This window comes from Lolium rigidum, chromosome 5 (genome assembly GCF_022539505.1).
Source record: "Lolium rigidum isolate FL_2022 chromosome 5, APGP_CSIRO_Lrig_0.1, whole genome shotgun sequence".
Classification (NCBI taxonomy): domain Eukaryota; kingdom Viridiplantae; phylum Streptophyta; class Magnoliopsida; order Poales; family Poaceae; genus Lolium; species Lolium rigidum.
Window position 1 is genome coordinate 52460034 of NC_061512.1, and position 70665 is coordinate 52530698.

The following is a 70665-nucleotide window of genomic DNA, read 5'->3' on the forward strand; positions in this document are numbered from 1 at the left end:
ACAACAATTGAGTATTACAATAATACTTTTATTAGTCTTCATTAAAGACCATATGTTTAACACCTGCAAAATAGAAAATAGTTAAAACATGAATTCAAAACAGAATTGAAAACAATAAAAAGAAAACAGAAATAAAGAAAGAGGAAAGGGACTTACCAGACTACCTGGTCGTGCAGCCCACCAAGTGCAGCCCAACCGAGCCCAACAGCAGCCATGGCCCAGCGCCACTTCGCAGCCCAACACCAGCCCGGGTACCGTTTCGTGCAGATAAGGGCGAGGAGAGCGTCGTCTCCTTCTTCGCCACCGTCGACGCACAGGAGGACGCCACGGCGACGACGAACTCCACGTCCCGGCCGCCATTCTGGACCGCGCGACCGACGACGACCCGCCTCGACCATATAAATACTCGGCCGAAGCTTCCACCGCTCGTGTTCTTCTCTTTTCCCCAATTCATCAAACCCTAGCCCGTATAGTCTCCGGCTATCACCGCCGGAAGGGACCTCCCCGAGCCCCGGCGTGGTCGCCATCGTCTTCACCACCCTCGACTTGCTCCTCCTGCACAGGGAATCGAGCCGTAGCCTCCCGGAGCGCCGTCGTCGACTTCATCTTCTCCGACGGCCGGAGCAGAAGATTCCGGCGAACCAGCCATCCCCTGGCCTCGCCGCCACGCGCATCATGCTCAGGGTGAGCCACTGGTGCTCAAGCACCCCATATCCTCTTCAATTTCGCCCTCAATCGTGACCGCCACGGTAGCCTGCGAGCGTCGCCGCTCGGCCTCGCCGGCGAGCGAGTTCCGGCGACCAATTCGGGGCGGCGTTAGTACCAGTAGGTTCGTCTCGACGCGCTTAATCTTGTGGTGTCGTTAGTTTGCCCGACGAAGCACCATAACGCCGGCGATCACCGTCACTAGCCGCCGGTGACACACATGGTGGCCACGTCAAACACCACGTGGTCGCCAGCGTGGAAACGGCCCACCAGTCATAGACTGTGTGGGTGTTATGTCCGGGTAGCTTTAACAGTTTCCGTTTAATTTCAAAATTCATAAATTACTGCAACTTCAAATAATTATAGCAAATTCATTTTAAGTCAGAAAAATATAAATGAGATATCAAAATTCTTAGAAAAGAAAACTCTATCCAATAAAAATATAATATGAAATTTTTATTTATAATAAAAATTTAAGTATTTAATACTTATTAATTAAGCATTTTCTCTTATTCATAATTGAATTAAAAATTCAATAACTAGGAAAAGATTATAAAATAAATCAAAACCAGTAAAGTAAATAAAGAAAACATTAAAACTAATTTTCCTTATCTGGAACTTATTAAATCTTTATTATTGAGATTTAAACCCTAATTAATAATTATCTTAATTATTAATCCATTACAAAAATAATAAAAAGCTAAATTCAATATTATTTTTATTTCTAAGTTATTAATAACTTCAACTTTATAATGAAGTTATTAATCCAATAGTTATAGGGTAATTAGGAAACCCTAGTTCCATTATAAATAAAGTGATAACCTCATCATTTCATGGGATCCCTAAAACCCTAATATCATTAGGAACCCTAGCTCCATTATTACATGTAAACCCTAAATTGCTTCTAACCTAAACCTTAGGTTAGGACATGTGATCATAATATTTTACTTTCAATCATAGAACCATAATAACAATTAAATACTTGCCATGTCCACATAAAATGAAGGAGCCCTATCACTAAGAGTTTAGAATTCCATGTGTTCATCTTAATAAAACCTAGATGATCAAATAGGATCAACCCTAGATCCTATTACCTAGAATTTCATCCTTAATTAACCTTGACTAGCATCACACAATTGTGATGAACCCTAATAACAACTATGCCAAATATTGTGCATTACCCAACCATATTCCACTAAACCCTATTAGTATTAGACACTTCTGAACCATAGTATCCAGGAGCCAACTATGCCCTATTTAAGTGGATTCCATAATAAAAACTAGACCACCTCAACCCTAATTGTTATACTTCTTAATAATTAAGAAGTATGTTCTTCAAAAGTTATTCTTTTGAAGAAAATATGAAGTAGCCAACCACCCTGCCTAATTGGATCTATAAACCCTAGCTATCTATCACCAATAAGATATAACAAACTTTGATAGCACCTATGTATAACCAGTTGCTTAAGATGCTTAGGCTTAACTCAACCTACAAGTCCTAGCTTATGATGAAACCAACATGGTTGAGATCCGACTAATCCTTAATCCAGAAACCAAATGGGAACCATAGAAAACCATAGAACCCCACAAACCTAATTATCATACTTGTTCTTTATTAAAGAACATGTTCTTCAAAAGTTATTCTTTTGAAATAGATAATAAATAATCATCAACCATGCACTATAGGACTTAAAATTGACAACTGCTCTTTACTTATTATACAACCACTATTCCTTGATGTGTATGATTGTTACTATGCATTTTACCACTTGCTTATGATCCTAAAATCACTAATCCTAAATCATCGGGGTTAGGTCACGCTTAGAACGAATGCATCTCATACTTATGCATTATTGCATCCTTGGCGATCTTTTAAACATCGTCCTTACCGGACGATGATGCTATTTCAGAATTTGGAGTTATTGCGTATCGAAGACCTTGTCTGCATAATCTTGCGAGTCAAGAAAGGCAAGTTCATCACTTGCTCATGTCATTTGAGTATTTTTACCAAATTACTTGCAAAGTACTATGTTTATCACTATTGCATAAAAAGCAAAACCACTATTTTCATAACTATGAATATGACTATGTGGTGGGCAATGGAACCATGGATTGTGTTGATATGGTGGAGGTTCCATTGCAAGGGTTTATATCCATCTAGGATTAAACAACAAATGTCGTCCAGTGATTCTTGTGCCGTAATACCCGTGTTAACCATAAGATCCGGAGTGGGACGGAGTAGTCAAAAGTGTTTCCACCTCCCGTTCATCAACGGATGCGCTTTACCGTAGTACACTTGTAATCCAAGGGGGCAAGCGGTGAGGCTGGGGAGTCCTAAGTCCCCACGGCATTGTCCGTAGTACACTTGTAGCCCGAAGGAGCAAGCGGTGAGGCTGGGGAGTCCTAAGTCCCCACGGTATTGCGGTCTATGATGGGTTGCAGCTGCCGGCGTAGGAATGTATGGTAGAGCCCTGCATTGACGTCGTGGTCGGGGTCCACCCTAAAATCTATGGGAATAATGGGACCGGCGTGGACCCAGGGTTGGAGTTTGCAACAAAGGGTGGGTGTTCGAGGTAGCGGAGGAACATGATTGGCTAGACCTTATACCGGGCCTCACACCAAAGGAAGTGTGGACGAGCCTGCAACTCGGTTGGCACCAAGGTTAAGATCTCTTATGGGTAAAGCAACACACCTCTGCAGAGTGTAATGAATCGTGACCTGTCACTCCCTGTTCCGGGATATGGAACTGCGAACGCTGCTCGGAAAGGAACTCCATGAAGTTCTAGTAAACCGGTGAAGGTCGACGGACATAGTTCTTCCGAATAAAAGCAACCTTTTGAAGAAATGGTTATGAAAACTTGCATTGGTATAAGACTTTCTGGTCTAATGCTGTAGCTAGTGCATTAAACACCTCTTTCCTATAATGAACTTGTTGAGTACGCTCGTACTCATACCACTCTTAAATCCCCTGCTTAGATATGGAGGCCACGAAGGAGGATCTACAGTACAACTCGAAGACCGAGGAGTCTACAACTACTTCAAGGGACATGAACCTGTCAGAGGAGTCAAACACCACATCCAACAAGGCGACAACCTAGATTAGCAATAGAAGGGAACTAGCTTCCTAAACTTAGATCCTATTTAGCTAGAATCTATTCATAGCCTCTATAACTAGTTAAATACTCTACAAATAGAGTTCGTGATAAGACTAGACTACGAGTCGTTCTTCTGGAGTTTATTTGTAGTTTTACCTCATTGTAAAGTAGGAGGCTGTGATGATCTTATGTAACAGAGTCAATGTTGTAATTCTATAGACATGCCTTGGACCCGCATATGTTTCTGTTGTACCACTCTGAGCGATATAATACTAGTGGAACGGTGTTTCATTGGTGTTATATCAGACTTGCATACTACACCATGTAGTGGTATGCCGGGTCACCACATGTTGCGTGATAATAAACTCTATGGTAATCTTGAGAAGTGCACATTTTGCAAAGATAAGGTCATATTTCTGTGTTATGTTGTCTCTCAACATGGAGTAGAAGTAGATGTGTCTAAAATTGAAGCTATTCAAAATTGGCCTACTCCCATGAATGTGAGTCAAGTAAAAAGTTTCCATGGTCTAGCTGGGTTTTATAGAAGATTTGTGCCCAACTTTAGTACTATTGCTGCACCTTTGAATGATTTTACTAAAAAGGGTGTTGTCTTTGAGTGGGGCGCAGCCCAAGATCATGCTTTTGATGAACTTAAGAGATTGTTAACTTCTGCACCGTTACTTGCACTTCCTGATTTCAATAAGCAATTTGAGATTGAATGTGATGCTAGTGGTATTGGAATTGGTGGTGTGTTGATGCAAGAGGGTCTCCCAATTGCATATTTTTCTGAGAAACCTGTCCGGTGCTAAGTTGAACTATCCTATATATGATAAATAATTGTATGCTTTAATTAGAGTTCTTGAGGTTTGGCAACATTATTTGTGGCCAAAAGAATTTATCATACATTCTGATCATGAAGCTTTAAAATATCTGAAAGCTCAATCTACTTCGCATAAGCGTCTAGCTAAGTGGGTTGAGTTCATTGAGTCTTTTCCATACATTATTAAGCATAAGAAGGGAAAATATAATATTGTTGCTGATGCTCTATCTAGGAAGAATATGCTATTAACTCAACTTGATGTTAAAATTCCTGGTTTAGAGATACTATGTGATTTGTATGCCACTGATCATGATTTTGCTGAACCATATCGCTTATGTGCTCTTGGTAAAGCATGGGAAAAATATCACATACATGATGGGTTCTTGTTTAGGGCTAACAAACTATGTGTTCCAGAATCGTCTGTGCGTTTGCTCTTATTGCAAGAATCACATGCTGGAGGTTTGATGGGTCACTTTGGGCGTGCGAAGATGCTACTCATGCTAGCTGACCACTTTTATTGGCCAAAGATGAGGCGGGATGTGGACAGGTATGTGAAGCGGTGCATTACTTGCAACAAGTCCAAGTCCAAGCTGAAGCCTCACGGTTTGTATACTCCGTTACCGGCACCTACTACACCTTGGGAGGATATTAGTATGGATTTTGTGTTGGGTTTGCCACGTACTAAGAGAGGCCATGATTCTATATTTGTGGTAGTGGACAGATTTTCTAAAATGTCACACTTTATTGCCTGCCACAAAAGCGATGATGCGTCGCATATTGCTAACCTGTTTTTCAGGGAGGTTGTACGACTACATGGAGTCCCGAAGACTATTGTTTCTGATCGTGACGTGAAGTTTATGAGCTACTTCTGGAAGACGCTGTGGAGAAAGCTGGGGACGAAGCTACTATTCAGTACTACTTGTCATCCCCAAACTGATGGTCAAACTGAAATGGTGAATAGAACCTTGTCACAACTATTGAGATCCATGATCAAGAAGAACCTGAAGGTAACAAATCAAGAGTGTTTGCCGCATGTGAAATTTGCTTACAAAAGGGCGGTACATTCTACCACGGAGCTATGTCCTTTTGAGGTGGTGTATGGTTTCAAACCCATTACTCCGCTTGATTTATTACCTTTGCCCATACATGAGAGATTTAATATGGAGGCATCCAAGAGGGCAGATTTTGTGAAGAAGATTCATGTGAAGACTAAAGAGTTGATCGAGAAGAAAGGCAAGAGCAATGCTGCAAGGATGAATAAGAAGCGTAAAGAGATGTTGTTCAAGCCTGGTGATATGGCCTGGGTACATTTTTGCAAGGACAGGTTCCCGAAGCTGAGGAAGTCTAAGTTGAAGCCTCGTGGTGCTGGTCCTTACAAAGTGCTTGCCAAGATCAATGATAATGCATACTCAATAGATCTTCCAATTGATGAGTTTGGTGTCAGTAATTCTTTCAATGTTGCTGATTTGACACCATATGACGGAGAATACCTTGGAGCGTCGAGGTCGACGCCTTTTGAAGGGGGGAGATGATGAGGACATCCCTACCTCACTACCACCTCCGTCATTACCAACAGAAGATGAACCTGCTGTGAAGCTCAAGTCCAATGAAGTCAGGATTGGACCAATAACACGCGCTCGTGCGAAGCTACTAAAACAACAGGTGAACTTGTTCCTAAACGATACCTTGATTGATGAGAACTTTATACTACCTAAGTCCTATTACTTATGTATCATCAGGTATGAAGAGGAGACGAGCATCGCACGAGGATTAGAGGAGCAGCTGGACGTGAAGATGGACGTGGAGCTGGACAAGGAGCTGGACATGAAGATATCTCATGGATGCGCGAGGGAGGAGCGGGAGGCATGCGCGAGAGGAGAAGACGAAGTCCAGGCCGGCCCAGCACCCGGTCAGACCGGCTGCCACGCCGGCGTGCCCGGTCCGACCGGGCGGCAGACCGGATCCACCCCGACGCCAACCGGGCGCTCCGCTGACTGCGACCGGGCGGGTTACTGCACCACAATTCCCGCGCCCAGTCAGCATCCGGTCCCTGGCCCGGTTTGAACCGGCCAGCCCGGTCCCAGGCCCGGTCGACCGGCCCCCGGACCGGCCGTGTCCGAGTCTGTCTCGACCAGATCTATTCTGGGTCGGTTATTCTCGTAGTTTTTTTGACCAGAAGTCGTCCTGGACACCTATATAAGTCTATAGGACGCCCTCCTAGCTGCTTTAGACCACGTTTAAGATAAACCCTAGTTCTTAGTTGTTTGCTCTGCAAAACTATTGAATTCCCTACACCATATTGCTTGATATTGTGTAGATCATGTTAAAGTCTTGTGTGATCTGCTGTTCCATTGGGAATTAGAAGGTTGCAACTTACCGCTTCGTGGTCGACGGCTACGTGCGCAAGTGTGTGGAGTTGCGAATATCTTGCAGGGTTGAGAGCTGTTGCATTGGCGACAGGGACCAATCGGAATCTCGTTGCGTCATACAAGTTATCATCCACTACATCCTCGTGTTCCTCCGCTGCCATCACCCCGTGATTATCATCACCACCGTTGCTTACCGAGAAGATCGGATCACCCCATATCATTAATTCAAAACATCTATCGAGACCGTCGTTTTGGGGGGCTGGTGTGGGAACAGCTCCCCTAAATAGAGAATGATGTGCCGGCGCCCCCAAACGGAGATGCCGGCTCCCCTACCGACGTCTATTTAGGGCTACCGGTGGAGATGCTCTAACTATTGGAAGACCGCCTTTGGTGTGTGATTGTATTTCTTCTGTACTGGACACCGCACACGTGTATCTACCAGATCGCGCCCACCGCTCTCTCCATCGTGCTGGCCCCTACTGGCTAGACCATACTGTTCTACAGTACACCACTGCCGCTTCCAGCCTATTTAGGCTATTGATCAACTCATCCATCCATCAAGTCATCAACCACATTAAATAGCGATCGAGAGCTTGGGCCGGGGCTGGATCCATCTGTCGCGAGGGATCGACGGAGATGAAGCTGGACAAGGTGGTGTTCGCGCTGAACGGGCGGCGGTATGAGGTTGCCGGCGGCGAAGTCGACCCATCCACGACGCTGCTCGAGTTCATCAGGACCAGGACGCCTTTCACGGGGACGAAGCTCGGCTGCGGCGAAGGTACGTGCCTATGCACGCATGCTCCATATTCTTCGGTCCACAATTCGCTAGCCTAGCTCTTGATCCAGTTGCAAATTGCACTCCGGGAAGCAGCAGATTCAAGTGCCTACTATGCTATACACGACTTGCAAAGTACTCCATCCGTTCTAATTTCTCTTGTTGTGGTTTTAGTTCTCATGACAACAAATATGAAACCGAGAGAGTACATACTTCAATTTGTGTCTTCCTTTTGACGTATGAGCGCACCCAGCAGATACAAAGACACGTCTGCTATGCAAAATTATACTTCCATCCGTTTCAAAATAATCAAATTTAAAGCTCTGTCGCAAGTCAAACATTTTAAGTTTGATAAGGTACTTCCTCCGGTCGAATTTAATCGACGCGGAGGAAGCCTGCACATGCATGTGATTAGACCTGCACATGCGTCAATTAATTGAGACCAGACTAGTATATATCAAACAATACTAATATCTATGACATCAAGCATATATATAACTCACAAATACATTTCCTAACAAAATTAATTTGGCATTGTAGGTGCTGATATGTTCTTCTATTGATTTGGACAATTTAAAAGCAAAAAAAAATCAATTAATTTGATATGGAGAGAGTAGTAGGGGGACAGCTTCGTCGAGAGGCAAACACAGTTTTTGGCAAGCCGAAAGGAGTGCTTTTGCACATCAACTTTGGTGGACGAACTGAGTAGCAGATAGGGACATGTGACATGACATGTTTGTAGGATTGTAGGCTGTAGCTTGCCCTTTGCGTGTACGCTGCGTGCCTGCGTCAACGATAGCTAAGCAGATCATATCGACCTGCTGTCATCTTCCTTTCACGTTTCCATGTTTCACGCCACATATATCTAATTCAATCAACGTACGTTTTGAACCAAAAGTTAGTTTTTCTCTTTGAGAATAACTAAAAGGTAGCGAAAGCTACAGGTAGCCCCCATTTAGGCTTGACTTTCTGATCTGCCATCGTCGAAAGCCATAACGAAAACACTCCTTCACTTGTCGCAAGGGGCTATATTAGCTATTACTAGGTGGTTCGGAAGATAGCACGTCTCTTTCTTAAACTAGTAGATGCCTTGTGATCGCAAGTTTTCGGAAAAACACACATACTACTACAGCGCTACCACATGCACATTTCCAGGCAAGATTTAAACACTGTGGATCCGTGCAACTCATGCCTTGTCTGGCTGGGTTTGACAGGTTTTAATGTGTAATTTTCCGGTCCACGCTAAAACAAAAATTGACTGTTTGGTGGGTAGGTACGAGCCGAGCTCAATCAATCTACATGTACTCGTTGGGCTACTAATATCCATCTATATTCATATTTTATGGTTATATTCATCTAATATCTTTCAAAATATATGGTAAATACTAACTAATATCTCAAGCTTTTTCAAGGCATTGTCATGTATGTAAATCATGGTCACCTTCGTAGGCACCCTCAATTAATTCGCCACAACGGCCATGGAATTATGACTAATTAAAAAATATGTACCTTAGTATATCATAATAAATTAAGTTGATTTCGAGTAAGTTGGTCCATATTATGTGCTACATATCAGCCTATTTTCAAAGAGAGATTCTACAAAATATTTATCCACAACCGAACAGTATTTGCACCATATTTGGTCTACAGGGTCAACACGCACCCTCTTCCAGCGCAAACTCCCAATTGGGTCCGGCCATTGGGGGAGTAGGTAGAGGGGGAGGAGAGGAAGCGGCCGACGGATGCGATTTGGTTTTGGCGGACGGTGCTGCCGACAATCAGAGAAGGGGTGGCGGCGGTGGGAGGAGGAAGAGGCGGAAATGGATATGGTGTGCCGCGTTGAACCCCTCACTCCCGCTTATATATGTAGTTCACAGGCCACGATGGGTTATAACCACACCGGCTTTCGTGATGTGGGTAGGTTTGCAGCATCTGATCGGGCCACATTTTGGACCAAAACGAAAAAATGAGATGTGGTGTGGGATGGGGTATCTACTAGAGATGCTCTTACAAGGAACTTCCCCATGTTGCATCTCAGGATGTGAGGTCATCTCCGGTAGGAGGATCCAAACGTACATGAAAAATGTCTTTTTTTTTTGTTCATTTGGGTCAAGTTTTTGTCCGTGTGTCTGTTTGGGTTGGGGAGTGCCCCTAAGGGCATCCTCATTTCGGCATGACATGTCCTGTTTAATGGGTCGAATCTCGAAGAAGAAATTTGTCCGTGTTGCCCAAGCGGCATCCCCTATTTCGGCCAAGCATGTCCCTTTTAGTAAGCTTTTTTGTTTTGTTTTTTATCTCTACTGAAATTCAACACCTATTGCACTATAGCTGGAACAGGTAGTACTAGAAGATTATAACTAGTAATCCCTCCGTTCATAAGTAGATGTCTAACGTTTAGATACATTCAGATACAAGCCTTAAACATATACAGTATTATAGATGGAGGGAGTAGTTCCGATCCATGCAAGCTGGCCAGCCGACGAACGGAGAACAGCGGCAGTCCCCTCCCCACATAACATGTGGATAGCTTTCGTGTGTGATTGAATTCCTTCCGCACTGGACATTGCACACGTGCATCTAGCTACCACGTCGCGCCCAGCCATCGCGATCTCCATCGTGCTAGACCATACCGTACTACAGTACGCCACTACCGCTTCCAGCCTTTTAAGGCTGTTGATCAACTCATCCAGCCATCAACCCACATTAAATAGCGATCGAGAGCTTGAAGCTGGATCCATCTGTCGCGAGGGATCGAGGTCGAGGGAGATGAAGCTGGAGAAGGTGGTGTTCACGCTGAACGGCCGGCGGTATGAGGTTGCCGGCGGCGAAGTCGACCCATCTACCACGCTGCTCGAGTTCATCCGGACCAGGACGCCTTTCACGGGGACGAAGCTCGGCTGTGGCGAAGGTACGTACCTATGCATGCAAGCTGCATACTCTTCAGTCCACAATTCGGTAGCCTAGCTAAGAGCATCTCCAACAGACGCGCTAAAACCCCCGCGCGGCAAAAAAACCGCCGTTTTACCGCGCGCGGTCGCTGCCGCGCTGCTCCAGCGGACGCGGGAAAACGGCGCGCGCGCTAAAAGTTCTACCGCCCGCGCTTTTTCGCGCTATCCCGCGCGGGAAATCTGCCGCGTGCGTTACCGCGCGCGCCATAAAGAGGACACGCGCGAAGCGGCCAACTGCCACTCCTCCCGCGCCCTCTCTCTCCCCGCCGCTCTCCCTCCCGCGCCGCTCCGCCTCCGGCCGTTCCTCCTCGACGCGAAGATGCCGCCGCGCCGCCGCTCATCCTCCGGCTACCGCGGCGTCCGCGCGCGGCCGAGCGGCCGCTCGACGCTGAGATTCGCTCCGGCGAGGAGCGGATCCGGCTCGGCACCTACGACAGGCGCGCATGAGGCGGCGCGAGCCTACGACGCCGTCGCGTGGCGCCTCGGCCGCCCCCGCCGGCAGATGAATTTCGACGACGTTCGGACGCGCGAGCAGGCGGAGATGCTCGCGCCGCCATCGCCGCTCATCACGAACGAGCAGCGGCGCCGCGCCCGCGACCTCGAGCAGCGCCTGCGCGTGGCGGAGCAGGATGAGCGCAACCGCCTTGCGTGGGCGCGCGCGTTCCCGGAGGACGTCGCCGCCACGGAGGCCTTCTACGCGGAGAAGGATGGGGATAAGGCGGCGAGGGCGGCGATGAAGAAGGCGAGTCGCGAGAAGCGCCGCGCCGAGTCCGCGGCGAGGAAGAAGGCGAGGGCTGACGCGGCGGCGAGGAGGAAGGAGGAAAGGCAGAACGCCGCAGGGCCGTCGACCGTCGTCCTTTCGTCCTCCTCCGAGTTCCAGTACACGACGACGTCGACGCCGGTGTCGGACACGACACTGAGCAGCTCCGACTTCGACTGGGAGTCCGACGACGGCGAGGAGTAGTTTATTTATTAGTATTTTCGTTAAAATGTCGTATTGTATCGCGCACTTTTAAAATATATTCGTATTTTCGATCAAATTTCACAGTTTGTTTGATGAATTTTTTTAAAAAAACGGTCCGATTTAGCAGTTTGTGACGCGCGCGCTGTGCAAAATAGCACCTCTGGCGGAGGTGCGTTTTTCGCACACCAACGCGCGCTGCAAAATACAGCCTCCGCCGGGGGCAAATTCGCTATGCCGCGCGCGAGCGGTATACAGCGCGCCCAATAGCCGGTATAGCGCGCGAGATTTTACAGCGCCCGTTGGAGATGCTCTAACTCTAGATCCAGTTGCCAATTGCACTCCGGGAAGCAGCAGATTCAAGTGCCTCCTTGTTGGGAAAACAAATTACTCTACTATACACGGCCGGCTTAGAAAGTACTTCATTCTTCCAAATTCTTGTTATGGTTTTAATTTAAATTCAAACTAAAATCATGACAAAAATTATGAAACCGAGAGAGTTCGTACTTGAATTTGTGTTTACGAGCATGATAGAAAGACACGTCTGCTCAGTTTGTGTTTACGAGCATGATCACCAATTCACCAAGTCATGAGCTACCGTTAGAATCAAATGCTTCCATGTGTTTGGGGAGACCACAGTCTGGCTACGAAGTGGCCCTCTCTTATGGTTTGCTTGCCTACACAAGATTATGCTCCATCCGTTTCAAATTAACCAAAGTTGTAGCTTTGTCACAAGTCAACATTTTAAGTTTAAGAAGTATATATCGAATAATGCTAATATCTATGACATGAAGCATACATATATAGCTCACCAATATATTTATAATCAAACTAATTTGGTATAGTAGGTGTTGATATATATTTTTCTATTGATTTGGACAATTTAATAAGTTTAGCCTAAAGCAAAAAAAAACTTCAATTAATTTGATATGGAGAGAGTAGTAGCAGGGACAGCTTCAAGAAGCAAACACATTTTTTAAGCAAACTGAAAGGAGTGCTTTTGCACATCAACTTTGTTGGACGAACTGAGTAGCAGATTTTTTTTATAAGTGGAATATATTAATATCAAGAGATACTGATTACATCGAGTCTCTGCAACAACGCAACAACCTAATGCCAGTACGGGTACACACAGTTAAGAAAGAAAAAAGAAAAACTAAGAAACAAGAAAGTCCTGCTATGCTATTTCGACCCTAACAGCAACAACGCAACAACCTAATACCAATACGAGTACACACAGTTAAGAAAGAAAAAAAGAAAAACTAAGGGTATCTTCAGCGGCGCGACGCAAATGGTCGCTGAGCGACCGTTTTCGTCCGCCGTGACCGGAAATGCGTCTGGGCCCTGCTCCAGCGGGGCGACGCAAAGTGATCGGCCTGTCCGTGGAGACGCAAACCTGGTCCAAATATGCGCCAGGTTTGCGTCTCCGCGGACGCTCGGCGGTCGCGGAAAATGTCCGCGTTGGGTACATCCGGGCCCGGTCGGCAGTGACTAGATAAGCAAAATATTTTTTCATTACTATTGATTAGCCAAATGGATCATCTTTACAGAGATGGTTAGTCGAGTTAACCTAAAACTATAACGGCCGTACCTACTCGCCGTCCCACGGCCTACAACGGCCACGGTTACTCGCAGTCGCGCGCCCTACTACTGGCCGCAGGATGGGCCGGCGCCGTCGTCGAAGCGGGAGCGGTTCTTGCACTCCGCGCGGCGCGCACGGCGGCGAACGGACATCTCGTCCTGCCACAGCGCCGTCACCGTCGCAAAGGCAACCTTCCTAGCCGCCGCCTCCGCCGTCGCCCGGGCCTCCTCCTCTACCGCCGCCTGGACCGCCGCCCGGGCCTCCTCCTCCGCCGCCGCCGCGTCCTCCTCCGCCTGGATCGCCGCCACGTCGGCGACGAAGCGGGCCCTGTCCCTAGCCGCCGCCGCCACGCGCTTCGTCCCCGGCGGCGATGGCGACCTCCGGCTCCCGGTTCTCCTGCTCGACCCGCGCGGGAGAACGGCCCCTACGGCTGGAGCGAGTCCAGGTCGGAGCACATTAACCCCCTAGCCATGGCCGTCGCATAGCTGGCGGCTTCCTCCTCCGCCACCAAAGCCTGGCGGCGCTGGGCGTCCCCTGCCAGGGACTCGAAGGACGCGAGCAGAACCCGCTGCTCACCGGCGCACTCGAAGCGCCTGGGCACGGGGGGGTCGTCGTCCGCGATGTCGTGGATGACGGCGTCGGCCGGAGGGGCCGCGAGGGCCGTACGCGCCTCCGCGAGCTCGGCCCTGGCGTCGGCGAGCTCGGCCATGGCGTTGGCGATCTCCGCCCTGGTCGCCGCGAGGCGCCCTTCCGCGCGGTCTGCCGCCTCCGCCTCCACCTCCGCGACCTCCGCCTCCGCCTCCGCGACCTCCAGGTCCAGCTGCTGGGCCTCAACGCCGGCGGCAGCTACCTCGTCCTCCTCCTCCTCCGGGTGGAGCTGGCGGCAAATGTCAACAACTTGCTCCCAACTCATGTGGTCCGCCGTGGATGGATGGTAGTGTGAGGTGTGCCCGTCGCACCCGGCAGTGTCCACCGTATATAGCCACGGCGGGGCGGGAAACGGCGTTGGCGCGCAGGGCGTTTCTCGCGCGCGCGAAACGCCGGCGAAACTTGCGAATGTATTGGGCGCGCGCGGGAACGATCGTCGTCGCGCGGGAACAGTTAATCGCCGGCGGCAGTCCTCGACGGGACGTAAAACGCCATTAGCGACCTTGACGCTGTCCCCGGATAAAATATGCGTCCGCACCGCTGGAGCTACCCCCACGCAAACGGTCGCCCTGGGCCACAACGCGTCCGAGGGCCGACGCAAATGGACATTTCGGACGTCCGAAATGTGTCGCGCTGGAGATGCCCTAAGAAACAAGAAAGTCATGCTATGCTATTTCGACCGTGACAGCAACAATATACTCCTACCTGAAGTCCTGAACTGAGTAGCAGATAGGGACATGACGTGACATATTTGTAGGATTGTAGGCTGTAGCTTGCCCTTTGCGTGTTGATACGCTGCGTGGCGATCGTGATGCTCATGTCAACGATAGCTAAAGCAGATCTTCCGATCAGATCGACCTGCTGTCATATCTTCCTTTCACGTTTCCATGTTTGACGCCACACATCTAATTCAATCAGCGTACGTTTTGAACCAAAAGTTAGTTTTTCTCTTTGAGAATAACCAAAAGGTAGCGAAAGCTACAGGTGGCCCCATGTAGGCTTGACTTCATGATCTGCCATCGTCGGCAGCCATAACGAAAACACTGCTTCACTTGTCGCGAGGGGCTATTACTAGGTGGTTCGGAAGATAGCACGTCTCTTTCTTAAACTAGTTTATGCCCTGTCGTCGCAAGTTTTCCTAAAAACACACATACTACTACAGCGCTACCACATGCGCATTTCCAGGCAAGATTTAAACACCGGACCCGTGCAACTTACCAGGCCATCTCCAATGTGGCGACCAAAAGGATGCGTTGGACTGTTCATTTTGGGTTGTTTGGGTGGTCTAGACACGCGTACAGGTGCACCTGTCAGTCGGTCCGTTTGGGTAGCGCAGTGCGCCCAACACGCGGACGCACCCCAAAAGTGAAAAAAAGGAAAAAAAACAAAAACAATTAAATCTAACCATATTTCATTAAACATATGTCCTATTTTGATCAAATTTATACATATACCCTATTTTGGGCAAATTTAAACTACAAAGCCCTCTATATGGACTTTAAACTTTTAAAAAATAAAACCCTATTCTAGGGTTTGAGGACGACGAGGTGGCCACCGGTGCGCCGCCTAGTCCCTGTGGGCCTCGTCGCCGTGGGCGTCGACGACGTCTCCGGGCGGCGATGCGCTATTGTGGCTCGACCGCGCCGGGGACTCCGGCCACGGCGACCATTGGGCCTCTTCCCAGGCCGAGTGGGGGTCCAGAGCCGCCCGCTGCTCCGCCGTAGCAGCCCGCGGCTCCACCTCCTCCCTGAGGCGGAGCTGCCTCTCCTGCCACGCGAGGCGCCTGGCCTCCTGGCGCCTCTCCTACTCGCGCCGGAGCCTGGCCTCCTCGCACTACCACCGCGCTTCCTTCTCCCGGCGGGCCTGGTGGAGCAACGCCCAGGCCTCGGCGTCCTCGACCGCCTGCCGGGCCTCCTCCTCCATCGCGGAGGTGCGGATGACCGCCGCGAGATACGGCCACTTCGCCTCCTCCTCCGCCGCAGATAGCGCTAGAGCGGCGCGCATGTCCGGGTCGTCGTCCTCCTCCGGCTTCGGCACCAGCGGCGCGGGTTGCGCCATTGCAGCGCCGACGTGGGAGGCCTCTCCGATGTAGAGACCGCCGTGGTGTCCCCCAGCCCTCAACGCCGGCGGAGGACGGCGGCTGCTGCCGGCCTCGCCGACGTTGGCGCCGGGAGCAAAAGCCCTCTTCGGGGCCATGGCGGCGGTTGCGCGTGAGTGGGGAGTTGTGGAGTGTAGTGGGGAAGTGGACTGGACATGGACAGATCCCTCCCAGTCCACATTTAATAGGACGCGCACGCTCCACCGACAGCTGGGACCAGGGAGGCGAGCAGGTGACCAGGCGGACATGCGAGGATGTTGCGTGCTATCCGCGGCCACGCAAATCTGGCCCAGATTCGGATCGGGTTTGGGTCGTTCCGGACACTGCGGCCATCTGCATTTGCGATACGTAGCTGCATTGGATCGCGGTTTTGTCCGTTTCAACCCATACGAACGCGCGGACACAGAATGAGTCTCCGCGTTAGAGATGCCCTTATGCCTTGTTTGTGCAGGCCTGGTTTGACAGGTTTTACCGTGTAATTTTCCGGTCCACGCTAAAACAAAAAAATTGAACTGTTTGGTGGGTAGGTACGGGCCGAGCTCAATCAATGTACATGTACTCGTTGGTCTACTAGTATCTATGTGTATCCGAAGATATATCATATTTTATGGTTATATTTGATTCATATCTTTAGGTAACTACTAACTAAAAGTATCTCCACCAGCGGCTCCTAAAAAGGCGTCGATAGGGGTGCCGACACAGTATCTTCTATTTGGGGATGCTGCTCTTACACCGGCTTCCCTATACGCCAGCCCCGATAGAATTTAAAAGTTGAAATGATATTTAAAACCGAAATTCATACGAAATTTATACAAAAATTACTCGAATTTAAACCTAAAAAAAACTTAAACTTAACCCTAATCTATTGGCCATCGGTTGGAACGTGCGACGGGCCTGCGTCGTCGCCGTTCTTCCCATTTGTCGCCTGCGTCCGTGCCCACCTCTCGGCCCTTGCTTCCCGCATCTGGCAGTGGAGTATGGCAGCCAGCGTCGTACGAGCTTGCCGGCGGCGCTGTGCCCGCGCTGCCATCCTTTGCGCAACCGAACAGTACTTTTACTGTATTCCGTTCGTAGGGTCAACGTGCACCCAGGCCTGTCCACGCTGGTTTTACTTCTTTAGGTTACTGGTTTTTCTGGCATCTTCTTCTGGTCATTTTTTCCAGCCTCATGTTTTTTGTTCATTTTTTCCTCCTTTCTTTTATAAAAATCAGTATAATTTTTTATTTGTGTGAAAAGTTTTAGATTCGTGCACATATTTTCAAATCCATGAATTATTTCGTTTTTACATATTTGTGATTTATTTTGTAAATTATTCAAAAAAATTAAAAGAATTTTGTACATTTTTAAAATTCACGTACATTTTTCCTATTCATGAACATTTTTTTTAATTCATACATTGTTTTCTAATTCACGAACATTTCAGTTTCTAAATTCACTATTTCACCATATTCATGATATTTTAATAAAAAAATCACGATTTTTTTTTCAAATTCATGTACAGAGATGAAATATGAATAAAGAAAAAGAAAAACGAAAGTGAAAACAGGAGAAAAATAAAAAAAAATTAAAAAATGCAGCAGTCTATTTGGGCCGGCCCACGACGCGTCAGTCAAATAGGAGGACCCCGTTTTGGCCGCTCGAGATTTCGCTGCTCGGGTGGTGCAGCCAGCTCGGCGGCGGCGCCGCCTCTCCTAGGATGTGTTCGGTTTGGGGATGGGGTGGAACGGAATGGAACCGTTCCGCACCCAGAGCCCGTTCCTGCGTTCGGTTGCAAAATGGAGTGGAATGAAGTGGTTCCTCCAAATGGAATATTCCCTCTAGATCCGGAATGAAGTGGTTCCTCCGATTCGGCCGGACGAGGTGGAACGGGTGACTGTCACACGCTGATTAATTAAGTTTAGCAATAATTAACCAAGTTTAGCAATAATTAATCAAGTTTAGCACTACTTAATCAAGTTTAGCAAATAATTAATTGAGTTTAGAATAATTAATCGGGTGATTATCTCACCCATTCCATTCCATTCTCATCCCATTCCAAAACCGAACACAAGGATGGAACCGTTCCATGACAATTTTTTTGTCCAAACCGAACACAGGGATGGAACGGTTCCGTGCCAGTGGAATGGAATGGTTCCATTCCACTCCACCCCATCCCCAAACCGAACACACCCCTAGTCTCCTTTGCCCTGGCTCTTTCCAGCTCCTTCACGCCACCTTCCACAACTACCTTCTCCGCACTCCGGCGGTCTCACCACGCCAGCTCTTTCGCCTCACGCCTAGCACTACTTCACGGGCCATCCCGTCCGCCTCACCGCTGAAAGTTTTCGAATTTCATTTGTGCCTGAACCGAAACAACCCAGGAGGAGGTGCAGTCGCCAGCAGATTTCTGAAAATTTTGAATTTGATGAGCAGCTGTGTCAGCACATTGCAAAAAAAAAAAAAACTGGAACTGCGCATTTGTATGAGCATATTATTGGACATCTGAGTGAATGGAGTTGTTTCGTTTTATTCTACGGAGTAGTTTTTGCCTTTTTGGGTGTTGGGGTGAAGTCTTTCTTCTAGCCACCTTCCAGTTTAGCTAGCAAGCCTCTGTTCTTGGTGAGGAACAATTGTGCTGGCTCTGTTCTTGTGGTATCTTGGTCAGAGAACATGTGCACAACTGATACTTGTGGTGGGTGGATGGCAATAAAATCATGAAGTTAATTGGCCATGAAGAGTGTTAGTTGAACACCAGGTTGTGAAGATGTATGTGAGGCATCCTCTAATTCCATCAGGGTTTAGAAATGCATCTGTACCATGGACAATTCGTGAGGGACTGCTGGTGAGGTTTTATACTATGCATCTGTACCATGCATCTTTAATTTTTATGGGTGACAAACTGACGAAAGCACATACTAGTCTGTCTGTAGGTTTAATACTACCAATGTATGAATTTAAAATTGCATTCCAAATTTGTAGGAGTATGAACATGGTCCTGACAGTAGAATTTTTGACATGTATATTTATTCAGATCTGGCATTCTGAATCCTACAAGTTTTTCAATGCAGTAACCCCTGTTTACCAAACAACATTTCTTAAGAGAGGGTTTGTTGGAGATTAGGATGGAAGAGGATCGGATGATTGAATTGTTTTCACCCAAAACACTAGGGATAATACTCTGGAATACTCTCTAAACCATGCCTGCCAAGCAAAGCCTTAAGATTGTTGAGGTTGCTTTCGGCAGATGTCGTGTGGGTATGTTGCGACCCCCAGACAATAAATATGGAGACAATCACAATTTTAGGAACACTGATAATTCTTATTTGGATAACAGACATGGCTACAAGAGAGTAGAGAAAAAGTAAAGTTCATCGCAATAAGTAGGGATTAGTTGTGTAGAAACGAAAGTCTCAATGGTCTTATGATAAACATTGGGCTATTTGGTGAGTTTATAGACTTAGGGAGTCATATATCTCAACAATGGTGGGTAATCTTGTAAAACTTAGGAATGAATATCCGTGTATGGTACTTCCTCTGTTCCCTTTTATAAGACGTTTGAAAGGCTTAATTTGATTGCCAAAATGTTTACTTATTGCATGTTTGTTCAGTTTTCACTTAAGGTTCAGTTCTTTCAGTTCAATGAGAACAGGAAACATGATGCGTTCTTCTTATAGGAAAGAGGCGGATATTATGACTGATCTTTATTATTGTGCTCTCCTGCAGGTGGATGTGGAGCTTGTGTAGTCCTTATAGCAAAATATAATCCAACAAAAGATGAAGTGACTGAATTTTCTGCAAGTTCATGCTTGACCCTGCTGTACAATATAAATTTCTGTTCAATTATCACGACTGAAGGTCTGGGAAATACACAAGATGGTCTTCATGCTATTCAGAAAAGAATGTCCGGGTTCCATGCTTCTCAATGTGGTTTCTGCACTCCTGGCATGTGCATGTCCATTTTCACTTCTCTTGCAAATGCTGACAAATCCAAGAAGCCTGAACCACCAAATGGGTTCTCAAAGTTAACTGTATCCGAAGCAGAAAGGGCCTTCTCAGGCAACTTGTGTCGATGTACTGGTTACCGACCAATAGTTGATGCCTGCAAAAGTTTCGCTTCAGATGTTGACTTGGAGGATTTGGGTCTTAATATATTCTGGAAGAAAAACGATAAGCATGCTGATGTTAGCAAATTGCCTACTTATACTCTTGGTGGCGGAGTCTGCACTTTCCCGGACTTCCTAAAATCTGAGATCAAATCATCTCTTGATCAACTAAATGATTCATTTACGTTCTCTGGGGAGGGATGGTATCATCCAAAAAGTATTGAGCAATATTATGACTTATTAAACTCTGGCATATTTAGTGACTGCTGTGTCAAGGTAGTCGTTGGAAACACAGGTGCTGGTGTATACAAGGATCAAGACCTATATAACAAGTATATTGACATAGGTGGTATTCCAGAACTGTCAGCTATTTTAAGAAAAGATAATGGCATTGAAATTGGAGCAGCTACACCAATTTCTATGGCCATCAAGATACTTGAGCAAGAAAATGAATCTATATCAGCTCCAAAGGGAAGTTTAGTTTTCAGAAAACTTGCCGAACACATGAGCAAAGTTGCTACACCGTTTGTCCGTAACACAGCAAGCCTTGGTGGAAACATAATTTTAGCACAGAAATACCCATTTGCCTCAGACATAGTAACCATACTTCTTGGTGCTGCTTCCACTGTCCGTCTTCAGGTTGCTTCACAAACGCTAGAGGTTACATTGGAAGAGTTTCTGGAGCAGCCTCCTCTTGATCCTAGTACTTTACTACTGAGCATATTTATTCCACATTGGACTCCAGATTCTCAGACAGAAACAAGTGTGGTCTTTGAAACTTATCGAGCAGCACCACGCCCTCTTGGCAATGCTGTTTCATATATTAATTCTGCTTTCCTGGGACTTGTCTCCTTGAATGAATCATCTGGTGATCCTGTATTGAGTAACCTACATTTGGCTTTTGGTGCTTACGGGACAGAACATGCTGTTAGAGCAAAAAAAGTTGAAGAGCACCTCACTGGAAAATTGGTGACTCCATCTGTTGTGCTTGAAGCAGTTCATTTACTCAGAGAAACAATTGTACCAATGGAAGGAACATCACATCCTGAATACAGAGTTAGTGTGGCTGTTGGGTTTCTCTTCAGTTTCCTATCTTCATTTTCTGAAGGCATCAAAGGGCCTGGAAAAGCCCTGAACATTAGCTCTGCTAGTTCTGTAGACACAGATGATCTCTGTAACCTGCCATTATCTTCCCGTAGAGAAACAGTTTCCGGTGATGAATATAAACCAGTTGGTGAACCAATTAAAAAGTATGGAGTTGAGCTTCAAGCTTCTGGTATGTGGTTACTGGTTAGCTTACATCATCAGAATGTCTAATGGATCTAGAAGCTATTTTCCTCCCCAAATCATCCATCTTTTAGTATTATGTATAGATTGATAGACTTTCTCTTCTTTACGGCAGGGGAGGCAGTATATGTAGATGACATTCCTGCTCCAAATAATTGCCTCTATGGAGAGTTTATTTACAGCACAAAACCTCTTGCACATGTCAAGAGTATTAAATTCAAGCCTTCTTTAGCATCCGAGAAGATCCTGACAGTTATTTCTGCGAAGGATATTCCAAGTGGAGGGCAAAATATTGGATCATCATACTTGTTTGGGGATGAAATACTTTTTGGTGATCCAATTGCTGAGTACGCTGGCCAAGCTCTTGGTGTTGTGGTATTTATCTTCTCTTCTTAATATTCAAATATTAATAAATTACAGCATACCAAAGATTGATTTGTAAATGTTTGCTTCATTATTTCTTTTTGTAAAACCAATTATGGATGTTAATTATACAGTTTTGAATAACGAGGGGCCAGTCTGTACAAATTAAATACCTTAATTTCACACAGATTTTCATCTTGGGTGGTCACACTTACTGCACCCTCCAACCCTATTTAGTTCAAACAAGTTCATTTAATTGCACTAAATAGAGTTGGTGGGTACCCTAATGGTCATTAATGTACACCTCTAAGTTCATGCAAAATTATAAGCATATGTATCCAGAGTTTTATGTGTACAATACCCTAAGGAAACCCCTATCAGTTGAACACATGCGAAGATTTTCTGTGGTAGCACTACTATGCGCTTATTTCTTTATCTTTCATGATATTTTTTTATGGAAATTAGGTACTCAAAGAACAGCACAAGTGGCTATGCAAAAATATACTGAACTGATGGCACGTTTTAATATAAAAAGATTGTTTCAGCTTTAAACAGAGTAATCTTGTGAAAAACTATTAATGGTTAGTGAAGAACTGAAGATGTGCCCCTAATTACATCGCCTTTTTATTTACAGATCATAAAATTAATACATAGTGTTGGAATTCTTTTTTCTTAAACATTGTTGTTACTGAAATTTGGACTTTACCTCAGGTTGCAGAAACTCAGAGATATGCCAACATGGCACGAAAACAGGTCATTATTGAATATGACACAAAAGATTTGAAGCCACCAATCTTAACTGTAGAACAAGCAGTACAAAACAACAGCTATTTCAATGTTCCTCCAGAGAGGTATCCAAAACAAGTCGGTGATTTTTCCAAGGGCATGGCCGAAGCTGATCACAAGATCCTGTCGACAGAAGTATGCTCATTTCACTTTCTCTGGGATATTTTCGTAATGACATCTCACGTGCATTGCTGAAAATTTATATAAAGTATTTATACTTTTTTGAAGTAGGAACTTATAGCATTTTTTTCTTCGAGAAAACGCAAAAGCTCTGCACCTTGAGTTTATGTACAAGCCCAAGAAAGGATGACACACGCGGTATTACAACTCGACGCCCCTACAAACTAGGACCGCAGCGAGCAGCTCCACCAGCATCTTCGCCTGTGAAAAGAACAATACTAGGCCCCGCAGGGAGCAGCTCCTATTAAACAACTCTTTTAATGGTATAGTATTGCAGCGCCCCGGAGGTTGCTGGGTACTTGCGGTTGCTGGAGTTAGAGTCCAAGGCTGCAGGATCTTGTTCGATTGGGAGATGGAGGATGAGGTCCGTGCGGGGTGTCAGGAGTACCATGATGTGATGGCTACAGGGACGAGGAGCTGCAGTGGCGGTGGTGTGATACAACATGGACAATGTTGCCCCATCCTGGTGGGTAGGGTCGGAGGTGTGCGACGCTGCGGCTGAAAATCCTGCCCGTCTTCGGTCGGTGCCGGCGGCGACGGCGCCTGCGGGTGTCGTTTGCCTCCCTGGAGGTGTCGCCACGGTGTGTCGGCATCTCCTTCGCTCTCATCGGTGGTTGGTAGTTGTCTCCGGGTGAAAGCCTAGATTTGGACTCAGATCAGAGCGATGGCGGCATCCTTTACGTCATTACTCTGTTGGGAACATCGTGTTTGGAGACACGGCTTGGAGGTTCTTTGTTGCACTCCTCCGGTCCTTGCCGTTGTCCAAGGTTGACTGCAGGGGCGCTATGCACTCCGTAGCTGGCGATTCAAAGATGACTCCTTCTCTGGACTGACTGAGTTCCGCCATCTTCTCTTTGATGGTGCGTCAATAAGGAGAGTCCTTTTGAAGTTGTTGTTCTTCGGAGGCGTGTAGCATCGGTCGAGACACGGTTTTGTTGCTTAGCTTAGGATAGACCCTTTCGTGTTGTTGTTGTTTTCTCGGGGTGGCTGTCTTCAGACTAGCTAGTGTGGAGTTCGTGCTACGTGTGGTAGCTTTCTTGTACTCAAACCTCTGCCTTCTATAAAGATACGGTACGCCGTTGGCGCACTCTCAAAAAAAAGGTATAGTATTGTGAATGTAGTCAATCCTACTCTTCCTACCAAAACGTCTACATTTTGAAACAAAGGTAGTACCATTTAATATGCACATGAACATAGCAGCTGTATGAAAGTTTGATTTTTTTTTTTTTTGTGACGAACGTTTGCTGATGTTATATGTTTAGTTTTGCTCCCTGCATATGACTTCATGGAACCCCACAGACAAGTCTATGTGGCACGTGTTAATTAACTAATATGTATGACTCTTGTGATTGCAGGTAAAACTTGCCTCTCAGTATTACTTCTACATGGAAACACAGACAGCACTAGCGATTCCAGATGAAGATAACACCATGGTTGTCTACAGTTCATCACAGTACCCTGAGCTTGCGCAGAGTGTCATAGCTAAGTGCCTTGGCATTCCATTCAACAATGTGCGTACCATTACAAGAAGGGTTGGAGGAGGCTTTGGTGGAAAGGCAACCAAATCATTCAATGTGAGTAAGAATTTGCAAAATTTGAATAGGTGTCTAAGTGATTAGACACGTTACTTTCAAGTTGTGAGTTCACATGCATGACCTTTTGATTAGCTTTGAGACTAGCTGTTTCAGAATGTTTTTGTGGCCATTTGCAATTTTCCAAATTTTGAGGACCTGTTTCGATACAAATCCCATGTGGTACAATTGAATGTATTGTTACATCTATATGTAATAGCTTCATGTAGTTTTTTAATATAACACCAAACATACCTAAACCAGACATGAGAGCGTAAAACACAGGTGTACATTGGATGGGTTCACGACTTAAGATCCAATGTTTTATTTTCTTAAGGGAGATTAAGATGAGTTTGGCCATTTGATCTTGATGTACCATTCCTTTCCACGGAAGCAAAGAACATTGACAATAGCTGCCTCTGGGGATTGATCCAATATATGATCTTTGTAGGTAGCAACAGCAGCTGCTCTTTGTGCATACAAGTTAAGGCGTCCTGTGCGGATGTATCTCAATCGCAGTACTGACATGGTCATGGTTGGTGGTCGGCACCCAGTGAAAGCATATTACTCTGTTGGTTTCAAGTCTGATGGGAAAGTTACAGCCTTACATCTAGAACTACTAATTAATGCTGGAATTTCTCCAGATGCGAGCCCCATAATACCAGGCACTATTATATCAGGTCTGAAGAAATACAACTGGGGTGCTCTCTCATTTGACATCAAGGTCTGTAAAACAAATAATCCATCCAAATCAGTAATGCGTGCTCCTGGAGATACACAAGGCTCTTTCATTGCTGAAGCTATCATTGAGCATGTTGCTTCAGTGCTCTCACTCGACGCTAACACTATCAGGCAAAAGAATTTTCACACCTATGATAGTCTGGTGTTATTCTATCCAGAAAGCGCAGGCGAAGCTTCTGCATACACGCTACATTTTATTTTTGATAGATTACTATCGACATCGAGCTACCTGCATCGAGCTAAATCTGTCGAGCAGTTCAACAGTTGCAACAAGTGGCGGAAGCAGGGTATCTCTTGTGTGCCCCTCATTTTCAAGGTAGAACCAAGGCCAGCTCCTGGAAGAGTTTCTGTGCTCAATGATGGTTCCATTGTGGTTGAGGTTGGAGGTATTGAAATTGGGCAAGGACTGTGGACAAAAGTACAGCAGACGACTGCTTTCGCTTTGGAACAGCTGTGGCCTGATGGGTGTGAATGCCTTCTTGATAGAGTGCGTGTGCTTCAGGCTGATACTCTGAACTTAATCCAAGGTGGAGTTACTGCTGGCAGCACAACATCTGAATCTAGTTGTGCAGCAATCCTTCAGGCCTGCAACATGCTGATTCACAGATTGAAGCCAGTCATGGATAAGCTCAAACAGCAAGCAGATGCTGTTTCATGGGACTCTTTGATTTCACAGGTTATTTTTTCTTATTCCCTCTGATCTTTCTTCATACTAAAGAGAGTAGAATGTTTATCCGTGGAAATTGTTATCTTTTTATGTGCTAAACTTAATTTCCGTATGATTCAATTTTCCCAAATAGGCCTCTACGGATAACGTTAATTTGTCTTCAAGTTCATACTGGGTTCCTGGCGAAGAGTCCAGTAGCTATCTGAACTATGGAGCTTGTATAAGTGAGGTGAACAAAAATTATGCAAAATGTCGATCGCAAAAGTGTAGTATAATTACAGTTGGACTTTCTATGGATGATACTGTGATACGTCTCTCATTTCTTATTCAATTCTTTTTCTGAAAAACGTAGGTGGAAATTGATGTTCTTACAGGAGCAATAACTATACTAAGGGGTGATATTATCTATGATTGTGGGAAGAGCATGAACCCTGCAGTGGACTTGGGCCAGGTTTGCATAAATATTTTCCATTATGTTACACTCCTCTATATTATTATGTATTAAACATGAGTACTTTTACCAAAAGTGTTATTGGAAATTTAGAGGGAGTACATGACAGTTCTGACTAGAGCTGCTCTAAGCTGTAGTCTATGTTGGCATCACATCAGATCTTGCTCCTCTTATCTTGCAGATTGAAGGTTCCTTTGTGCAAGGAATTGGTTTCTTCATATACGAAGAACACGAGACAAACACTGATGGCCTTGTTGTGAGTGACAGCACATGGGACTATAAGATCCCAAGTGTTGATACCATCCCAAAGCACTTCAACGTCGAGGTGCTGAATACTGGATACCATAAGGACCGTGTGCTTTCTTCAAAAGGTAGAATGTGATTTGTTAAGACAAAATGTATGCGTGACTTCTTTGTCGGGTAGAAATTCTCATTGGTTCAAGTAACTTAACTACTTCTTCTGCCAGCTTCTGGGGAACCTGCCGTAGTTCTTGCATCATCCGTCCATTGTGCAGTGAGAGAAGCCATCCGAGCAGCAAGAGAGGAGTTCGGAAGCTCGCAGTTGACATTCCAACTGGATGTCCCTGCACCAATGACAGTGGTGAAGGAACTATGTGGTTTGGATATCGTGGAGAAGCACTTGGAAAATCAATCTGCACATCAGTTTGCAGCTGGAGCATAATATGTAGGAGGCTCTGATGTTGTCGGCCAGACAGAGTGGTGTGATCATATTGTGTAACTGGATGGTGAAATATATACTCCCTCCGATCAATAATAAGTCGTGGTTTTAGTTCATTTTTAGTCAAATTTGAACTTAAACCACGACACTTGTTATGGATCAGAGAGAGTACTTTAATGTTCGGAATGTTTATTGTATTCGGTGTTGTCACACTTCTCCAAAAAATGAGAATAAACCTCTTTTTATTTTCTTTTTTTAGATGGTTGGTACATGTACCAATCTTATGTGATCCTTGAGTTGTAACCTTTTTTGAACAAACTTCAAAATAAATAAAAGGTCATATGCATCGGCCGAGGCTTCCTCCTTTTTTATTTTATTTTAGAAAATTCTCATCAGATATTTATTAATATAAATGAGTCTTCTTCGCTAATAAAGTTTATCACACAAGATCTTCTACTTGAGTTTAGAAGAAAACTTTTTATTTTAGAATACCGAGAAGTCTTGCGAGTTGCATCGAATTTAGAATGACATGCATTATACGCACACACAATTTTCATGTTGGAATAAAAACTACCTGATTGATTTGCTCACATTGGCTAAAAGATAGGGTTGCACTTTTTATTGAAGATTCACACATGTTTGACTTTTGATATGCCTATATACGGGTTTGCGGAGTGTCCACTTTGTAATCCTATTAAAAGATAACAATATTGCTAAATAGACCATGCGCTTCCAAAAAACAACTCGGCAACAAATGTATTGACAGTTTTCTTTTTCAGCTCCATCTGAAGGAGAAACTATTCCCTGGAGCAATCTCCAATGAATTGTTCATTTAGACCCTCAAATCTGTCAACATCGCCGTTTACCTTTGCTTCCTTGTTAGTCCTGAAATCAAGCGCACACCTTTTGTGATTTTGTCCCTACGAGCGACTTGGTACAGTATTGCAGGACTATAAGGTGGAGTGCCAGGATGAATATACGGTGTAGTAGTCACTCAGGTGCTCATTATCTCAGGGCTGGTGATGCAAGACCGTTGCGACAGGCCCGAACCATGAGCAATTTCTCTTAAGGTAGCAGTCTCAAAGGATGCGTTGGTCATCAGCAACTATTCCGTAGGAGGGCAGCTGCGCCAGAAGGTGCTGCCGAACGATTGCTTGCCTCAGTCGATCCTTCATGCTAAAGCAAGATTTTAACACGCACAGGTACAAATGTAAAGCCTCGTAGAGTCCTAGGTTTAGTGCTGGAAGGGGACACCCCATCGTCGGCCTTTGGTAGTTTGGTGCACATTTTTATTGTGCGATATGAATGCATGATGTTTTGATGTCCATGTGCTACCTTGACGTTTAAGATTATTTTGGTTTGCAATTGAAAAAGGTAAATTCTTATCATAGTTTTCCCATTGTTTCTGGGCAGATCACAGATTTATTGTCACTCTCAAAGACTGGCCTAAATAGTGGAGAAACAGAGGATTTACAAATATTTGCAAATTGTGACAAGAAAAGGCAAGTAATACACATGAACTGTAAAAACAAGTATATACTAGTACAGTTTTTTTGTTTTTTCCTCAAAATTCAGTGCCACACAAGATGGACTGGATAGAGTACAAAAATGCCAAGTGAAGTTGTTTCAGCATGGCAGTCATTCACTAATTGAGTTTCAAAACTTTAGCATAGCAATCTTGGTGATCAGATGCATAGCAAGGTTTCTCCATCCTGGATACTTTATAAAATTTGCACCTGATAGTGAAACCCAGCTGGTGGGGTTTATTCCAGATGGGAGAATAGCATTCACAGCTTTTAATCTAATAAAAGCAACACCAAACAAGCATTGAACCACCAATCATCAGGAAAGATGCAAAGATTCGCAGCAAAGATATAATCGGATTAACTCACTGAAGGATACAGAATTCAAGAAGACATTAACAAAAGGAGATCCCCAACAAGTTCTTGACGATTAGGCTTATAATTCAGAAAGCAGAAGAGCTTCTAAAAAGGTAATACTACTTTAGCTTCCATTATTACAAAGAAATGTCTAAGAACTGTTGATCTCCTTAATCCACACTAAGAACATGTACTATGACCATGTTGATAAAACAAATGGAAAAAGGGACAAGCAACCAGCTCCTCCAGATATCCATCGTTATTGTTTAGATGACCATATTGTCACCCTGGGTGCGCATCAGGAAGATGGATCCAGCAAACAAACCAGCAGCCTTTAGCACCTTCTGCAAATGAAAAAACAATAACAAGGTTAGTAAGATGAAGATATTGTCTAAACAACAATGGTACTAAAACACTATAAACAATAAGTAGTTGATCCAAAATTCTTTGAACCAATCACAATACTGACGCTGCCAAGATAATAATTAGCAATAACTTCAAATCCTTTTGCACCCAACAGAAATAAGGATTCCTATTTTGTGACCAAGAAGAGTAGATGGGACATAATAAATATATTAAGGTTCAATTGCCACACCTAATTTACATTTCAGAGTTGGTATCCACCATGGCAGAAATTTAATGTCAAACATAACTCAAGTTAGGAGGATTGACCAGCAAAATAAGATTCACTGTCGCACAGAAATTTGATACATCTCAAGTATAAATTTAAAAGATCCACAGGATCACTGCCATGAATAATTTAACCAACTCTCATCAGAGGGTAAGTTTCATCAACGAAGTAACCAAGGTTTCGACCTAGATTGACTAACCAATCCTAGCAGTTCTTGAACTATCCTATGATAGACTCATGGTACTGGATTCTAGAATGATCCTACGAATTGCGGCCATAGTGCAGAATCAGCAGTTTTATTCAGCATCAAGATTCTGGAAACGCTCAAGAGTGAACACAACAGGAAACAGAGGTGAACACAATGGAACATAGAGGTGGATATATCGACCAGGAGCTGTGGAAATAACGCCACGGCCGTAGCTGTGCACAACCTAGCAGGTTAGTAGTTGCTCTATCAAATTACTAGTAACAACGCCACAGAACACCATCTGCATCCAGGGGCATACACACAGTAATCACCTTACAGAAAGCCAGGTACTAGAAACTCTACATCGATAGCAAGCGCCACGCCCTAATTGTGCCACCATCTCTCAAAGCAGCAGCATGACAGTTCACAATCAAGCTGGACGGAAGCACAACCTAACGCAACAATCAAAAGAGCGGTGACCAACCTAGCTATGCAAATCCAACTTTACTCTGCATCCGTAAGAGCTCGCGAATACTAGGATCCTAGCAGGCAACCCTACAGCAGCAACGCCGGAAGAACATGGTACCGTGAATTAATCAAGTAGGCGACGCATAAATAGCTAGATCGATGGGGGCATAAGAGAGAGAGGAGAGGGGGGGAGAGGGATGCTGACATAGTTGAGCGCCCAGTTCTCCTCGTTGTGGTACTGCGAGTCCCAGAAGGCCTTGATCTTGTCCAGCGCCGCCGCCATGTCCTCCGCTCTCCCTGATTCTCCGGCGAGTTCTAGCAGCTAGGGTTTGTCTTCGCGTGGCTGCGGTTGGATGGATTCGTGTTGAGCTTTTGATGCGCAGCCGAGCCCAGCCCTTGTATGGGTCTGCTGGGCTTTCACGGGAGGCCCAGCCCTTATATGGGTCTGCTGGGCTTTTCACTTCAGGCCCGCGTGCACTCGTATTTGGGCCCAAAGAAGAGCAAAAGAACAAGAGAAATGGCAAAAATAAATCCGACTCCGCTGGGGATCGAACCCAGAATCTCTGGTTTCGTAGACCAGCGCCTTATCCATTGGGCCACGGAGTCACTTGATGAAACAGACAAATTTAGAAACTATCTATACAAACATGTTAATGCATCATATCGTAAGTAAGATCTCTGAGTGCTGCAGAAATCGCCACGTCTCCCGCTTGGATAAATCAGGCAGAGGCCACACTGCCCACACATCATCACCACTTCTCCTGGGAAGGGAACCTTGCACGTCGCCAAGGAGAGAACCATTAGTAGGTACCAGAGCATAGGAAAGGATCCATCGCGACGTACTCGACGACAGCTACCTAGCGGAGGCAATGGCGTCACTCCTGTCGCCGAACACCGTCGGCGCGACCACGGCGAGGCCGAGCACCAGCATCAGTCGAGGCCGTGTCACCGCCATGGCCACCAAGGGCCCCAAGCCCAGCTCCGGCACAAAAAGGTCATCGGTAAGCTCCTAGCGCCTGCCTTTACTTTCAATACGTGTCCAAGAACGCGCGGGCGGCCGGCGATACTGAGCGACGCGCGTCTGTGGCGCATGCAGGGCACGGTGACGGTGTTCCCGGTGTCGGTGGGGAGGCCCGCGGGCCCGCCGCGGCCGGGCACGACCAAGGGGTCGGCGCCGGTGAAGCTGCTGACGAACGTGCAGAAGCTGCGGCTGCTGACCAAGGCGGAGAAGGCGGGCCTGCTGTCGGCGGCGGAGCGCGCGGGGCTGTCGCTGTCGGCGGTGGAGCGGCTCGGGCTGCTGTCCAAGGCGGAGGAGCTCGGGGTGCTGTCGGCCGCCACCGACCCCGGCACCCCCGGCGCGCTGCAGGGCCTCGCGCTGCTGCTGCTCGCCGCCGGCCCCGCCGTCGTCTTCCTCGTCCCCGAGCAGTACCCCTGGGAGGTCGCGCTCCAGGCCGTCGCCGCGCTCGTCAGCGTCGCCGGTGGGTCCGCCGCGTTCGCGGCTTCCAATTTCGTGTCCAGGCTCCAGGGCTCCTCCGGCTGATCGGTCTTCGGTCAGTACTTATGTGGTTTTGGCGCGTTTCTAGCATCAGTAATCGCGTAGAGTTAATCTACTTGTGTAAACATCGGTTGATAACTTGATATATAGTACAGTACGATGCAACCACTTCTACTTGGTTTTTGCTGATGTAGCATATGATATAAGTTGAAGGATTCAGACTTACTTAAAATCGTGAAGGATTTAGACGTGCTTAAAATCATGAAGGATTCAGATAATTCTTCAGACGGCCAGATCGTTCATATGCAAAACTTTGGGGGCTGTGGGAGACGACTATTATTTTTTTGCCATTTTCAGAGAGATGCCGGAAGTTTGTTAAAGTTTCAGTTCATGTTTTTGGATGTGTTTTAGGTCATTTGGGGCAAATAATAATTCATGTATGAGGTTCCGCTGTGATCCCTCGTGGTCGTGGTGAAAATTATCGATGCTAAGCTCAGACAACAAAAGTCCAAACAAGAAGTTGTTTTCAATATAAATGTTTATTTTGTACGTTCTACCTTTTTGGCCAATTTTAGCTAATTATGAGATCTTGGTCTTGGCTAGCCAAATCGTTGATATGAACACTTGAGTACAAATCCACAGACCAACAAACTCCTATTAAAAAAGACAATAAGTTTGCATTTCGTTTACCAATTCCATGATGTGTACGTCAACTTACTGAGAAGTAACATCTCCTAAGCAATATGATATGAGCATATGAAATCAGATTTGTTGAATAGAAACTAGGTTTGTTTGCCTAATTATCAAACTTTTAGTTTTCAGCCAAGTTTGAACATGGTTTTTGCAGTTTGTATGGATTTAAGGATATTTTAAAGGTTGTCGACCCTTAGGATATATTGTTTTCTATATGAGCCTTTTGTACTTTAAAATTGAGACTGTGAGATTCATGGAAAACATTTATATGCATAAAAATTAAAAGGAATCTCAATATGAGCATAAATCCTATTTTAGTGTTTCTTAAATAAGTTTAGTGCATTTTGTCACTATTTACTCGAATTATCAGGAGAAGAGACAAAGACTTAGGCAAAACCTACATTTCATGTGGTCGTTGTGGTGTCAATAGATGGAGGGACCGAAATTTTGAACATAGTGTATTGTTTTTATTTATTTTATATAGATTTATGTGTTATTTGTGATGATGTCTCAACCACGAGAAAAAAGTCACCCTAAATAAAGTCTCACGACTCTATCTTCGTCATTGTGTGGCTATCATGAACAACACGGCCTATATTGGAGAGCATGTGGTGGTTTGTCGCACAGTTCTTTATTTGAAGACCGTATAGTTCATCATCTGGCGCTTGGCCTCTTTGGCAAAGGTGACGACAATGGTGGTGGTAATGGTTCTCATGTTATGTTCTTTTGTGCCCACAAACTTCTTCTCAGACAGGCGGTGGTATTAATTTGTGGTTCGACAACCTGTTTGAAGATGTCTATTCTGGACACATCAGGTTCAACCATATCTAAGGCTCACTAGATGAGAGACTCATCGTATCTTAATTTTTTCAAGAGTAATTAGTGTAACTTGTACATGCTTGATATTCTGCAAGTTTTAAAGCATATGAGGACCGTTAAGATGTTAAAAGAGAGCCAGAGACGATGACTTCAAAGATCTTTTAACACATTTTTTTTAGTTTTATCCAAGATCTTTGAAATTTGTATATTTTTCAGTTAAGTCGGGTTAGTGTAGTCATGTAAATTAATCAACAAAGTCAAACAAGAAAATGATTCTCTTCCCCCATCTCCAAAATTCATGAGTTTATTTCTAATGCATCATCTTAAAGCATCACACCAACGTTGCCTCACTCGCGTGCTCCATCCTATTTCTCGCCTTTAATCAGACCACGCGTCTCCCTCCCCTCTTGCCTCCACCTTGAGAGTCGACTTCCTCTTCCCGGTGTTTCCCTGTTTCTTCTCCGGTGACCGGGTCGACCCTTGTCCATGGTGCTGGCTTGGTTTGGAGTGGTGGCATCGGTAAGCTTCTTCTTCTGAGTCGGTGTGGTGCTGATAGGAAGGAGATATATATCCATGCTGCTATCTGATCCAGGTTGTTGCAGGGAAGATTTGAGCTGCGATTTGGAGATTTCTACATGGTGGTTATGGCAGGCTACTGTGATCCTCGGCTGAAGAGTCGGTCTCTCCAGGCATCGTGGATGGCACGTACTCAACCTCCAATTTGTAGGCCCTTCGAAGGTTTCTTGCCGGTGTTCAACACACTTGCTGCCCCAAGTGGTATTGTCCCCGGAGCTGGCAAAGGTGGCCGGCGATGGAGGCCTTGCTCTTGTGCACTGACGGTCTTGGAGACCATCCTAGGCACTGGCCCAGTCTTCCAACATTAAACCCAAACTATTTGGCCAGTGAAACCGATAAATATTATCCAATTAATGACATCTTTTCTATTCGGCCCATGCTTTTCATTTTGGCTAAACAATCGGCCCCTCCTAGTTTCGGAGGGGTCACGCTCCACCACTGCATGCTCTGGTGGTCAAGAAGAAGCACCCGATTGCTTTTCTTGTAATCAAAAGGCTCATGTAAATTCAGAGGTCTGCTTTGTAATTTTCATTTTCCTTGGTGTCCTCTGTAACTTGTGCCCCACCGACTGAAATGAAGCAACTAGGCCCTTTGGGGCCTTTCCCTCGTTCAAAAAAAGCATCACACCAAAATATATGTTTTCCGAGATTGCTAATGAAGTTGTACTACGTTGCTAATGAAAATCATCTAACTAAAATCGTGCTACTTTTAATTAAGGGAGTAGCCTATGGACATGGTGTTTTTGCTTCTGGGTGCATATATTTAAAATGCATTTCAAAATGCATTACATACTAAATAATGTCAAAATATTTCAAAAGAAAATATTGAGCATAATTTCTGCGTCTTACATGTTCACAAAGTCGTTTCATGAAAAACCGAATTGTCATGTGTCTTGTGCAAAAAATACAAAATTTGATGCTAAAATAAGACATTTTGAGAGGCATTTGTTTGTCTTTTTTGCACAAGCCATGGAAAATGTCAATTTGTTATGAAACTGTAAGTGAGCATGTAGAATGTGGAGATAAATGAGCACAAATTTGTTCCCGAATTTTCTGAAATTTTAAAATTTGTTTTTGAATAAAGAGAGCATCTCCACCTGGGATCAAAAGTGCATTTCTGGTAGCCTATTGCCTATATTCATTTTTTTCAACTAAGTAAAATAAACCTGAGAGCTTACATATTAATTGTGAATTTGTTGAGAGTATAACAAGTGATGCCTAGCCAGACCCTAAAAACTCAAAATACCAGAAAAAGGACCCCTGGTCATTGTAAACGAAGATGGTATTAATTTTGACCAAATTTTCTCCACTGACGAATTAAACCTAACTCAACTTGATGTTTTGGAAAGCAAAGTACAATAAAATTGAAATGCCTAGCCCTACCACAATGCACAATATCATTAAATCATTGATAATCCCCAAGTGTAGGGAATCACCGTAGTAGAATTCGATAATTATTTGAGTGTCGAACCCACGAGTAGTTGAAGGTAAACTATTTATTCTCTAAAATCCTATAACCCACTTATATAGCCCTTCGTGCAAAGCAATATACTAGAGTGTGTAAAGTTGTTTTTACTACTAATTAGAAAATGATGAGGCATCGAAAGTAGAAGCAGGTATCTCAACGAAAGTGTTTAGGATTTTATTTATTTCATTCATTTGGTTGTGATACTTCCAGACAAACATCCTTTTCACAATGGAGGGATGCTTTTTTGTTTTAGCGTAAAATTAATTGACACAAATTTATATAAAATGTTTTCCAAAATCTGAGCTACAATAATTTGAATTAAAGCGATTATCTTTTTATACTCCTTTTAATGATCATTAGTATTTTAATTTTCGGTTTATCTTAACTATTTACCCGAAATTTCTGCAAGTTCAAACTTCAAAGCCACCGCATGGTTATTTACGGCACCTGAGCGTGCGATTGCTTCCGACCCTCTGTCCACTGACAAGCGGGACCCGAAAGTCAGCGATGTGCGGCATAGCCCTCGTCCTCTCCGGCGACCACCTAGTCGTCGCCCCCTCCACCGCCGCCGCCGCCGCCACATACGGAACACGGTTCCCCGACGAGGTACTGTCCCTAGCATTCGCCGCAACCTCTCAAAGCAGAACTAAACCCCTCCCTTGTGGTTTCCCAAGCCCTAAACCCTAATCGAGCCAAGCTGTACACGCGCGTGCAGGGGGAGGGCGTGTCGGTGGGCGAGCTCGAGGAGGCCCTGCGGCGGCGAGGCCCGGATAGCCTTGGACGCCACAGGCTCCACCTTTGCGCGGACGGCACGATCCTTGGGGGTAAGGGTGGCGCACCCCTTCACTAGTAGTATGCTTTGGAGTTTTGGTCGCTCCGGCCATTCCTTATGGCGAGTGTCGTGTGCTGCAGATGGGGTAGGTTGTGACCGTGGAGCCTGGGTTGGAGGCGGTGTGGGCACAACAGAGTTGTGCTTCATTGGTGCCACGCTGCAGCTCAGGGGAGCTGAGCCGGTTTCGCAGCCGCTTGTGGCTCAATCAGGAAATGTTCTAGTGTACAATGGTAATGCTGAACTAAGAACAGTACTCCCTCCGGTTCATATTAATTGACTCTAATATGGATGTATCTAGACATATTTTAGTTCTAGATACATGCATATTGGAGTCAATTAATATGAATCGGAGGGAGTACTATTTTTTTGTTCATTCTTTCGTCACAGATTGATGCCTTCTGATATCTGGCGTATATGCTGTTGTATATTGGGAATTGCACATTTCGCTAGTGATTACTTATAATCAAGCAGCTCCATATTTAGTTGATTATGTTTCTTAACTGATTTGTTGACCAGACTTATATTCAGTACTCAGCGACAGTAATCCTTTTTGAATCGTACGCATATAAGATATATCTTTCTTCAGTACCAGGAAATTCATCTGAAAACCAGACATTGACGTAGCAATGATATTTATTCTTGCTTTCCTTTCATTTAAGTACTGCAGTCATTGCTATACTTGAAATTCTACACTGAACTTGTTATTTTCATTATAAGGTGAGATATACGGAGGAATTGACATTGGCAAAGATCAGAATGACACTCAATCACTTCTGTCTTCACTGGAATCTTGCTGCTCATGTGACCTCCATGCTGTTGATAGTGATGAAGCATACCCTTGCTGTGAGTGTTCAGGGAAATCAGTTCCACAGATCCTCTCAACCATCAAAGGACCATGGGCTTTGATATACTGGCAGGCAGGTAATTGTGATGTTTGACTTGTTTGAATTATGCTGTAGATTCTGTTTCCTAACATCCAGGTCACTTTGAACTTCCAGGCAGACTCAAAAACATTGTGGTTTGGCCGGGATGCATTTGGGAGAAGGAGCCTCTTGGTACACTGGCCCACTCCTGATGATTCACGTTTTATATTATCATCAGTATCACCCCCTTCGTTATCAGGGAATAAATCTGGTAAGATAAGCGTAATTTCTTGTTTCTATCTTAGTATCTTATCAATGGTTTGTTCATCCTCCTTTTCGAAAATTTGAAAAAATTTGTGAATATAAAATAAGCTGTGATGTTGCATCTGATGTTTCTGATTCTGTACATGTGTTGAATGTTGCAACTCATATCTAATTGTGCATGCCCATTCTCATATATAAACTCTCTTCACTCCTACAGCAACGGAGGTAATTGGATTGGAGTCAGGGGCAGACCCTGATTTTTCTGGCGGTACCAAAGTTAGCTACTGGGAAGAGCTTCCTTGTGGGATATACAGCATTCACCTGAAAAGGCTTGAGAATATTGCCGCATGTATGAAGGAAGGACGTTTTGTCGAAGTTAGAAAACATGACTGGACGGATTGTTGTTTGCACACATTAATACGATGGGAGAGAAAATCGACTGTTCCTACTACCTCTGTCCCGGGCAAGAGTTCTGTTGACGAAGGCAACCAGCAACTGTCCCCGAGTTTCAGAAACTCGAAAAAAGTTGCAGATAGTACAAATGTTGGGCTTGAGAAAAGAGATCTCCCGAACTGCATAACACAGTCAGGTGCATGAAATGTTTGCGAGAAATTATGAAATCATTTAACTTTAAAGTTGTTAATGCTGATACCTCTTTTATATTTTTTCAGTACATAGAGTATTGATTGCACTAAGAGAATCTGTAATGCTGCGAACTAACATGAACAGACTGTATGAGGTCAGTAGCGAACACTTAAGTTCTAACTTCTACCCCTTGAAATATCGTCTTCTTTTTAACAACTCCACCAGCCTAATAATGATTTGACACTTTCATCATTGAAATGGCTCTATCTTCTTTCTTGCAATGCTTCTACCTTTTCTCATGTTGCATTTTTCGTTAGCTAGTCTACCAGGCTAACGTTACAGGGTCCTTGCCTTTGACAGGGTGATCTAAATAAACTCAAGGATGAGGAGTTGGCTCCGATAGCAATCCTTTTCTCTGGTGGCTTGGACTCCATGATACTTGCAGCATTACTAGACCATTGCCTTGATTCTAAATGTATGTTCAAGCCTGTTGCTTTGACTACATTTTATTTATGACTATCTTCTTTTGAACATATAGTGAGGAAGTTAGCTGCTTAATGGTACTCCACAAAATATTGGTTTTGAGGAAAATTAACTAAGATTTTGAGCAGGGACAATCGATTTGCTGAATGTCAGTTTTGACGGCCAGCTTGCTCCAGATAGGGTTTCTTCACTGGCAGGACTGAGGGAGCTACAAAGAATCTCCCCTCTGCGGAGGTGATTTGACCTGAACATTACATGTTATTTGCCTTGACGGCTTGTATTTAGTGCTGAACATAGATGACTTATACTGATGCTTGTTTGCACATATCAGTGCACCCATCATGTTTCTGTTCAAAACTAATTCTGGACTCAGTTTCTGGCACTCGTGTTATAGCCTAATGAATTCTTCATACATGAGGACCCTTATGACGTTTCTTTTGCACGCCTTCTATCCAGCTGATAATTAATATGCTTAAATGTCCATAATCTGTCATCTGCATCCTGCATTATTTCACTGTTGTGATTCCTTAGTGACTCGTTATCTTCATCTTCTGCTTTGGTTCTCATGTTAGCTGCAAATAGTTTGTCATTTTAATTGGAGTGATTGATTCTGTTATCCTTGTATCATTCACTTATTCATCGACCTTTTTCTTCTGCAACATTTTATTTACCATGTCAGCCAAAATTATGCTCATGCATATGTCTATTCTATGGAAAATAAATTTGTATACAGTACTTTTTTTTGACCCTTAAGAAATTTGTATACTGATCTGACTAGTTCTAAATGAAGTGTTTGATATGATTTTCATCTCACTATCTTACTTGCAGATGGCGGCTTGTTGAGATCGACACTGATTTGGCCAACTTGAAAGGGGAAAGTGAACACGTGATGTCACTAATACACCCTTCAAATACCTATATGGTGCGTACCTTCCTAGATCCTATTCCTACTAATGCTTTGTTAGGTTAGTTTCGTTAGTTTACAATGCTGAGGCCCAAATAACATCTGAATTATTGGAATTATCCATGTAGCTGCTCTCAATTTAAATCAGGATTTGAATTTTGGAGTGGTGTTGTAAACAGCGCATCATCCATTTTTTTTTTCCATTTGACAATATAAAATAAAGATAACGTGTCAGGACCATCTTTTATTTTGGGATAACATATAATAAAAGTTGGAGTTTAGTACTGGTCTAATAGACTATTGCTGGAGAGGCAGTTTAGAAGGATAAGTTTAAGGTAGGATTTGACATGGAATTTGCATTTAGTCCCGATCCCTTGTTTAGGGACAATAAACTATTCACGGATTTTATTTGTAGATTTAACACATCCTAATTTATGATGAAACACTTAGATTTATGTATCTTTCTTTCAGCAACAATGCTGATCGAATTCCCAACCCCTTCAGGCCTTCACTGATTTGTAATGGTGGAAGTTGGACTGTCTTTCAGTACTCATCCAACTTAAATTCGCATGCCCATCTACCTCAGCACCCAAATTCCCTATGTCTTTTAACCAAGTTTATTTATAAAAAATACCTATAGGTTATGATCTTTGTTCAATATGGTGGTGGCATCTTCCTAAGGTGTGGGAGATTATGTTTTAAGAGGCTACAGTAGGATTTGTGTTGGACTGGTGGGAGTAGAATTCGGAACACCCTTTGGCATCCTTGAGACCACTTTTCACCATAGTTGCATAATATGACACAATCATCTTCATGTGGGTGTACTACCTACTAAATAGTAGATATACAGAGTAATATCTAAAATTGCAGCTCTATTGAGTTTCTGACGTCTGCACATATCTGTTTAATTTGAAAATATGGGCTGTTGGTAATCTTTTACGCTTGTGCTCCTGGTAAATTCAGTAGAGTTTTTTTTTTTTTTTTGCGATAAGGTAAATTCAGTAGAGTTAAAATGCTGGATCTCTTACACAGGATTTGAACATTGGTATAGCCCTATGGTTGGCTGCTAGTGGGGATGGTTGGGTGAATGGGCAAGACGGTCATCGCTACAAGTACAAGTCAACATCTAGAGTTCTTTTAGTCGGTTCTGGAGCTGATGAGCAGTGTGCAGGTTATGGTAGACATCGTACTAAATATAGAGTTGGAGGGTATGTATGCATCGATTTGATCTACTGCATGTTATATAATGTGAATACCATTTGAGATATTTTTGCGTAGACATTGCAAGAATTATATTAATATTTTTTTGTACACCTATTTAGATGGGTTTCACTGGATGCGGAAATGAGACTAGATGTGCAAAGAATCTGGAAAAGAAATATGGGAAGAGATGATAGGTGCATTTCTGACCATGGCAAAGAGGTATATTTGTTATGCTTTAGGAATTAAACTGGTCCGCATTTTACAGGACGGCTTTGGTGTTAGGCTTTTAGGTTTTAGCGGCTGATGTTTGTCGATGTTCACACTGCAGGCTCGTTTTCCATTTCTCGATGAGAATGTGATAAAAACTTTGCTGGAAATTCCACTATGGGAGATAGCTAATCTTGATGAACCTGCGGGGAAGGGTGATAAGAAGATTCTGAGAGAGGTTTGTATTTCGTTTTGTGTTAAGTCTATATGGAAGACATCGTAGTCTGATTTCAATATTTCGTTTGCCATAACTCTATATATTGAAGTTGGTACATGTAGTATGATTTCCATCCTATTTTGCTGATCCAATATCTGTGGCAATTTTGAAGGTTGCAAAGCTGCTGGGCTTACAAGAAGCCTCTTTTCTGCCAAAGCGAGCAATCCAGGTACATAATTTGTAACCATTTGTTCCCTTCAGCAGAATAATTGTAGTACTCAGAGCTCTCTCCCATTCCATCTGATTTGTGCTGGAAACTTATATGTGTGCTCACTCCCATTCCATCTGATGCTGTATGCAGTTTGGTTCGAGAATAGCAAGGGAATCGAACCGCAAGAACTTTGGCAGCAACCGGGCCGCGAACCAGGCGTCAGCAGGAAGCGTGGAGGTTCACAAGCGTAACCACTGACGGAGTCCCCCCATCATCGCAAACAGAGGACGCTGGATGCTGCACTGCCACATGCTCACCGCAGCATGGGGTCGCCATGGTTGGGTTTCGCCGGTCAGTTCGGCCGATGTGGCTTGTAGTAGTCGGCATGAATGAAGCATGCCGTGCTGTATCACCCGTGAAAATTTTGTTCCTTTTTATACCGTCTCAGTCATTGAACCATGGTCACAGAAGAACATATGAAAGTTGTTTCTGTTCTGTAACTGCAAAAAAAAAAAAAAAACTGTAACTGGGCTAGCTGTGCTTTGTGGAGGCCCGTAGGCAGAACCCCGTGAGGAACACGGCGTCCATCCACGCTGGAAAGAGTCCACGGCGGACAGCCAACCGTCCGCCGACATGTGTAGCCGTGTCCGCTACGCGCACCCGGACTCGCGCACACGGGGATCCGCACGCCCTCCTCTATAAAGTCAAGCGGCCTCGCTCATCCCTTCTCCCCCTCAAAGCCTTCCTTCGTCTCCACCCAAGCTCGGATCGGAGCCCACCCCAATTCTTCTCTCTCCCCAAACCCTAAATCCCCAACGGTCTCCTCCTCCCAAACCCCGCCAAACCCTGCTCCCCCTCCCGATTTCCCGCCCAATCCCCGCTCGGGTTCCGCCGCGTCGTCCAATTCGAATCCCACCGAGGGACCTCGAGCTCGAGGCGGGCGGGAGGGCGGTCGGTCGCGCGATTCCGGCGCGCGGCCGCGTGTAGCACCCCCGGTTCCGGCCCGGATGCCGGCGCGGACGGCGCGTGCGGAGCAGAGATCTAACCCTAGCTCCGGATCTGGGACCGCCACGCCCTCCAGCTGCTCGACGGCATGACCCGCCGCGAATCCGCACCACCATGAGCGACCACGGCCGCGGCAACGGCAACGGGGACGAGTACGGGCGGGCGATGGCGCGCGCGGCGGTGGCGCAGGCGCTGGAAGCCGCGGGCTTCGACTGCACGCACCGCTCGGCCGTGGACGCGCTCGTCGACGTGCTCCTCCGCTACATCACGCACCTGGGCCGCGCCGCCGCGTTCCACGCGAACCTGGCGGGCCGCACGCACGCCAACGAGTGCGACGTCATCCAGTCGCTCGAGGAGATCGGGGCCGACTTCGACGGCTTCGCGGGCGCCGGCACCCACTCCGCAACCCGCTGCCTGGCCGGGTCCGCCGTCGTGCGGGACCTCGCGGCCTTCGTCGACGCCAAGGACGAGCTGCCCTTCGCGCGCCCGCTGCCCCGCTTCCCCGTGCCCTGCGCGCCGCTGCCCGCGCCCAGCTTCGCGGCCGCCGGGCGGGACGCCGGGGGGTTGCGGCACGTGCCCGACTGGCTCCCCGCGTTCCCCGACCCGCACACCTACGTCCGCACCGAGGTCTGGAGCAAGCAGGCCGCCCGGGACCGGGTCGACATGGTCGAGCAGGTGCGGCAGCGCCGCAAGGCCGAGAAATCCCTGCTCAGCTTGCAGCAGCGGCTCGCCCTCGCCGGCGCCGACGGGTTCCGCCCAGCAATTTCCAACCATCCCACTACTCCTACACCAAAGGGAAAAGAGATACAACTCGCTGGGACCAAGAGGAACCCGTTCCTCGAGCCCGCATTGCCGCCCGGTTACAATAATGTTCCAGAGCTCGACATGCCGCCGGAGCGAAAGAAGCTTTCTATCCTCGAAGCGTTTGCGCCGGCGATTCAGGGGGCGGATGCCATGGAGATCGACTCTGGGACAGGCTGGGACCAGGGTCAGAACCGGAAGAGCATCGTGCCGAAGGAGAGGGCACCCGTGCGCCTGAAGATTGGCATAGACAGGAAGCCGCTGGCCGCAGCCCTGAATTCGCAGTCGGTGGATTTGAGGGAGGATCCCTCGTTTTTGAAGGAGGAAATAAAGGATGACCGCAAGCGGAGGGCTGGGATGATACTGAGGGCGTCGATGGAGAACCCGCAGGAACTTCCCCAGCTTTAGTCTGGCTGCTGGAAGGACTGCATTGCCCAGAATGGTGGAGTTGCATTAAGGGGAGCTGAAATGTGGGATTAGGGGATCTATATGTGATCAGTTCAGTTTATGGTGGATCTTCAGTTTGCGAAATCTTGAGGTACGTTGAATTATTTTGCTTGTGGTAATTAGTGCTGTCTATCAGTTGCTTTAGGTTTCCATCCACTTAAACTGAACATAATGATTTGAGATTGGGCTGGTTATCAGCCAATGATACACCATTGTAGTAACTAATCTAAGTAGACTCCCCCCTTTGTTGTAGACATGGCACATTATACGATGGAACTTGAGATTCACCTTTCAGTTAGGACTTGCTGTGTTTCTGTATGCACCTTTCAGCTAGGGCTTCCTGTGTTTGTATGCTTAATAATTTTTTATCAGCTAGATGAAATTTGAGAACCATCAAGAATTATTCTGCCACCCTGTTACTGTTATAAGACATTTATAAAGAGATACATAGTAAGTAAATAACTGTATTTGATGAAGAGGAACACCACCGTTAGTGGTCTAGATAAGCGACATGTGCTCATCAATATTACCTATCAAATGATAGTAAAGATTCTCCTGATTAGTCTCCCTTTTTGTAAGTTATAGTAGTTTGATTGATTAAATATCTAAGAAGTTAGATATACCTATTAATGAAGAGAAGGATTATCCTGTGTGGTTTATTGGAATATAGGAAGTTGTGTGATAGTACTGTGGTACATACAAGAGGGGTCCATATCTATGGGAAGAGCTCTTATCTCTGTATTGGAATATAGTAAAGATTCTCCTGATTAGTCTCCCTTTTTTGACGGGTAGGAGTAAGTTATAGCATGTACACCAAAAATTATACGGAGTAGTAGTTTGATTGATTAAACAACTAAGTTAGAAATATCTACTGATGAAGAGTAGGATTAGCCTATGTTGACCCTGTGGGCAACGTAATCGTGTTGTGGTGGCAATGTGGTTTGTTGCAATATAGGAAGTTGTGTGATACTGTGATACACACAAGAGTATTGGTCTGTATCTATGGGAATAACTCTTACCTCTGTATGATGCACACAAGAGGATTGGTCTGTATCTATGGGAAGAGCTCTTACCTCTGTATGATACACACAAGAGGATTGGTCTGTATCTATGGGAAGAACTCTTACCTCTGTATGATACACACAAGATGATTGGTCTGTATCTATAGGAAGAGCTCCTATCTCTGTATGATCATTAGCCTGCAACTCAGACTTCAATAAAACACTGAACATAATTTTTTTCATTCGGTAGAGGTGTTCTATTCTTAGTTAGTTACGTAAATATAGGCTTCAGTTCTACACCTGCAAGGGGTACCACTACAGGTTTGTTTGCAGCTGAGTGTTGATGCTGCATGTACAAAACCAAGGTTTGATAAGTGCTAGTTTTGCCTCTGGCTAGAGTCTATTTCGTCTAAGCGCAATCCTAGGCGCACAGACAGCACGATTGAGTGCTACTACCTCTGTCCGGATTTAATTGACTTCACTCAATACGTTATTTGTTCATTAGATTTCTCTCCCCCACGTCGATTAAATAGGAACGGAGGGAGTAGGCGTTTTGCTGTCACCTATCCCTAGGCGCACCTCTTTTAATAATGCTAAAACTCGGTAAGCTAGCACAAAATTCTATTTGTAGGTAGTTAGGTAAAATATGGTAAATCCCTACCTTTAGTGCTTACACATGTACTACATGTGTGGGGTACCACTACACCTGTTTGCGTAGCTGAGTGCTGCTGCTGCTTGTGCTAAATGCTCGGTAGGCTAGCATTTCTGTATATAGTCTGTACGTGGGTTTGTGTTAAACTATTTTTGTCTACGAATTGCATGGAGAATATTATGGTAATGGACAGACTAACCAGGAGCTAGCTTGTCATATTGTTCAGAATTCATATATCGGCTGTAAAACTATTGGCTATACAGATAATAAATCAGAGATAGACACAGCTGGTACAGTATTTAACACTTTTGTGGACACCAAACAACAAATGCAATAGTTGGAATTATTCAGCATTTGCTGAATGTGTTGTTGAAGAAGACAGCTATCTCTACTGTTTGACAACTCAGTTATAGGAATATGTGTAACTACCTATGTCTAATTATTTCATCATTTCTGACTAGGTATTTGGTGATTTATGCAGGCCAGGCATCCAATGATGCAACCTTTACTGGAACATCAACCTTGGTAGCCTGCACCCAGTCTCTCGTGTCAGCATCAGCTTTGGGATCCCCAGACACTGATAGATTTTGTAGTTCCTGCTTGTCCCTACACTCCCCTGGAATGAAGCGAGCCTTTTTTCGCAAGGAGCTGATTTTGGAGACATCCAGAGCATGATGCTCCTCCTTTGTGTAGCTAGAAAGATGGAGCGGGGATGTTTGTACAAAAACTGACATAATTTTCCTGACCAATGCCTCGTCTCAACAAGATGGATATATGTACTGATTTGATTGATTTGTCTCTCGATCCAAGCTAATGGAGCTGCATGATTAGTACTGCTGCAATTTGTAATTGGAGCCTGTTGATTAGTTTGCTGGAAGCTGTAACGGCACTGTACTATATCATCATTCTTTTGGCCTGTTTTCAGCTGTGTAACGAATTTGAGCCGAGAATCCCCATTATTCCAAATACAATGCATCCTGGACTCCTGCTGACTCTTGTCATGGCTTATGGGCACCTTTTAATGCTGGCGACGCTTCATTGAGAATTTGGCCCCGATGGACCTTGCTGTAGTTTTCAAATAAATATTTATTTGGAATGAGACTCAATATCAGGGGACACTGGCACTCTAGGGGCTATTGTAGTCGGCATTGAGTTGTCTTCGAATTCTTTGCTTTTGATTGATTAGCCTCCTACAAGGACAATCAAGTAGATTGCTTGACATGGACAGAGAACACATTCAAGCCTCCTACAAGGACAATCAAGAAGATTGCTTGACAACCATGTGGTATACGTGGATAGCAACTAAACAATTGGTATACAAACAAAAAGTAGATTGCTTGACATGGACAGAGAACACATTCAAAGGCTATGTTCCAAATTCGTGACATCAAGAGTGACCCCCATAGCAACACAATAGAGCATTTTCACCGGTGACCATAGCAACCCAATAGTTTTATTGGGGTTCGCGTTGTTTTTGAGCTACATTAGCGTCGAAGTGCGCTATTATTTTATTGGGGTCAGTGTTGTTTTTGAGCTACATTAGCATCCTCCAAAGTAGTTGGCTGGTTTTTGAGACCAATCGAAGTGTTGGCACCCCGTGCCGGCCGCTACTACTTTAGCTCTTGCTCAAAGAAATACGTCATATTATTAAGGAGAATGATATGATGGACTTGACCTAATCAAAGCGTAGCAATTAATCACGTTACATAGTTCTAATTGCGAAGCTTTCCCGTTATCATCTATACTATTCCTTTGACCATGAGATTATACAATTCCCAGGTATTGGAAGAATACATAGTTTGTTGCAAACGTCACTTCGTTATTGGGTGATCATAAAGATATCTCGCATGTATTCTATAAGATATTTGTTGGGTTGTATGTTATCAAGAGTGGGATTATCCATCCAAGTAACGGAAAGATATTCTCTGTGCTCTCTCGGTAATACGCACTCAATTGCTTGCAAGCCCGTGACTAAGTCACATGAGGGTGCGCTATTACGACGAGAAAAGAGTACTTACCGGTAACAAGATAAGAACAAGGTATGAAGGTACCAAACGATCAAATCTCGGGTAACCAAGAGATCGCAGGACAATTTCTTGCAAGCCCGTGACTAAGTCACATGAGGGTGCGCTATTACGACGAGAAAAGACCGGTAACGAGATAAGAACAAGGTATGAAGGTACCAATAATCAAATCTCGGGTAACTAAGATATCACATGACATGATAATTATATATGAATGGCATAAGTAGTTCACTCGATAAGATCATCGTTGAATACGTGAGGTTTAATATGGATCTCCATATCCATCTATTAACCATTGGCTATGAACATAGTCATATCCGCATAATCGCAAATCCGTAGGATCAGACACTTAAGGTTCGACGCTGTTAGAGATAGAGAGAATCAACTGTAGTGTTTTTCGGTGTCCCGTATTGATTCGAGATATCACGGATGGTTCAGAAGGGCAACAAACCTATAGAAACATATATGGACTGAACGAGACAGGCTTGAGCTGGTGTGGCGCCTATTGGGCTGAATCAGACGCTTGGGCCGCTCGCGTCTCATGGTGTCTCCTCCAGGCGGGACCCTGACATACAAGGAGGCGGAGTCCGAGTCAGTGGGGTCGTACGATCTAGCCCTTGAAATAGTACATGTCGTACGGCCCCGAACATGCTCTATAGAGCCAGCCGCTGCCGCCGGCTATAAGATCGAAAACGATCCCCTGTTCGTGGCGGAGCAGATCGGAAATCATGGGTTTGATATTTAACCCGGCGGAGGAGAGTAAGGCGGCGACGGCCGGCGGCACGAAAAAGAAGGCGGAGGAGGACGGCTCCTCCCAGCAGGAGGCGCCGGCCATGGACGCTGCGGCGGCGAATCGTGTGGGCGCTGATGCAGCGGCGACGGCGGAGTCGGATGATTCGGAGGTGCCGTACGAGGACGCACCGGACGACTACGATTCAGAAGACGAGGATCCGGCGACCACCTTCGCCAGGATCATAGCGCAGTTAGTGCCGCTTGGCCAGGAGTGGCCGGAGGCTCGCTTCCCTGGGCTGACGTACAGAGTCAGAGATTACTCGGTCGCCAACGAGGACGAGCCTGGCGCTGGCGGCGCCGTGGCTGGTTCGGCGGCAGAGCCTGCTCAAGAGGAATGAAGGGAAACTAGCTGGCCCATCAACGTGGCTGGCTGACTATTCTTTGGGTTGCTTGTTAGCAGTCATAGGTGTTTTGTTTCTAATGTACTCCGTATATGTATGCATGGTTTCTCTTGGTTAGAACACATCAAACTAGGTACTCTAGTATTAATTTTCGTATCCAACATGTTGGTCGAAAGGTATTCTCTGTTAGTGCAGCTCCACATGATCCCGTGACGTTGTTTTTTTGGCGCTATGGTTCATAGGAAAAACACAGAAGATACACTCCCTTTAATGTCTCCGTATCTTCGATGTGTAGGATTACAAAAACACAGAATTGAAAAAATAGGACTTGCCCACGGAGTGATGTTTTGCCTCTCAGGTGCATATATCTGCTTTATTTTAAAAATGCATTTTTAAAATGTTAAAAAGTTCGAAATGAGAAACTCATACCTATACCTTCACATGCTAGGTGTGCACAATTTTTTTTCATGAAAATTCGACTTATTGTTTGATCTGTGTAAAAAATAATAATTTGGTGATATAAATAAGGCTTTTTGTGAGAGATATTTTGTCTTTTTGACATCAACCATAAAAAATACCAAATTTTCGCGAAACTATACGAATGCACGTAGATTGTCAAGATCTACATAGCGAAATTTTTGTTAAATATTTGGGTAACTTGCTGGATTTTTTTTTGGATAGTGGGAGCACATGCACCTGGAAGCCGAATTGGATATTCGACTTGCCAACTCATATAGTACATGATTACGTTTGCATCATTGAAAAAATTTAATTTAAAGAGGGTGAATCATTTTTTAATTGAAATTGAAACATCTTCGATTTGCAGGATTGTGCCATGCCCCACCCCCTCCACACTTACACGATTTGACTGCACTTACGTAATGACGTGAAGAGTAGCTAGTGACAGTACTTCCTGATATCACGGTAGGTTAGGCAAATAAACCAACCCATTTATTGCAGGCGTTCATGTAAGCCTCGTGTCTAGCAACTATTATGTAAGACTATTCATAGTGAGAGTAACATACTCCCTCCGTCCACAAATAAGTGGGACACTGCTGAATTATTTTCTTGAAAACCCCACAATAGTGTGTCTAGCTTATCTCCAAATTGACCTAGCTAGATGACCCAAGGGTCATGAACATTTGAATAATTGAACAAAGAAATAATTTTCATTATATATAAAGAGGCCAAATGCACATTATACAACATAGAAGGGCCATCAGGGCTAATCTATGTTAACTTGACCTAACGTTTGCAAAATATCCATCGGGGGTTTGAAAGAAAGATAAAATACAATTATATCAGACGTCTAATTAGGCTTTTTCATGAAACGTTTACATAGGTCGGTTGAATAGATTAGATAGCAAGCACGCGTACAAATGCTCGTCTCCATCTAGCGCCGCAGGAGCGGCAGATCAACACCGCGGCATCCACCACCGAATGACCGCGTCGTAGGCTCGCAGCCGTTGGATGCCGTCCGCACCTTCATGAACTCCATCCATTCGTGGTTTACACTTCTTCCAGCACTACTTTCTTTTGCGGTAAACTTTTTTTTGGTGAACTTGATAGTACATATTTTTTCTATGTGCCTATGAACGAAATTCGTGGTGAACACTTTCGTTTCATCATATATACACATATTCTCCTTGAAACATGCTTTCATCCCGCTATATTAATATATCAAATCACATTATACAACCAACGATAGTTTCGGAACAAAAATAGTCTTACGCAGTAGCAAAAACATGCCCAGAAGAGAAAAGAAACAAAACAAAGACTAAGGCGGATCAACTAGATGAGTGATCCACACAACCGTTGCATCCTCCGAAGAAGTAACACCATGCTCGTAGCATCGAGACGTTTGCACCAAGCAATGCCTTTAGAAAGGAAAGCGAGACGTTTGCTCCTCGGATGAATTGGTCCTAGGGTTTTCCCGTGCAATACCTCGACGTGACATGAGTGCGAAAGAGTGTGATTTTCGTACTTGTAGGAATTTTTTTTTGTTCTTCCAATTCTTTATTCTGCTATTTGCATGTGCATCGTTTGCTCAAGGTTAGGAGAGTGTGCCCCCCATGAATTAGCTCAACGGGCAAGGACAACTTGGTGCTTCATGTGGCTGTAGGTTGCACCAGAATCGGTCATTTGTTTGCAAGTTACAAAAGAGTTCTAAACAAATAATCTAGCGTATTAATGAGGCTTTTCAATGAGAACCAACCTAAGGTTGGGTGGTTAGGAGGGTGGTTGTACCCCCAGCCCACCAGAGTTCAAATCCCAGATTTGACATCTGTGTGTCTCATAAAGGCGGAATATTCATTCAGTGGGCGAGGCGCCTGTGGTGACTTCGTCAATTTCAAGATCCAATCCGCCGGCTCAGTCTTTCGGAGGTGCTCATAGGGGTAGGGTGTGCGTGTGTGCGTTCATAGGGGTGAGTGTATGCGCGTGTATGTGAGCGTCTACGGTTGTACTGTGTTTCTCAAAAAAAAAATGAGGCTTTTCAATTTCGGCGATTCTTCTCAGTGTAATGAGTTCTGGAAGGCTCCGCCGGCGAATGAAACAATGCATCTTTTGTCTGAAGTTCGCTGGATCCGGTGGTATTCGGTCGCGCGTACCCATGATTTTATTCCGACCGTTTGGTTCTGGAGGGAGCGGCGCGAAGCTCTGTTCTGTGTTGACATCAAGTGACTTGGTCTATGATGAAGTCAGAAACAGAGAATATCTTGAAGGCCGGATTGGAGGACTAGCTAAGGGAGGTTCAAGTCTTCGCAATGTTAAGGGCTTGCTTGGTGCCTGGGGCTTTGCAGCAGTGGTATGATAGTGGGGGTGGCCGCACAGGTGAAGTTCAGAGTCCTACCTTTCAGGGTGAAAACCCAAGGTCTGGCCTTAACTGGTTGTGCCTGACAATGGCCTTGTTGGAGACATTATTTTTGAGAGCGGAGACTATTTTCAGGGTGAAAACCTAAGATCTTTTGATCGGGCGACGATGAAGTAGGTGCACTGTTCCCTTCTTGGAGGCGTCGTTTTTAAAGAGTCTGTATTTCAGGTGTTGTCCTAGTGGTGAATGTATTGCTGTTGCTAGGTCTAGGATACTATAGCGGGACTTTTGTTTCTTAGTTTTCTTTTCTGTTTTTTGGCTGTGTGCATCCGTGCTACCATTAGGGTGTTGCGTTGTTGCAGAGATTGAATGTAATTGGTATCTTCTGATATTAATATATTTCCTTTATCTAAAAAAAGCTATAAAGATTAAAATAGTATATTTGTGTCTAGTTTTAGGAGAGAGAATATAAATGGACTTTTATGCAAAAACTAGCTCTTGCACGCCCTCCTAGAAAAGTTGTGTGAATAAAAGATAGATTATCTATTGAGAAAGTAGTACATTTTTATAGCTAACTATTTTGCTTGTTGGTTAAATATTAGCTATAGATAACATAACATCTTGCTTATAAGCAACAATCAGCTATACTATTGAAGTTTCTCATCGTGTTGGACGATATCAACGGGGTCACAGGTCCAGTCATCCAATCCATTCTGCACCAAATTGATGGCGGCGACTCGATCGGCGTCTGGTATTCCGGTGGCCGACATTCCGAATTTCCGACGCCTCTCCCTTTCCAACGTCGACGATTCTAGCTAAACTCCGGTGTTCTGTTTGCCGATCGAGAGAGTCAGAGTCAGAGTCAACGAGGCAATGCGCGACCCGCCACAAAAATGAGCACCACACGATCGACACACTGGCTGACAGGGTATCAACTTGTCAATGCCTACGGGTTATAGGCTAGGGTTTAATTAGAAGTAGAGGGCAAGTAGATCTCGAAGGTTTCAGCCGAAAAGTACTCGACGATTATGAAAACTAGGGTTTGTGAACAATGATTCGATGATCTCTTCGTCCCTCGACTCCCCCTTTATATAGGAGGCGGAGCCGAGTGTTTCGTTTTGTACAAGTTACAGAGTCCGGGACGGTTTCTAACTCATCCCGCCAGATTACAAATAACACTTCCTATTACAACTCTACTTTCCTTAATATATCTTGGGCTCTCGAATCTTCTTATTCTTCGGGTAGTGGGCCTCCATTAAACCCCGGGTACTATCTTTAGCAGGCCCATTTGGGATGCCTATGTCGGTAGCCCCGAGATTTTGCTCGAATCGTAGAGTCGGGGAAAATCTCCATTGTTTATTTTTATTCGAGAGCTTTAACTCTTTTATATTTCTCCATATAAAATTCTATTTTGTACAGGGATAATGGTAATTGGGGCTAGTTCATCTGACGGATCAGGTACTAGTTAACTGCTCTAGTGGCAATCCGCAAAAACCTACTTCAAGATCACGTCCCTGGACATGATCTCGGGATACTTGGTGCAAACTTCGACGAGTGCCGCTTAAGGTCTTACCATTCCGTCGAGTCCCGGTCAAATTTATCGAGTACCTAACGCGTCCGTTAGGATTTTTCTTCGTATCTGTTGATACGGATAAAAGTAGCTGAGCGCGAGTCTTCGGCGATGCCACGCCCAGCAGAACGGATGCGGGGTCTTACCTTCGCAAATTTGCGGCATTCAGAAATTGATCGCAACTTTGGCGTTACGAGAATATATTGTCGAGTGCTTTTCCGGCTGTTGGAATGGCACATTTTATCGAGTCAAATATGACTTATATTAATCTCCCGATGGGAGTATATGTAGAGTTAATTATAACTCGAAATATACTCTCTTGCTTTTCTATCTTTCTTCCTTTTCCTTTTTTAATTTCATCGGGCACGCGAACAGCGTTCCCGATGGGAGTAGCCCCCGAGGCTACAGCCAAGAACTTGTGTTTGGTTGTAGGCTCAACATTTTAGTCCGCCTTGTCGCTATATTGTCATTATTTCCCGATATTCTCTTTTTTTTTTATCTCTCGGGTGCGCGAACAGCGCTCGATGGGAACCCGAGGCTACGCCACGAACTTGTGCTTGGTTGTAGGCTCCCAATTCTATATTGCCATAGTCGAAATTTTACTTTTATCGAGTAGCCCCGAGCATTTGGGCAAAAACTTGTATTTGACCAAAGGCTCCCGAAGTATTCAAATAACTTCTCCTGTCGCCATTCTCCTTTTATTTTTCTTATCGACATACTTTCCTTTGTCAAATTCACTTCATCTCTATTAATAGTCGGGATTTTTCTGCCTTGTGGGTCCATTGTTCCCACCACGTTGACACGTCGTGCAAGTGGGGGACACACGTCCTCCGCTTTTCCTGGCGCACGTACGGTAACGCCTGTGCTATTCCACCTCAGTAAAAATACCTTTTTACCCTTTTATCTACTAGATCTTTTTTCACCACACGATTTCTTCATCCAACGGTGCATTACTTCTCCCGAATCCTATATAAACCTTTCTTCAACCTCGGTCCACTCCTTCGCTTGCGCCGCACATCTGTTCCCCTCTGCAAAAACTTCCCTTGCGCCCAACTCTGTTTGATCTTCCGCACGCACAAGCATTGCTTTTTCCAGTGCCGTTGATGCCACCGCGCACGCGACTCACTCGCCACAGTACTCCAGAATCCAAGATGGCCGCTGAAGATCTTGAGTGGGAGAGATCTAAAATCTCCAACCAAGACGTCAACATGCTTGAAGAGGCTTGGCTTGATGAAGAAAGAAGACGCCATCCGCTTTCCCGGCGAAGAAAGCTACCCCAACCCTCCAATGGAGTACCGGGTTAGTTTCGTTGATCATCTCATCCGCGGCCTTTCTACCCCAATTCACGATTTCCTCCGCGGCCTTCTCTTTGTCTATGGGATTCAGCTGCACCAGCTGACCCCCAATTCCATCCTTCACATTTCTATTTTCATCACACTGTGCGAATGCTTCCTTGGAATCCCTCCTAATTGGGTTCTTTGGAAACGCATTTTCTGCCTTCGCCGCAATGGCGCTCACAACGCCACCTATAACATAGGTGGTGTTGTTATCTGTGTCCGAGCTGACGTTGATTACTTCGACGTCAAATTTCCTGATTCTGTCCAAGGATGGCGCAAAAGGTGGCTCTACATACACGAAGAAAGTGCCAACTCTGTAGAGCACAACATAGTCCCTTTTGACGGAAGTGCCAAAATTCAACGCCGCCGCTCTCGGGATGCTGAAGCTTCCGAAGAAGAGAAAAAGGCGACAGAAGCACTTATGTCTCGTATTCATCAGCTTCAAAATACTCGAGGCAAGGAGCTGTCTGGTGTTCAAATCACTGCCTATTTTCTTAGGATTAGAGTGCAGCCTCTTCAGGCTCGCAAAAATCCCCTTTGGACATATGTTTGGTGAAAATGACGCCAATAGGCTCTCCAATGATCTTTCCGTGAAGGACTTGGAAAAGCTTATTCGAAGAATTTCCTCGCTGAGCAAGAGGGATCCTATTCCCTCCTCTTGCCGCGTGGAACCATACAGCTCCACCAATCCTCTCCCCAAGGTATTTTGTCTTCTCGAATTTTTATCTTGTTCCGAACTTTTCCTGCATCTCATTCTATTGATATCTCTCTAATTTTTCTTTTGTCGTTATTTTTCTACAGAACCATCCTACTATGGCTTCTCTTCCTCCTCTTCCTGAGGGTGGAGATGTCGAGGAAAGGGCTGTTGTCGCCGATGACAACCAGGAGGCCCCCTCTTTTGTGAATGAACCCGCAGATTCTCGAAAATCTGCGGGATCTATTGAAAAGGATGCTGCCTCTGAAGGTACTACATCAGCACAATCTCCTCCTCCTGCTGTTTCTCCCAAGAACAAAAGGAAAAGGAGTGATGTCGAGGATTCCGGGACCTCCCAACCCGAAGAAGTTGCTCCTTCACCGCGAAAGGCAGCGTATGACCCATATCTCGAGAGTCTCATCAGTTCGTGAGTTCCCTGTCTTTTTTATTTTTCTATTCGAAGAATTTTGTTTGCCTTGCTTTTTATGCTGCCACCTCTTTTTCCACAGTGATGATGATGAAGAAACACCAACTTTGGATGTGGCTGCTCGAACGAGTACGTCACATACTCTAGTTATTTCGGAAAAGCCAGTTGAGGGAGAAGAATCCTCGCCTCCTCAACAAAACGTCGGCACATCTACTCCTCCTTCGAGCCCCCTTGTCCCTTCGCCGAAAAGGGCAAGGACTGAAGCAATTCCGGAGCCGAGTCTCCAATTAAGTAGCTCTTCGAACCCTCTCTTGGATGATGTAAGTTCTCCATACTCTTGTCACTGTCTGTACTTCCTCTGTTTGCTTCTGAATACCATTATATTTTTCTCATACCGAAATTTTCTTGCTTTGTCCCTTTCTTTTCTTAACAGCCCATGATCAAAGAGCTTATTCGCATCGGTGCTCAATTCATTGGGTATCGTGAATATGCTAACCAAGCTGAAGGTGATGCCTTGCTGCTTTCTTTTTTACCATTACTCTGTTACTCCTTTGTTGTCGATATTTTAACGAAGTTTTATCTTTCTTGGCAGAAAAATTGGCGGCTATCAACGAGCGTGCCAATGCACTTACTCAAAAATTAGAGCAAAGTGAAGAGGCTCGTAAGAAAGCTGAATTAGATGTTGTTCAAGCCAGAGCAGAGGCTGACAAGGCCAAGACTGAAGCTGCTAGTGTCGAAGATCTTAGGAGGAGGCTTCACGCTGCCGAAACTTCACTGAGCGAGCATATAACTGCACAATCTGCTCGCGAGGAAGCGATCCTTAAGCGTATAAGGACGCAAAGTCGCCGCTTTCTCAGTAAGTATCTGAACCATTTCATATCCTTTGTATTTTCTTTTCTGCACTCGTTTGTTGCTCAATAAGTTTCTTCCTTGACAGATAGAACGGCTCAAGAGTTTGAACTTGAAGATCCCGACGATGATCCTCTTCTCGACGCCCTTTCTTTCCTCGAGTTTCATGGGTCAGAGGCACGCGAAGGCATTGATCACGCTAAAGCAGGGCTGTCGCGGCTCTTTCCCTATTTCTTCCCAAAGAAAGAGGAACCCGCAACTTTCCTTAATCGGCCAAGTGCTTTGATCCACCGGAAGATCTTGGGCTGAAGGTGCGTCATGAGAATATGAAGGTCGCCGTTGAAAACACTTGTTGCTTTGGTTGCCGATAGCCGGCAAACTATCGGCCGGGCGAAAGTTGGCGACAACGAGCGAGATAGAGCAATCGAGGTGGAAGTCGTTGATTAAGGCAGCTAAGCCCAACACGAAGAAAATCCTGGCCTATCTCGGGATCAAACCGTCTTCGACTCCTAGCTCATCAAGGCCGGAGGTCTAGTTGAATGCATCTTTGCTTTTTTCTTTTTAGCGTACCTCTTTCTTTTGGTATTGTCGCCGTAGTGTTCTTTGGCGATAAGCTGCTTCGATAGGTCTCTAGAAGGTCCTTCTTTTGTAATAGACATGTATATATTATGGGAATGAATGGAAATCTATCTTTACTCGGTGATTGATGTCGAAATATTTCTTTTTTCCGGTTGATTTTTGACAATTATACGCCAGCTCCTGGTCCTTCCAATACTTCGCCTTCTTCTTCTCGCTCAAGGAGAGCTTTTGCTGATACTACACCTGCCGAAGATTCCTTGCCGCAAGAATTAGATGAACTTCGGCGGCAACTCCGGTATGCGAAGAAGCAAACACTTGTGATGTTGGAAAAGTCTCGTAAGTCATCTGAAGCCGAAAAAATTGCACTTCAACAAGCTCGCGAGGCCATGGCTGCTAGGGAGATTGCTACTTCCGAGGCTGAGAAGGCGACTGCTCGAGAGAATTTCATGCTCGAGTTAATGAATGAAGCCAGTGCGGATATGTCGGGTATGCTTGTTTTACCCTCGATATCTTCCATCTTCATGCTACGTCTCTTAAATCTTTCTGCTCCTTTGTTTTAATAGGTTCCTTTACTGATGCTGTTGCCGAAGATGAGAGGGTAAATACTAGGGCAAACCTCCTTGTTAACCTTTCCCTTGATCACGGTTCTCTGTTTTGGGCTACCCCAGAGAGGACCCGCCAAATTGTCAGATTTCAGGATCGCGCCTCTCAAACTCGCGACTTCCTTGACTTCTGTACGAAGACCTTGTCTATGGTTTATAACTCTATGTTTCCTCGGAACATTCAACCAAAAACTCTTCTCGAGTTAATGGAGAAATTTAAGGATGCTCACAGGATCCATGACTTTGTCAAAGCTCAACTGGTAGCTGGCGCCAGATTTGCCCTTATCATGCTTCAGATCTGCCACTCAAAGCTTGACTTGACCCAAGTTGTTGCAAAGGTTCACGCGAAGGTACGGCGGCGAAGAGTTGGTGTTGATCGTATTAACACGAAGGTTTCGCCTATAGCTGAAGAAATGATTGAAGACCTTCTTCGGATGGATGCCGACTTTTTTGCGGACGGTCATTATGCTGATTTTCTTGGCGCTGCTCCTGAAGAGAACAGAGTTACCCTTGATGATATATTGAATCATGACTGATTATTTTCCTTTGGTAGACAATTCCTCCTTGTAAATTATGATTGTGATTGTATTGTGCAGCAAACATTATGTTTCTATATTTGTCTAGCCCCCAAGTGTTTTCGGTGGCTATTCACTGTATTTGTATAATGCGAGGTTTTGAACCAAGGCAATAATATGTAGTTTTGGCGAATATCAGCCCCGAGCTTCTTTATTTAGTACTATTTTGTATTTTTATTGACTCACGAGGTATTTTAATACCAAGGCGAGGCTTTCTTTTATGCGAGGAACTATATTGAAATTCGTCGGGTCGGAGATTTGAGCATGTCGAGAAAGAAAAGTTATATTGACACTATCTTTATTATATTGCAGCACCACGAGCCCGCCTCATTAAAAACCTTTCCCGGCCCCACTCGGTGCCCCGAAAAAGGAAAAGAGTGCGTCTGAAAACTCGTGGGCGTTTCAGTACATTGAAGTTTTACAAGGACTATATTTTAGCTCTAGGCGTAGAACCGTATGAGTTGCGCCACGTTCCAGGGGTTTTGCTCCTCCACCCCTGTCTTCTTGTCCTTTATCTCGTATGCTCCTCCTCCGATTACTTCCGTGACAATATAGGGACCAAGCCATGGTGACTCGAGTTTTTCATGACTTTTTTGCGTGAGCCGAAGAACTAGGTCTCCCACACGAAAAGATCTTGGCCGCAAACGTCGACTGTGGTAATTCTTCAAGTCCTGTTGGTATTTGGTTACCCTTGACAATACTTCGTCTCGAGCTTCGTCGAGTGCGTCTACGTCGTCTTCCAATGCTATCTTGGCAGTTTCTTCATTATACTCTGTGACTCTAGGGGAGTCGTGCTCTATTTCTATTGGTAGTACTGCCTCTGCTCCATGGACCAGGAAAAACGGGGTTTCTTGTGTCGCTGTATTTGGTGTTGTTCGGATGCTCCACAACACACTTGGTAATTCTTCGGGCCAGGTATGCCGAGCTTTTTCCAGTGGTCCCAACAGGCGTTTCTTGATGCCATTGCAGATGATGCCATTGGCTTTCTCGACTTGCCCGTTGGTTTGAGGATGTGCAAGCGACGCAAAGTGCGGCTTGATACCCACTTCTTTGCAATAATCTTTGAATTCGTGGGATGTAAAGTTACTGCCATTGTCCGTGACGATGCTTGTGAGGCACTCCAAATCTGAAGACGAGGCCTTTTATGAATTTTCTTGCGGATGCTCCGTCTGGCGAATTTATCGGCTTCGCTTCTATCCACTTTGTAAATTTGTCGACAGCTACTAGCATGTATTCCTTTCCTCCTGGCCACGATTTGTGTAACTTGCCCACCATATCGAGTCCCCATTGTGCAAAGGGCCACGACAATGGTATTGGTGTTAGTTCTGCTGCTGGAGAGTGAGGTTTTGCGGCAAACCTTTGACACGCATCACAAGTCCTTACTATTTCTTTGGCGTCCTCGATTGCTGTCAACCAGTAGAATCCTGCCCGAAAAACCTTGGCTGCAATGGCTCGACTACTCGCGTGGTGGCCGCATATTCCTTCGTGTACATCCTTTAGGATTATTCTTCCTTCTTCGGGTGTGACACACCTTTGCAGGACGCCTGAAATACTCCGCTTGTACAATTCTCCTTTGATCACCGTGAAAGCTTTGGAGCGTCGAATTACTCGCCTTGCCTCAACTGGATCATCGGGTGTTTCTTCCCGAGGATGTATGATATATATGCTTGCATCCAAGGAACTTGTACCATCATCACCAGCTCTTGTTCCTCTTCATCCTCCGTGGTTTCTGTGAGGGGTGTCGAAGTTTTCTCTTCCTTTGCTTTTTTCTGCACCCTTTTTGGCTTCGTAGATCTCTCCGCTATTTCTTCCCAAAATACTCCTGGCGGAATTGGGAGGCATTGCGACCCGATGTTTGCGAGGACGTCAGCTTCATCATTGCTCAATCTACTGATGTGATTTACTTCGCATCCATCAAATAGCTTCTCGAGTTCATTATACACCTCCTTGTACGCTACCATGCTATCATTGACTGCATCACATTGGTTCATAACTTGCTGAGCCACCAATTGTGAGTCGCCAAAGATTTTTAGTCGAGTTGCACCGCAAGCTTTTGCCATCTTCATTCCGTGTATTAGAGCTTCATATTCTGCTTCATTGTTAGATGCGTTAGGGAACGTCATCCGAAGGATGTACTTCAACTTATCGCCTTCAGGTGATATAAGTACTACTCCGCGCCGGCTCCTTCTACTCTCTTGGACCCGTCGAAATTCATGGTCCGGGTTCTCGACAAGTGCGGGGGTCCTGTGTTTTGCAGCTCCATCCACTCTGCGATGAAGTCTTGCGAGAACTTGCGACTTGATTGCTTTTCTTTTTTCATACGTGATGTCCCGAGGGAAAGTTCTATTCCCCAAAGGGAGACACGACCCGTAACTTCTGGATTGTTTAGTATATTTGACAAGGGAGCTTCATTGACTACTATGATCGGGTGTGCCGAAAAATAGTGGCGCAATTTTCGTGCTGTTGTGAACACTCCGTATGCTAGCTTCTGGTACTGAGGGTACCTTTGTTTTGATGGCGATAAAACTTCGCTGACGAAGTATACTGGCCTCTGTACTCCGTGAAGTTTTCCTTCTTCTTCTCTTTCGACAACTAGCACCGTGCTCACCACTTGGGGCGTGGCTGCGATATATAGCAGGAGAGGTTCCTTTTCCTTCGGCGCCACCAAAATTGGTGGTGTCGAGATTTTGCGCTTCAAATCTTCGAAGGCTCGTCGGCTTCTTCGTTCCACTGGAATTTGTCTCCTTGCTTTATCAAAGCATAGAATGGTAACGCTTTTTCTCCTAGCCTGGCGACGAATCTGCTCAAAGCTGCGACTCGCCCAGTTAGCTGTTGTATTTCTTTCAACTTTGTTGGCTTTCTCATTGTTACGATAGCTTGTATTTTATCGGGATTTGCTTCAATCCCTCTTGCTGAGACTAGAAACCCCGGGAGTTCTCCTGCTGGAACGCCAAAGGAACACTTCGTCGGGTTCAACTTCAGGCAGAATTTGTTGAGGTTGTCAAAAGTTTCCTTGAGGTCCTCGATCAGTGTTGTCCCCTCTTTTGATGTTATGACGACGTCGTCGATGTATACTTGCACGTTTTTCCCAATCTGTGTCGCCAAACACTACGCATCATCCTCCGATATGTTGCTCCCGCGTTTTTTAGACCAAAGGGCATTGTTACGTAACAAAACACGCCATATGGTGTAATAAACGCTGTTTTTACTTCATCTTCTTCTTTCAACCTGATCTGGTTGTAACCAGAATATGCGTCCAGGAAGGAAAGACGTTCGCATCCAGCCGTGGAGTCGATAATTTGATCGATCCTCGGGAGCGGAAAGTGATCCTTTGGACAATGTTTATTGAGACACGTAAAGTCGACGCACATGCGAAGGACCTTAGTGTTTTTCTTTGGCACCATCACGGGATTTGCTACCCATGTGGCTTCGTGAATATCTCTTTGATAAAACCAGCTTCTTGTAGTCGATTGATTTCGACAGCATAGCTTTGCGGTTTGGTTCCGAAAAACGCCGCAAAGGTTGTTTGATTGGTCTCGCTGATGGATCCAAATTTAGGTGGTGCTCGGCAAGTTCCACAGGTACTCCTGGCATGTCAGCTGGACACCATGCGAAGATTTTCCGAGTTCTCACGGAGGAACTCGACGAGCGCGCTTTCCTATGCGATATCCATGTTGTTTGCGATAGATGTCGTCTTTTTCGGGGCCGTCGGGTGAATCTGCACCTCCTTAGAGTTTTTCTCTGTATTGAAAGTTGATTCTTTATTTGGCCTTCCAACGTCTGGCGGTACGTCGTAATCGGTCATACTTTTTGACGCCAAATACTCAGCTTGCATCCCGAAAGTTTCTGATAACCGATGAAAATCCTTGTCGCACTTATCAGCTAAGGCGAAGCTTCCTTTGACTGTGATTGGTCCCTTTGGTCCGGGCAATCTCCACAACAGGTATGTATAGTGTGGTACTGCCATAAATCTAGCATATGCTGGTCGTCCCAACAAAGCGTGGTGCTTGCGATGGAAAATCCACGACTTCAAACTCCGGTTTCTCGATTCTATAATTTTCTCGGGTTCCAAAGCTGAACGTCGAGGTTGATCTTCCCCAATGGGTAACTTGGTTTCTCCGGTGTGATGCCGTGGAACCTTGTGTCCGTTGGCTTCAAGTTTGCTAAGGATATGTTCATCTTCCTCAATGTATCTGCATACATAAGGTTTAAGCTGCTGCCACCATCTATGAATACTCGAGAAACATCAAATCCCGCAATAGCTGCTGGCAGAATAAGTGCTGACTGCCCTGGTCGAGGAACTTGCTGCGGATGATCCGCTATGGTGAAGCCGATGTCTTGCCACGACCAATTGAGGTACTCAAGCTGTTGGTGGAGGCATTTTCTCTGCCATGAACACCTGTCTCGAGATTACTTTTTGAGTTACGTTGGACGGCCTTCCCTTCGAATCATCGACACCGCTCCGTTTGAGTTAGGATCGACATAAGGTGGTGGTGGAGGTGCTGCCGCTATTCCGAGCTGATGCCGATTGTCGTACGTAATCGCGGGAGGTGGTGGTAGGTGAACCTCGCTCCTGGGCTCCCGAGGATTTCTCTCGTGCTGCTCGAGCGTGAGCGTTTTCGCATATCCGAACATTGCACTGAAAATTTCGACGGTCTTTCTGCAGGTGCCACTGACTGTCTTTTCCCGTTCTTTGTCGAGGAAAAAATGCATCTGGCACGGTCCGTTCAGCATTTCTTCGGGGGACACGAAAGGCCTTGGAAACCTTGGCCCGCTATTTTTTTTGTTGCGGGAGTCGTCCCTATTATCGCCTCGCTGCTCATTGCTTCTCTGATAATCATCTCTATTGTTTCCTCCTGTGCTTGCCCGAAATCCTGCCGAAATTTGCCCTGGGGCGTCATAGTTCGAATGCTGCCGAGGAAATCGTCGCCTCGATTGATAATTTCGACCACGGTCCTCCTCTGGCGACCTGTGCCGTTTGTTGTGGACAGCATCTTCTCCGTCTGCCCATCTGTTTGCTATCTCCATTAACGCGGATACTGTCTTTGGATTGGTCCTTCCCAAGTCCTCGACAAAATCTCCACGTCTAATTCCTGCAACAAACGCATCTATTGCTCTCTCGTCAGATATATTTTCTGCCGAGTTTTTGATGATGTTCCACCTTTGGATGTATTTTCTCATTGACTCATCTGGCTTTTGTCGACATGCTCTCAGCTCTTCTAACGACGCAGGTTTTTTGCACGTGGATCTGAAGTTCTTGACGAATACGTCCTCGAAACTTTCCCAGTTGTCGATAGATCCTGGCGGAAGCTTTTTGATCCAAGATCGTGCGGCTCCACTTAAGTGCACCTGAATACTTTGCATGGCTGTTGCCCTAGTTCCTCCAGTTAACTTCACCGTCTCGAGGTAGTCAACTAGCCAATCCTCCGGATCTTGCAGGCCGTCGAATTTTTGAAGTGATCGAGGCAACTTGAATCCCGAAGGGACTCGAGTTTTCGTACTCTCCTTGTGAAGCACGGCAAACCGCACATATCCTCGTCGTTTAGTTCTGGGGATTGTCGATGTTCCCTTCTGCCTTGCCGTGCTCTGTCTACCCTTGCTTGTGCTGCCGTATCTCTTGCTCCACTTGTTCCTTCAACATTTGCTGCTGCTGCCGCCGTAGGTCGTGGACTATTTTGCCTTGCAGCTCCCTCTGGTGGTGTTGATACAAACGCCGTTCCCATGACTTCTTGTCCTGCTATCGCCATATTGTACAAAGCCTCCCTTGGATCTCCTGGAGGTGGCTTGGATGCAAGGATAAAGGCTTGTGTCGCCATATACCCAGCTTCTGGTGTTTTAGGAATAATGTTCCCTCTTGTGTCTATCGACATAAAAGACATGTCGAGATTTTGAACTAGGTACTCTCTTTCTCCTTCAGGTATGTGTTGCAATCTGGACCTTGCTCTGTTCCGAGCTTCTCTATGACTATCTCCCGAGGTTCTAGATTGTCGACTTAGATCTGCCCTTCTCTGCTTGGATGCGAAAGCTGCTTCCTTTCTCTGTTCAACTCAGTTGTCTCTTTTTCCAATTCTGCGGCAGCTCGTGCGAGCCTATATTGATAAGCTTGCGGTTCTTGGACTGTAGCAGTTGTCGTCATTGGCTCCGAACCATCTAAAGCTTTTGCAGCTCTATCCCGGGCTGTTTGTGGAAGTAGAACTCGACACGTGGTGTGGGCCCGACATATTTAGTGCCCATACCTCTCCTTAGATATGAGGGATCGACATAGGGATTACCCAAATCGTCGAAAGCCTCTGATGTTTCCTCTTGATTTTCGATGGCATAAATCTGATGATATTTTGTACTCAGATCTATGTTGGGTTTGGTGACATCATTGTTGAGATTGATGAAGACCTTGCCCACTGTGATAGATTTGTCGATGAAGTCGCAACTGTCGATATCGCTTGAGTCATCGCTTATATATGAGTCCGCAGATGACTCGAACGATATGTCGCCGAAGATCTTGGCGAGTTTCTCTCTTGCTCTAGTGCTGACGTAACGTGTTTCCGAAGTTTCTTCTTCTCCTGACTCGGTTGACGATGTATAGTTTGAAAAATCGGAATCGACCGCCGACGATCCCGACGAAATCGGAATTTCGACACGATACGATCCTTCCTTCTCGACGCGAAAGTGAAACCTTCCGAACGTCATCTCCATGGGCTCCGCCAGATACGCATATGCATCCAAACGGGAGGGTGGGTGAGGAACAAAATCGACAAGACCAGCAGCGATCTGTTTACCTCGATCCATTGTGTTGCTTCCGGTTGACGATGTCGAAGATCCTGAACGTGTCATCGAGATCAGATCCTTACGCCTCTAATCCCCACAGACGGCGCCACTTGACAGGGTATCAACTTGTCAATGCCTACGGGTTATAGGCTAGGGTTTAATTAGAAGTAGAGGGCAAGTAGATCTCGAAGGTTTCAGCCGAAAAGTACTCGACGATTATGAAAACTAGGGTTTGTGAACAATGATTCGATGATCTCTTCGTCCCTCGACTCCCCCTTTATATAGGAGGCGGAGCCGAGGGTTTCGTTTTGTACAAGTTACAGAGTCCGGGACGGTTTCTAACTCATCCCGCCAGATTACAAATAACACTTCCTATTACAACTCTACTTTCCTTAATATATCTTGGGCTCTCGAATCTTCTTATTCTTCGGGTAGTGGGCCTCCATTAAACCCCGGGTACTATCTTTAGCAGGCCCATTTGGGATGCCTATGTCACTGGCACTACAACCACATCGAGTGCTGAGAGACACTTTTCGGCTCGGGACGGTTTTTGTTGACTGACCGGCCCTTCCTCTAATCCTCTTGCAAGTTGCAGCTAAAAGCTATGATGCACAGCGTGTGTACTCCATGGATGCACCTTGGATTGCCTGAATCCGTGCTCCACGCTCTGGATTCATCAAGAATTTGCGAGACCTCATCGAGGAGCAGGGCCGGTCATGATATTTCGGAGGCCAGGGCGAAAGCTGAGGCGGTGTCCTTAATACATAGATTATAATATTAACTAGATGATACCCCGCGCGTTGTTGCGGAAACTTATGAAAAAAATGTTGTTGTCTAATACATTTATAGTTTTAACTTACATGTCAATAGAAATAAGAACTTTAATGGTGAAATTCTGCCATTTTAAAAGGATGCAGAGAAAACCTGACTGAATCGAAAATCTATACATGTTGTCTCTCAATCGACATATATTAAACTTTTAAATCTGACCACATATTTACATGGAAATATAATAAGTTTAGCACATATGTACTTTTGACTTCTCATATAGAGTTGCAAAAACAAAAAATGAGAAGATGATTTTGCAAGAACGAATGGAAGAACAATTTACATTTTCATCAAATACCTTCATAAGAATGCTTTGCAACTTATATAGCATGATGATTCGGCAGAGCCCTTGTTCAATAATATAGACACTATCCCTTGAAAGTTAATTGCTGCTACAAATAAACTAGGTGCGGTCAAGTGCTCAACCATTAATTCATGAGGAGAAGCTTCATCGCCATGCAAAAAATCTTGAGCTTGGACCGTTTAGAAGTACAAATACAGAAGCACCATCCCGAGGCAAATAACCAGTATAAAAATACCTAATAATATACCCGATCTAATCAGATGCACAAATAAAAGGAGCTGGGACTGTAGAACACCACCCTTAACTTGTAGCATGTCTAATCATACGCACAAATAAGATGAGATGGGACTGCAGAACATCACCCAGATCATGTAGCCAAATCAATTTGTTCATTAAAAGACCCATGGATGGAGTATGTGGGTTTTGGTGGAATCATCAATAGCCAAGGATAGCTCCAACCTGCATGTTTAGAGCAAGTTCAATAGTATAGTTAGCTGCTGGCTATAAGCCAAGTGGCATGTCATCTATAGTCAATTTAGAGCTAACATATACAATAGTGAGCTATAAAAATTGTCAAACGGAAGCTGAACCCTGAACTATGTGGTGCTTTGTGCTGAACCCTGAACCCTGAACTATGTGGTGCTTTGCGCTGAAAATTGCCAAACGAAAGCTGCTATTGTTGCAAAAAATAGCTTTGGAGGATGGGTACCAGGTGGCTTATTTAGCTTTTCCGGTGGCTTATTTGAACTCTTTTCTTCCTTTGATACTATTGGTTGGATTCATGTCAAGTACCAATGGCACATGGCCAATAATTTTCTTTGGGGCAACCTGTTCTTGAGCCGAAGGAGAAACTCTAATTTCTATGTGTTTATTTCTATATAGTTTTTTGAGCTGTCATCGGGGGACGAACCCCACCTGAATTTTTATTGAAAAAATGGCTACAGTAGCCATTAATTTCGAAGTGAGTACTTCTAAACATTGAATCATCACATAATTTTTTTTAGATGGGTCCATCGGCAATTTGTGTGAAATGGGCAGAAGTGGGATTTCCAATCTTGACGTGGGTACACGGTACACCTGTTGAGATCGATATTGTAAGAGATTCCGACAATAGTTACCGCCAGCTTAATTATTGTTTACTAGTTCATTCAGTTGTTACCATTCTAGTGTCATCTACTATATAAGCTATTGATGATAAAATTAACCCTAATTCCCAGCTCTACTTTATCTGTTCTTAGATTTATCACAAATGCCTGCTTGCTTGATGGGTCTCCAAATTTGAGCTAGGTTGTATTTGATGCATCTCGGGACCTGACACCACATCCACCCACCCGCCCACCCGCCGCCTGCTCGTCCATGAGCTTGGACCGATGACTAGCAGCTCCTACGTGGTCAAGCTACATGAGCAAGCTCGGCGCGTCGTGCGACAACCATGTACGATAGGAGAGATTCGTTCCTATTATATGGAGTGATTTCTATGTTCCGGTTCATATCCAAATTGATGGGTGTCTTGAACTCAGGATATTATTAATTTTTCTTGAATTTTGCTCAGTTTAATGTATGACTCCATTTGTGTTGCAGATTCACGATGCCTTCTTATTTACATTGCAGTGTGTAATTCTTTACTGTTAGGCTGGCCATAGTGCTAGTATCATAGGTAGTATCATGCATCTTAGGCCCACAAAAATGCTGATGTGGCATCTAATTAATGAGGAGAGACAGGATTAGAGTAACATAGGTGGATACTGTATCATAGCGAACGTTACGAGAAAAGCTAATGCTAAATAGATCTTGTACACACATTTTGTATTGGGATTCTATAAAACAATAAATTTAGAAGATTATGATACTACTCTATAATACCATCCACTGTAGTGATAGTATCATAGACAAGTATCATATGCATGATACTACAATATGATACTATGCACTATGACCAGCCTTAGGGCATCTCACGAGCAATATGACTCCGAGAGAGTACAATGCAATATGCTGTTCATCTCACGAGCTAGTGAAATTGTGAGATGACATGAAATGGAGTAGTAGCGTTCTCTTATGTTTCAAGGAATGGTGAGATGAATGCACACATGCAATTCCTCTTTAGTGGTCGATGCCACCCACCAATAATTCAATTCAGATTGTTTACTTTATCCCAATATATAAACAGAGCTAACTTTCTGCTTCAGATTGAACTACTACTACTCGAGACAAGCTTGGTCGTCTCTATTTTATTTGTAACAGACGAGGGACTGGTGTATGGAGTGTGAATATTGGGGCATCATTGGCTGACCTGAATTGCATGGAGAATATCGTGGAAATGAGATGCATAGGAAATTTTAGTTCATGGAAAACCAAACAACTCAGTTCCAGCACGCTCTTTGAGCACAAAATTTTCGGTTAGGACATATGGCGGATGTTCGTTGTGACATGAGTTGGACACCTAGATAGTGCTAGTTCTGTACGCTCTCGGAGGATCAAGAGTCCGTCATGTTTTTAGATATATACTTTTGGTACTCTACTCTAAACTTCCGAGAGTCTAAACTCAAAGAAACAAGATGCAAGCTAATAAAATCGAGAGAGAAAAAACACATTTTTTGCTTTCTATGTCCTGGTTTTGGACATTGTTTTTTTTAGCTAATGATTATTCATGTGGCATAGTTATCTTTGCTTTACTCGGCTTGTTCGTTAGTATGTTTGTCATATCACACTTTTGAGTAAGCTTCGATACTCTCATGCATGGCAGTGCCCTCCCTGGCAACGGTGGCAAGCTTCTGTCAGGACAAAAAGTGGAGGCAATGAAATATGTCGTGCTTTGTGCTAGAAATTGCCCAACGAAAACTGCTATTGTTGCAAAAAAGAAAGCTTTGGAGCACGGGCACCAGGTAGCCCTTTGCTCAAATTTTTCTTTAGAAATTTGAAACCTTGATTTCTAAGTTTCAAAAAAAATTCAAAAAATAGTACCTGGACGTAGCCCAGTTTGTATTCCACCAGCGTGCAAATTTTCAAAACGAATACATTGTATTTTGGGCTCAGCAAAAAAATTACGGTTACAAATAATTCTTGACCCAAAATTTGGAAGCTTCGTCCATACTGAGTTGAAATTGTGAGCCTGGTCCAACAAAGAGCACACTATAACTGAAATCCACGAGCAATGGAGAGGCAGATCGAGTTTATAACTAAGGGAATGTTACCCATATCACTATCGCAGACTCCAGTCCAGTGTCGATATCTGACTGATGATTCCACTCCTTTTCTTCTTCCTCCATACAAAACCCGCAACGAAAAGAAACCACATGGTGACAATTCCATCCCCATCTCCACTGCGATGCGTCTCCGCCTCCTCCTCACTTCCGTCTTCTTCCTCCTCGTACTAATTAATTAATCCCGGCGAGCGAGTCGATCGGCGAGCTTTGCGTCTTGAATCGCGTCCCCCGCGGGCGGAGTCGGGCGAACGACCTAACCCTCGCGCCGCCAGGTTCCGCTCCTCCCTCTCCTCCCCTTCGCCGCCGTCGGCGCAGGCCGCCGGGCAAAGTCCCGTGCGGTGCCGGCGGCGGCGGACATGCTCCTACCCGCTCGCGAGGCGGGCGACGCGGGGTCGCCCGGTGCTGGCGGCGGTGCGCTCCTCCCGGGTGGCGGCGGCGTTGGGTGACATGGTGGCGACGGCGCGGCCCCTTGGCGGCGGGGCGGCAGGGTGGTCAGCGGCGGCGCGGGCGGCGCAGCCCTAACCCAGATCTGGGCCTGTCTGGGCCCCATCTGGGCTTGGGCGGGCCTGGTCTGGCATCCCGAGGCCTGCTCCCGGCGGCTGGTGGAGCGTTTCTTGCTGAGGGTGGCTAGGACGGCGGCGCGTGGACTGCAGCGCGGCCACGGGAGCTTCACGAGCCCGGCGGGCTCGGCCGGGCCAGAGGGGCCTGGTTTGCTCCTGTAGCTGCGTCCGGTCTGTCACCGCAGCTGGCGGTGGAGGTTGCGTCCTCCCGCGTGGCTGCTGCCCAGGCTCTCCTCGGCTCGGGGTGTTTCCGATCGGTTTCGTCGGTCTTCGTCAGTGGGTCACGGTGAGACGGCGGTGGTGGTTGCGTGACCGTGGTGGCGCGAGTTGGTGGGCGGCAAGGTTGGCGGAGCATGACGGAGTGTCCGGGACCGTGGGACTTTGGGGGACGGGAGAATTCCTTGTCGGCGGCCGACACCGACGCGGTGACGCTCGCGGGCGCCACCATTCCTTCTTGAGGGGGGTCGGGGTTTCCCCTTCCCACTTCCCTTCCGCATACCGGGGGAAACCCTAGGCTTGTTCGGGCAGCAGCGTCGTCATCGTCGCATCCCTTCTTGAAGGTGCTGCCTTGGTATGCAGCGCTTCGGAGGGCTAAGGTCGTGGTGGGAATCTTCCGGAGGGCGCAGCGGTTGCGGATCATAAACGTTTTCGTCGATCCGACTTTGTCATCCTTTCTTTCTTTTTTCTTCTTCTTGTGTTTTCTTTTGGGCTTTGTTGTGCTGTTTGCCCCAGCGGTGGTCTCTATCTTGTATCAGTTCGTTGCTATATTAATATAGCGGGGCGAAAGCCTATTTCGAGGAATCGCGGTCGCCAACATTCTGAATTTCCGACCCCTCTCCCTTTCGACCGTCGACACCTCTCACTAAATTCCATTCTGTTTGCCCATCGGGCGAGTCAAAGTCTGTGTGACTGTCAACGAGAAGATACGCGACCAGCTAGTAGGATGAGCACCACACGACACACTGGCACCACCATTACTACCGTCGCATCGAGTGTTTAGAGACAAATTTCGGCTCGAGACGGTTTTCTTGACCGGCCCCTTTGGTTGACTCGCAGGAGCCCTTTGAGCATCTCCAGTCGCGTCTCCCAAATCATCCCCCAAATCGCGCCGGATCGAGCGTTTGGGGGACGTGTTTTGTTCGTGTCGCGTTTGGGGGACGTCGCTCTCCAGCCGCGTCCCCCAAACGCCGCCCCCAAACATTAAAAGTATTTTTTTTGGCTAGAAAGAAATTATTTAATAATATTCAAATCGGTTGAACATAAACAAATTATATATAAAACTTCGAAAAAAATATAACTAAATACATATAAACTATCTACTTCTTCTTCGCTGATGGCCCCGCCTCGTCGTCGTCATCGCGGCGGCGCTTCCTGCTCATCACCTCTTCCGAAGAGGCGGTGTCGGCGCTCGACGCGTCGTCCTCGCCGGTGCTCGTCGGCTGCGCCTTGGCCTTGGCCTTGGCCTTGGCCTTGGCGGCCTTGGCCTTGGCGGCCTTCGCCTTGGAAGCCTTCGCCTTGGCCGCCTTCGCCTTCGCACGGGCCACCGCCGCCGCCGCGGCCTCGCTCTCTTCTTCCTCCTCCTCCCAGCCCAGCCATTCCTCCTCGCTGTCAACTGGCGGCGGGGAATCGTCGCCGCTGCTCGGCGTCCTGGCTTTGTCCCACCAATGGCGCCAGCCAGCAGGCTTTCCCTCGCTGGAGGTGTCG

The 70665-nt window shown here is 45.5% G+C and overlaps 5 protein-coding genes and 1 non-coding gene across 6 annotated transcripts; 4 read left to right on the plus strand and 2 right to left on the minus strand.

Annotated features, from left to right (window-relative positions):
* The first annotated feature begins 7625 nt into the window (after positions 1-7625).
* Positions 7626-26811, plus strand: LOC124655964 (putative aldehyde oxidase-like protein). The gene is made up of 10 exons (XM_047194785.1): positions 7626-7767; positions 19704-21359; positions 21486-21745; positions 22445-22654; positions 24055-24273; positions 24722-25687; positions 25812-25907; positions 26031-26129; positions 26311-26500; positions 26597-26811. Exons 1-10 carry the CDS (start codon positions 7626-7628, stop codon positions 26809-26811), a joined length of 4053 nt encoding a protein of 1350 aa, XP_047050741.1.
* A 1857-nt stretch (positions 26812-28668) lies between these two features.
* LOC124653653 (mitochondrial import receptor subunit TOM5 homolog) lies at positions 28669-30327 on the minus strand. Its single transcript, XM_047192723.1, has 2 exons — positions 30180-30327; positions 28669-29032 (listed from the first exon to the last, which is right to left on the minus strand). The coding sequence occupies exons 1-2, from the start codon at positions 30255-30257 to the stop codon at positions 28955-28957; spliced, it is 156 nt and encodes a 51-aa protein (XP_047048679.1). The 5' UTR covers positions 30258-30327; the 3' UTR covers positions 28669-28954.
* A 180-nt stretch (positions 30328-30507) lies between these two features.
* TRNAR-ACG lies at positions 30508-30580 on the minus strand. The gene has a single exon. It is a non-coding gene; the product is annotated as a tRNA-Arg (tRNA).
* An 89-nt stretch (positions 30581-30669) lies between these two features.
* On the plus strand, positions 30670-31562 carry LOC124657742. Its single transcript, XM_047196257.1, has 2 exons — positions 30670-30975; positions 31071-31562. The coding sequence occupies exons 1-2, from the start codon at positions 30844-30846 to the stop codon at positions 31512-31514; spliced, it is 576 nt and encodes a 191-aa protein (XP_047052213.1). The 5' UTR covers positions 30670-30843; the 3' UTR covers positions 31515-31562.
* Positions 31563-35531: 3969 nt separating this feature from the next.
* Positions 35532-41122, plus strand: LOC124652856 (asparagine synthetase domain-containing protein C4F6.11c). Its single transcript, XM_047191899.1, has 15 exons — positions 35532-35630; positions 35740-35854; positions 35937-36086; positions 36574-36777; positions 36859-36990; positions 37201-37572; positions 37655-37722; positions 37929-38043; positions 38180-38285; positions 38880-38973; positions 39988-40163; positions 40278-40377; positions 40487-40603; positions 40755-40811; positions 40944-41122. The coding sequence occupies exons 1-15, from the start codon at positions 35532-35534 to the stop codon at positions 41049-41051; spliced, it is 2013 nt and encodes a 670-aa protein (XP_047047855.1). The 3' UTR covers positions 41052-41122.
* A 129-nt stretch (positions 41123-41251) lies between these two features.
* LOC124655965 (transcription initiation factor TFIID subunit 8-like) lies at positions 41252-45685 on the plus strand. Its single transcript, XM_047194786.1, is given in 4 exon segments — positions 41252-41289; positions 41730-41785; positions 41788-43137; positions 45181-45685. Coding segments are annotated over 3 exon segments (1314 nt in total). The 3' UTR covers positions 43008-43137; positions 45181-45685.
* The last annotated feature ends 24980 nt before the right edge of the window (positions 45686-70665 follow it).

What these genes read in the sequence shown, in the direction of transcription:
- LOC124653653 (XM_047192723.1), bottom strand. Translation starts at nt 30,257, where the DNA reads ATGGCGGCGGCGCTGGACAAGATCAAGGCCTTCTGGGACTCGCAGTAC. An exon ending in AGAACTGGGCGCTCAACTAT is followed by an intron (nt 29,033 to 30,179) that starts GTCAGCATCCCT and finishes TTTCATTTGCAG; the next exon opens with AAGGTGCTAAAGGCTGCTGG.
- LOC124655964 (XM_047194785.1), top strand. Translation starts at nt 7,626, where the DNA reads ATGAAGCTGGACAAGGTGGTGTTCGCGCTGAACGGGCGGCGGTATGAG. An exon ending in CTGCAGTGGACTTGGGCCAG is followed by an intron (nt 26,130 to 26,310) that starts GTTTGCATAAAT and finishes CTTATCTTGCAG; the next exon opens with ATTGAAGGTTCCTTTGTGCA. An exon ending in CCGTGTGCTTTCTTCAAAAG is followed by an intron (nt 26,501 to 26,596) that starts GTAGAATGTGAT and finishes TTCTTCTGCCAG; the next exon opens with CTTCTGGGGAACCTGCCGTA.
- LOC124652856 (XM_047191899.1), top strand. Translation starts at nt 35,532, where the DNA reads ATGTGCGGCATAGCCCTCGTCCTCTCCGGCGACCACCTAGTCGTCGCC. An exon ending in ACATGAACAGACTGTATGAG is followed by an intron (nt 37,723 to 37,928) that starts GTCAGTAGCGAA and finishes TGCCTTTGACAG; the next exon opens with GGTGATCTAAATAAACTCAA. An exon ending in ATAAGAAGATTCTGAGAGAG is followed by an intron (nt 40,604 to 40,754) that starts GTTTGTATTTCG and finishes GCAATTTTGAAG; the next exon opens with GTTGCAAAGCTGCTGGGCTT.
- LOC124657742 (XM_047196257.1), top strand. Translation starts at nt 30,844, where the DNA reads ATGGCGTCACTCCTGTCGCCGAACACCGTCGGCGCGACCACGGCGAGG. An exon ending in CCGGCACAAAAAGGTCATCG is followed by an intron (nt 30,976 to 31,070) that starts GTAAGCTCCTAG and finishes TGGCGCATGCAG; the next exon opens with GGCACGGTGACGGTGTTCCC.